Source organism: Coregonus lavaretus (genome assembly GCF_964263955.1).
Source record: "Coregonus lavaretus genome assembly, chromosome: 7".
Taxonomy (NCBI): Eukaryota; Metazoa; Chordata; class Actinopteri; order Salmoniformes; family Salmonidae; genus Coregonus; species Coregonus lavaretus.
The window spans coordinates 3,826,631-3,898,719 of NC_139994.1; the positions used below are offsets into that span (position 1 = coordinate 3,826,631).

At 43.2% G+C, this 72,089-nt stretch overlaps 3 protein-coding genes across 3 annotated transcripts; 1 reads left to right on the forward strand and 2 right to left on the reverse strand.

Annotated features, from left to right (window-relative positions):
• Positions 1 to 23,290: 23,290 nt before the first annotated feature.
• Positions 23,291 to 24,679, reverse strand: LOC311133005 (transmembrane protein 200A-like; the record flags this gene model as incomplete). The annotated part of the gene is made up of 1 exon (XM_084166426.1): positions 23,291 to 24,679. One exon carries the CDS (start codon positions 24,677 to 24,679, stop codon positions 23,291 to 23,293), a length of 1,389 nt encoding a protein of 462 aa, XP_084022552.1.
• Positions 24,680 to 35,647: 10,968 nt separating this feature from the next.
• Positions 35,648 to 42,373, reverse strand: LOC311131947 (uncharacterized protein). The gene is made up of 6 exons (XM_084165061.1): positions 42,183 to 42,373; positions 40,752 to 40,918; positions 38,747 to 38,859; positions 37,551 to 37,768; positions 37,039 to 37,110; positions 35,648 to 36,579 (listed from the first exon to the last, which is right to left on the reverse strand). The coding sequence occupies exons 1-6, from the start codon at positions 42,287 to 42,289 to the stop codon at positions 36,081 to 36,083; spliced, it is 1,176 nt and encodes a 391-aa protein (XP_084021187.1). The 5' UTR covers positions 42,290 to 42,373; the 3' UTR covers positions 35,648 to 36,080.
• A 13,402-nt stretch (positions 42,374 to 55,775) lies between these two features.
• Positions 55,776 to 62,545, forward strand: LOC311132189 (XK-related protein 8-like; the record flags this gene model as incomplete). Its single annotated transcript, XM_084165409.1, has 3 exons — positions 55,776 to 56,098; positions 57,822 to 58,009; positions 61,797 to 62,545. The coding sequence occupies 3 exons, from the start codon at positions 55,776 to 55,778 to the stop codon at positions 62,543 to 62,545; spliced, it is 1,260 nt and encodes a 419-aa protein (XP_084021535.1).
• Positions 62,546 to 72,089: the final 9,544 nt, after the last annotated feature.

Consider the following 72,089-nt stretch of genomic DNA (forward strand, 5'->3'; position numbering starts at 1 on the left):
CAGCTCATTGAGTGCAATCTTAATGCCAGCATTGGTTTGTGGTGGTAAATAGACAGCTATGAAAAAGTATTTGGTTTTGTGCACCAGCTGTTGTTTACAAATATACACAGACCGCCACCCCTTGTCTTACCGGAGTCAGCCGTTCTATCCTGCCGATGTAGTGTATAGCCCGCTAGCTGTATGTTGTCCATGTCGTCGTTCAGCCACGACTCGGTGAAACATAAGATATTACAGTTTTTAATGTCTCGTTGGTATCTAATTTTAAAAGGCTTAATAACTTCAGATCAATTTTTTAAAGGCTTAATAACTTCAGATGTATTTTGAAAAGGTTTAATAACTGCAGATTATTCTTAAGACTTAATAACTTCAGATCTATTCTTAAAAAGGTTTAATAACTTCAAATCTATTTTTAAAAGGCGTAATAACTTAGATCTATTCTTAAAAAGGTTTAATAACTTCAGATCAATTTTTAAAGGCTTAATAACTTCAGATCTATTTTGAAAAGGCTTATTAACCTCAGATATATTCTTAAAAAGCTTAATCATGTCAAATCTATTTTTAAAAGGCTTGACTTCAGATCTATTTTTACAAGGTTTAATAACTTCAAATCTATTTTTTTACTGTTTAATAACTTCAGATCTATTTTAAAAGGCTTAACTTCAGATTATTCTTAAGACTTAACTTCAGATATATTCTTAAAGGTTTAATAACTTCATATCTATTATTAAAAGGCTTAACTTCAGATCTATTTTTAAAAGCCTTAATAACTTCAGATCTATTTTTAAAAGGCTTAATAACTTCAGATCTATTCTTAGAATGTTTAATAACTTCAGATCTAGGCTTAACTTCAGATCTATTTTTAAAAGCCTTAATAACTTCAGATCTATTTTGAAAAGGTTTAATAACTTCAGATTATTCTTAAGACTTAATAACTTCAGATCTATTCTTAAAAGGTTTAATAACTTCAAAAAATAGTTTTATGTTTAATAACTTCAGATCAATTTTTAAAAGGCTTAATAACTTCAGATCAATTTTTTAATGGCGTTATAACTTCAGATCTCTTTTTAAAAGGCTTAATAACTTCATATCTATTCTTAAAATGCTTAACTTCCGATCTATTCTTAAAAGGTTTAATAACTTCATATCTATTTTAAAAGGCTTAATAACTTCAGATCTATTCTTAAAAGGTTTAATAACTTCAAATCTATTTTTTTTAAATGTTGAATAACTTCAGATAAATTTTTTAATGGCGTTATAACTTCAGATCTGTTTTTAAAAGGCTTAATAACTTAATATCTACTCTTAAAAGGCTTAACTTCAGATATATTCTTAAAAGGCTTAACTTCAGATCTATTTTTAAAAGGCTTAATAACTTCAGATCTATTCTTAAAAGGTTTAATAACTTCAGATTATTCTTAAGACTTAACTTCAGATATATTCTTAAAAGGTTTAATAACTTCAAATCTATTTTTTATGTTTAATAACTTCAGATCAATTTTTAAAGGCTTAATAACTTCAGATCTATTTTGAAAAGGCTTATTAACCTCAGATATATTCTTAAAAAGCTTAATCATGTCAAATCTATTTTTAAAAGGCTTGACTTCAGATCTATTTTTAAAAGGTTTAATAACTTCAAATCTATTTTTTAAATGTTTAATAACTTCAGATCTATTTTTTAAAGGCTTAATAACTTCATATCTATTTTAAAAGGCTTAACTTCAGATTATTCTTAAGACTTAACTTCAGATATATTCTTAAAGGTTTAATAACTTCAAATCTATTTTTTAAATGTTTAATAACTTCAGATACATTTTTTAAAGGCGTAATAACTTCAGATCTATTTTTAAAAGGCTTAATAACTTAATATCTATTTTAAAAGGCTTAACTTCAGATCTATTATTAAAAGGCTTAACTTCAGATCTATTTTTAAAAGCCTTAATAACTTCAGATCTATTTTTAAAAGGCTTAATAACTTCAGATCTATTCTTAGAATGTTTAATAACTTCAGATCTAGGCTTAACTTCAGATCTATTTTTAAAAGCCTTAATAACTTCAGATCTATTTTGAAAAGGTTTAATAACTTCAGATTATTCTTAAGACTTAATAACTTCAGATCTATTCTTAAAAGGTTTAATAACTTCAAAAAATAGTTTTATGTTTAATAACTTCAGATCAATTTTTAAAAGGCTTAATAACTTCAGATCAATTTTTTAATGGCGTTATAACTTCAGATCTCTTTTTAAAAGGCTTAATAACTTCATATCTATTCTTAAAAGGTTTAATAACTTCAAAAATTTGTTTTATGTTTAATAACTTCAGATCAATTTTTAAAAGGCTTAATAACTTCAGATAAATTTTTTAATGGCGTTATAACTTCAGATCTCTTTTTAAAAGGCTTAATAACTTCATATCTATTCTTAAAAGGCTTAACTTCCAATCTATTCTTAAAAGGTTTAATAACTTCATATCTATTTTAAGGCTTAATAACTTCATATATATTTTAAAAGGCTTAATAACTTCAGATCTATTCTTAAAAGGTTTAATAACTTCAAATCTATTTTTTTTTTATGTTGAATAACTTCAGATCAATTTTTAAAAGGCTTAATAACTTCAGATCAATTTTTTAATGGCGTTATAACTTCAGATCTGTTTTTAAAAGGCTTAATAACTTCATATCTACTCTTTAAAGGCTTAACTTCAGATATATTCTTAAAAGGTTTAATAACTTCAGATTATTCTTAAGACTTAACTTCAGATATATTCTTAAAAGGTTTAATAACTTCAAATCTATTTTTTATGTTTAATAACTTCAGATAAATTTTTTAAATGCTTAATAACTTCAGATCTATTTTTAAAAGGCTTAATAACTTCAGATCTATTCTTAAAAGGTTTAATAACTTCAGATCTAGGCTTAACTTCAGATCTATTTTGAAAAGGTTTAACAACTTCAGATTATTCTTAAGACTTAATAACTTCAGATCTATTCTTAAAAGGTTTAATAACTTCATAAATTTTTTTTTTTAAATAATCAGATCAATTTTTAAAAGGCTTAATAACTTCAGATCAATTTTTGAATGGCGTTATAACTTCATATCTATTTTAAAAGGCTTAACTTCAGATCTATTCTTAAAAGGCTTAACTTCAGATCTATTCTTAAAAGGTTTAATAACTTCATATCTATTTTAAGGCTAAATAACTTCAGATCTATTCTTAAAAGGTTTAATAACTTCAAATCAATTTTTTTAAATGTTTAATAACTTCAGATCAATTTTTAGAAGGCTTAATAACTTCAGATCTATTCTTAAGACTTAATAACTTCAGATCTATTCTCAAAATACGGAAGGTAATAAAAGAGGTGCACGCAAATCACAGCATCAATAATGTATCCATGGTGAAGTCACACACACACACACAAATGCACACAATTTCTTAGCTACATAAGTGTGACCAACACTTGCTAACTTCTTCTCCATTTGGGGGGATGGAAGTGATGCAGACAATTACATTGATGGAAGTTACAATATATTTGCAATATTAAAGCTGATCTAACCCCCCCCCCCCCCAAAAAAAATGTATATATTAAAGATTACCTTTAAAAACTTCTCTCCCCCCCCCCCCCATGGGCTGAGGAAGAGAGTGAAGAAGAGGAAAACAGTAACGTGTCTTTCAAGGCTCTCGTCTTCATATTATATCCCATCCAAAATGTATAATGTTATGTAAGTTGTGCGTGTGGAGAGGGGAAGGAGAGGGCTGGAGGGCTGGAGGGGAGGACAGACAGGGCTGGGTTGGGGAGGGGAGGGGAAGAGGGGGGGGGGGGGGGGGGGGCCTGGTTGATGGGGTTTGATTATTCTGTTTGAATAACGGGGGCGCTCACTTCGCCTCTCTTCTCCTCACAACACACACACCTCACAACACCAGAACAGCTTCTTCGTGACTGGAACTCTGAGACTAATGGTAAACAATCCACCTTCAGACTGCACCGACTGGCCAAACACATACATACACACACACACACACACACACACACACACACACACACACACAGAAACTCCATAAACCGACCCAATATACACAGATATAGACATAAAGTCAATCCTCTCTAACATAAACATAAACAAACATGGAAAGAAAGACACCCACCCATAAAATCTAACGCCTGTTTCACAAACACTGATAAGATCTTGCTACCATGAAAAGGTAAATACCTGTCAATTTGTGGAAAAATCACCTTGATTAACTCTTTAGTATTATCCCAGTTTACCTATTTGCTTATGGTCTTGCCTATGCCTAGCGAACAGTTTTTTAAAATTATATGAAAAAAAATATTCAATTTTATTTGGAACGGCAAGCCAGACAAAATTAAACGGGCCTATTTATATAATGAATATGAATTCGGAGGACAGAAATGATTAAATATTAAAGCATTAGACCTATCACTAAAAGCTTCAGTCATACAAAAGTTATACTTAAATCCGAACTGGTTCTCTAGCAAATTAGTAAGATTGTCTCACCCAATATTCAAGAATGGCCTTTTTCCCTTTATTCAGATTACAACCTCACACTTTCAGTTATTTGAAAAGGAAATCATCTCCCAAATATCACTATTACTAAAACAAGTCATAGAAAGTTGGTTCCAATTTCAATTTAATCCTCCAGAAACGACAGAACAAATAATGCAACAAATATTGTGGTTAAACTCGAATATACTAATTGATAAAAAAAACATTTTTCTTTGACAAATAAAAAAGAAAAGGTATAATCTTCGTAAATGATATCATAGGTAGGACTGGTGGAGTTATGTCGCACATGCAGCTAACAAAAACATATGGAAATGTCTGCTCTACCCCAAATTACAACCAAATAATTGCAGCATTACCGCAAAAATGTAAGAGGAAAGTGGAAGGGGGAAAATGTAAGGAACTTGTCTGTCGGCCTTGCATTAAAGAACATAATTGGTTAAAGAAAACTGTGATAAATAACAAAGTATACCAGTTTAATTTAAGGATCAAAGGTTTGACAGCCATCCCATATAGATTGCAAAATAGTTGGGAAGAGATTTTTGACGTACCGATCCCATGGCATAGTGGCTTCCTGTAGCTCAGTTGGTAGAGCATGGTGCTTGCAACGCCAGGGTTGTGGGTTCGATTCCCACAGGGGGGCCAGTATGAAAAATGTTTGCACTCACTAAAACTGTAAGTCGCTCTGGATAAGAGCGTCTGCTAAATGACTAAAATGTGTTTATGAACTGATACGCAAAACGACGCCGGATTCAAAACTAAAAAAAAATCAATTTAAATTATTATATAAAATTATTGCTACCAATAGAATGTTATTTATACAGTGGGGAGCACAAGTATTTGATACACTGCCGATTTTGCAGGTTTTCCTACTTACAAAGCATGTAGAGGTCTGTAATTTTTTATCATAGGTACACTTCAACTGTGAGAGACGGAATCTAAAACAAAAATCCAGAAAATCATATTGTATGATTTTTAAGTAATTAATTTGCATTTTATTGCATGACATAATTATTTGATCACCTACCAACCAGAAAGAATTCCAGGTCTCACAGACCTGTTAGTTTTTCTTTAAGAAGCCCTCCTGTTCTCCACTCATTACCTGTATTAACTGCACCTGTTTGAACTCGTTACCTGTATAAAAGACACCTGTCCACACACTCAATCAAACAGACCAACCTCTACCACAATGGCCAAGACCAGACAGCTGTGTAAGGACATCAGGGATAAAATTGTAGACCTGCACAAGGCTGGGATGGGCTACAGGACAATAGGCAAGCAGCTTGGTGAGAAGGCAACAACTGTTGGCGCAATTATTAGAAAATGGAAGAAGTTCAAGATGACGGTCAATCACCCTCGGTCTGGGGCTCCATGCAAGATCTCACCTTGTGTGGCATATCAATGATCATGAGGAAGGTGAGGGATCAGCCCAGAACTACACGGCAGGACCTGGTCAATGACCTGAAGAGAGCTGGGACCACAGTCTCAAAGAAAACCATTAGTAACACACTACGCCGTCATGGATTAAAATCCTGCAGCGCACGCAAGGTCCCCCTGCTCAAGCCAGCGCATGTCCAGGCCCGTCTGAAGTTTGCCAATGATCATCTGGATGATCCAGAGGAGGAATGGGAGAAGGTCATGTGGTCTGATGAGACAAAAATAGAGCTTTTTGGTCTAAACTCCACTCGCCGTGTTTGGAGGAAGAAGAAGGATGAGTACAAGCCCAAGAACACCATCCCAACCGTGAAGCATGGAGGTGGAAACATCATTCTTTGGGGATGCTTTTCTGCAAAGGGGACAGGATGACTGCACCGTATTGAGGGGAGGATGGATGGGGCCATGTATCGCGAGATCTTGGCCAACAACCTCCTTCCCTCAGTAAGAGCATTGAAGATGGGTCGTGGCTGGGTCTTCCAGCATGACAATGACCCGAAACACACAGCCAGGGCAACTAAGGAGTGGCTCCGTAAGAAGCATCTCAAGGTCCTGGAGTGGCCTAGCCAGTCTCCAGACCTGAAACCAATAGAAAATCTTTGGAGGGAGCTGAAAGTCCGTATTGCCCAGCGACAGCCCCGAAACCTGAAGGATCTGGAGAAGGTCTGTATGGAGGAGTGGGCCAAAATCCCTGCTGCAGTGTGTGCAAACCTAGTCAAGACCTACAGGAAACGTATGATCTCTGTAATTGCAAACAAAGGTTTCTGTACCAAATATTAAGTTCTGCTTTTCTGATGTATCAAATACTTATGTCATGCAATAAAATGCAAATTAATTACTTAAAAATCATACAATGTGATTTTCTGGATTTTTGTTTTAGATTCCGTCTCTCACAGTTGAAGTGTAACTATGATAAAAATTACAGACCTCTACATGCTTTGTAAGTAGGAAAACCTGCAAAATCGGCAGTGTATCAAATACTTGTTCTCCCCACTGTATGGGGGATACAATCTTCCCAGCTCTGCAGATTTTGCTGCGAAGAGACAGAATCATTAGATCATTTGTTTTGGTACTGTCCATTTGTAGCTTGCTTTTGGACACAGGTCCAGGAATGGCTAAAGGATTGCAATATTTACCTGGCTGGAGCTAACCCTGCAGATAGCATTACTGGGTTATCTGAAAAGTCATAGTCAATCAATCAATAATATAATAATACTTTTATCAAAAATGTTTATTTTCAATTTACAATCTGTAGAAACAATGAGAATAGAAAGGTTCAGAACTCTTGTAAAACATCACAGTACAGTTGAAAAATATATGGCAAATAGAAATCCAATATGGATGGTGTTAAGAGATAGATGGGAGGTGTTGAATGGAGTTGAAGGATGGGACTAATAACAACTAACAAGAACTAATAACAACAAGATAACTAATAATGTAAGCATACTGTGTCCATAATAAGTATATAGGTTATAGGTTGAGAGCTTTTGTGAAAGAGCACAGTTAGAAAGATATGGCATATAGAAGCAAACCGGATGGACATCATGAAAATGATCGGAGAGGTTGAGGGTAGAGGAAGTTCAGGAGTAAAAACAAACTAAATAGAATTATTGTAAAATTGACTGTGTCCATAAAATGTACAGTATCTCACAAAAGTGAGTACACCCCTCACATTCTTTTAAATATTTGAGTATATCTTTTCATGTGACAACACTGAAGAAATGACACTTTTCTACAATGTAAAGTAGTGAGTGTACAGCTTGTATAACAGTGTAAATTTGCTGTCCCCTCTAAATAACTCAACACACAGCCATTAATGTCTAAACCGCTGGCAACAAAAGTGAGTCCACCCCTAAGTGAAAATGTCAAAATTGGACCCAATTAGCCATTTTCCCTCCCCGGTGTCATGTGACTCGTTAGTGTTACAAGGTCTCAGGTGTGAATGGGGAGCAGGTGTGTTAAATTTGTTGTCATCGCTCTCACACTGGTCACTGGAAGTTCAACATGGCACCTCATGGCAAAAAACTCTCTGAGGATCTGAAAAAAAGAATTGTTGCTCTACATAAAGATGGCCTGGGCTATAAGAAGATTGCCAAGACCCTGAAACTGAGCTGCAGCACGGTGGCCAAGACCATACAGCGGAAAGCCCGCAAACAGTTTGCTGAAGACAAGCAGACTAAGGACATGGATTACTGGAACCATGTCCTGTGGTCTGATGAGACCAAGATAAACTTATTTGGTTCAGATGGTATCAAGCGTGTGTGGCGGCAACCAGGTGAGGAGTATAAAGACAAGTGTGTCTTGCCTACAGTCAAGCATGGTGGTGGGAGTGACATGGTCTGGGGCTGAATGAGTGCTGCCGGCACTGGGGAGCTACAGTTCATTGAGGGAACCGTGAATGCCAACATGTACTGTGACATACTGAAGCAGAGCATGATCCCCTCCCTTTGGAGACTGGGCCGCAGAGCAGTATTCCAACATGATAACGACCCCAAACACACCTCCAAGATGACCACTGCCTTGCTAAAGAAGCTGAGGGTAAAGGTGATGGACTGGCCAAGCATGTCTCCAGACCTAAACCCTATTGAGCATCTGTGGGGCATCCTCAAGCGGAAGGTGGTGGAGTGCAAGGTCTCTAACATCCACCAGCTCCGTGATGTCGTCATGGAGGAGTGGAAGAGGACTCCAGTGGCAACCTGTGAAGCTCTGGTGAACTCCATGCCCAAGAGGGTTAAGGCAGTGCTGGAAAATGATGGTGGCCACAAAATATTGACACTTTGGGCCCAATTTGGACATTTTCACTTAGGGGTGTACTCACTTTTGTTGCCAGTGGTTTAGACATTAATGGCTGTGTGTTGTGTTATTTTGAGGGGACAGCAAATTTACACTGTTATACAAGCTGTACACTACTTTACATTGTAGCAAAGTGTCATTTCTTCAGTGTTGTCACATGAAAAGATATACTTAAAAATTTACAAAAATGTGAGGGGTGTACTCACTTTTGTGAGATACCGTATATAGTATGTATAAGCTGGAAGTAGAGGCCTAAGCATTGTTGTTCACTAGTTTACTCCAATTAGGGAAGGGGTGGTGGGGTTGGAAAGTAATAAAGGGAAATACAGTGGGGGGAAAAAGTATTTAGTCAGCCACCAATTGTGCAAGTTCTCCCACTTAAAAAGATGAGAGAGGCCTGTAATTTTCATCATAGGTACACGTCAACTATGACAGACAAAATGAGAAAAAAAATCCAGAAAATCACATTGTAGGATTTTTTATGAATTTATTTGCAAATTATGGTGGAAAATAAGTATTTGGTCAATAACAAAAGTTTCTCAATACTTTGTTATATACCCTTTGTTGGCAATGACACAGGTCAAACGTTTTCTGTAAGTCTTCACAAGGTTTTCACACACTGTTGCTGGTATTTTGGCCCATTCCTCCATGCAGATCTCCTCTAGAGCAGTGATGTTTTGGGGCTGTCGCTGGGCAACACGGACTTTCAACTCCCTCCAAAGATTTTCTATGGGGTTGAGATCTGGAGACTGGCTAGGCCACTCCAGGACCTTGAAATGCTTCTTACGAAGCCACTCCTTCGTTGCCCGGGCGGTGTGTTTGGGATCATTGTCATGCTGAAAGACCCAGTCACGTTTCATCTTCAATGCCCTTGCTGATGGAAGGAGGTTTTCACTCAAAATCTCACGATAACATGGCCCCATTCATTCTTTCCTTTACACGGATCAGTCGTCCTGGTCCCTTTGCAGAAAAACAGCCCCAAAGCACGATGTTTCCACCCCCATGCTTCACAGTAGGTATGGTGTTCTTTGGATGCAACTCAGCATTCTTTGTCCTCCAAACACGACGAGTTGAGTTTTTACCAAAAAGTTCTATTTTGGTTTCATCTGACCATATGACATTCTCCCAATCTTCTTCTGGATCATCCAAATGCACTCTAGCAAACTTCAGACGGGCCTGGACATGTACTGGCTTAAGCAGGGGGACACGTCTGGCACTGCAGGATTTGAGTCCCTGGCGGCGTAGTGTGTTACTGATGGTAGGCTTTGTTACTTTGGTCCCAGCTCTCTGCAGGTCATTCACTAGGTCCCCCCGTGTGGTTCTGGGATTTTTGCTCACCGTTCTTGTGATCATTTTGACCCCACGGGGTGAGATCTTGCGTGGAGCCCCAGATCGAGGGAGATTATCAGTGGTCTTGTATGTCTTCCATTTCCTAATAATTGCTCCCACAGTTGATTTCTTCAAACCAAGCTGCTTACCTATTGCAGATTCAGTCTTCCCAGCCTGGTGCAGGTCTACAATTTTGTTTCTGGTGTCCTTTGACAGCTCTTTGGTCTTGGCCATAGTGGAGTTTGGAGTGTGACTGTTTGAGGTTGTGGACAGGTGTCTTTTATACTGATAACAAGTTCAAACAGGTGCCATTAATACAGGTAACGAGTGGAGGACAGAGGAGCCTCTTAAAGAAGAAGTTACAGGTCTGTGAGAGCCAGAAATCTTGCTTGTTTGTAGGTGACCAAATACTTATTTTCCACCATAATTTGCAAATAAATTCATTAAAAATCCTACAATGTGATTTTCTGGAGAAAAAAAATCTCAATTTGTCTGTCATAGTTGACGTGTACCTATGATGAAAATTACAGGCCTCTCATCTTTTTAAGTGGGAGAACTTGCACAATTGGTGGCTGACTAAATACTTTTCCCCCACTGTATATATTTTTAAGGATATATATATATATATATATATATACATACATACACAGTGAGGGAAAAAAGTATTTGATCCCCTGCTGATTTTGTACGTTTGCCCACTGACAAAGAAATGATCAGTCTATAATTTTAATGGTAGGTTTATTTGAACAGTGAGAGACAGAATAACAACAAAGAAATCCAGAAAAACACATGTCAAAAATGTTATAAATTGATTTGCATTTTAATGAGGGAAATAAGTATTTGACCCCCTCTCAATCAGAAAGATTTCTGGCTCCCAGGTGTCTTTTATACAGGTAACGAGCTGAGATTAGGAGCACACTCTTAAAGGGAGTGCTCCTAATCTCAGCGTGTTACCTGTATAAAAGACACCTGTCCACAGAAGCAATCAATCAATCAGATTCCAAACTCTCCACCATGGCCAAGACCAAAGAGCTCTCCAAGGATGTCAGGGACAAAATTGTAGACCTACACAAGGCTGGAATGGGCTACAAGACCATCGCCAAGCAGCTTGGTGAGAAGGTGACAACAGTTGGTGCGATTATTCGCAAATGGAAGAAACACAAAAGAACTGTCAATCTCCCTCAGCCTGGGGCTCCATGCAAGATCTCACCTCGTGGAGTTGCAATGATCATGAGAACGGTGAGGAATCAGCCCAGAACTACACGGGAGGATCTTGTCAATGTTCTCAAGGCAGCTGGGACCATAGTCACCAAGAAAACAATTGGTAACACACTACGCCGTGAAGGACTGAAATCCCCCTGCTCAAGAAAGCACATATACAGGCCCGTCTGAAGTTTGCCAATGAACATCTGAATGATTCAGAGGAGAACTGGGTGAAAGTGTTGTGGTCAGATGAGACCAATATCGAGCTCTTTGGCATCAACTCAACTCACCGTGTTTGGAGGAGGAGGAATGCTGCCTATGACCCCAAGAACACCATCCCCACCTTCAAACATGGAGGTGGAAACATTATGCTTTGGGGGTGTTTTTCTGCTAAGGGGACAGGACAACTTCACTGCATCAAAGGGACGATGGACGGGGCCATGTACCGTCAAATCTTGGGTGAGATCCTCCTTCCCTCAGCCAGGGCATTGAAAATGGGTCGTGGATGGGTATTCCAGCATGACAATGACCCAAAACACACGGCCAAGGCAACAAAGGAGTGGCTCAAGAAGAAGCACATTAAGGTCCTGGAGTGGCCTAGCCAGTCTCCAGACCTTAATCCCATAGAAAATCTGTGGAGGGAGCTGAAGGTTCGAGTTGCCAAACGTCAGCCTCAAAACCTTAATGACTTGAAGAAGATCTGCAAAGAGGAGTGGAACAAAATCCCTCCTGAGATGTGTGCAAACCTGGTGGCCAACTTCAAGAAACGTCTGACCTGCCAACAAGGGTTTTGCCACCAAGTACTAAGTCATGTTTTGCAGAGGGGTCAAATACTTATTTCCCTCATTAAAATGCAAATCAATTTATAACATTTTTGACATGAGACATGGATGTTTTTTGTTGTTATTCGGTCTCTCACTGTTCAAATAAACCTACCATTAAAATTATAGACTGTATTTATATATATATATATATATATATATATATATATATATATATATATATATGCGAGAAAGAAAAAAATAACATATGGGGGATTGGAAGTGATGCAGACAATTACATTGATGGAAGTTACAATCTATCTGCAATATTAAAGCTGATCTACCCCCTAAAAAATAAAAATAAAAAACACTGACAGGAAGCCTCCCACCCTCCCTCTGATGTGACAGTGTGTCTCCGTGGTGGTGGTGTGTTCATCAGCTCAGCGATGGGATGATTATCTAAACTGCCGCATTAGAGGCTCTACTCAGGTGGAAATTAAATGAACTGTCCCTCAGGCTATGGAGGAGATGGATTCATGCATCACAAATGACACCCTATTCCCTATATAGTGAACAACTTTTGATAGGGCTCTGGTTAAAAGTAGTGCACTACATAGGCAATAGGGTGGCATTTGTGACTCACCCTCACTGTACTCTCCCTGCTCCTAGTGCAGGCTGACTCATATAGCATCTAAAGAAGAACCGTCTCCCTCCCTCGCTCACATCCTACTGTAGCATCTAAAGCACTGGATGTTTCCCAAATGGCACCCTATTCCCAAAATAGTTCACTGTATTTGACCAAGGCCCATAGGGTTCAGGTCGAATGTAGTCCACTACATACGGAGTAGGTGCCATTTGGGACACAGACCCTGTCTCCCTCCCTCCCTCCCTTCCTCCCTCCCCCTCACACATCCACACTTCTGAGAGCAGGAAGCACCTCCTAGCCAGTTAATAAACACTGCAGTCCCAGCCCAGTCAGACGGGACGATGAGGCTGCAAGCAGGCCACTCCAGTCCAGAACGTTCTCCAAGGCAGAGTGGGCAAAGTCCCAATTACACTTGCACACTTCCTGTCATGGACTTAAAAGCATGTGAGTGTGTTTACACCATTGTTAAATCCATGTGAGAAAGTGTGCAAGTGTGCACTTTGAGGGAAGGATAGAGAATCGGGAAGCAGAAGGGCTTTTGGCATGCAGATCTGATGGGTGGAGTCCAGGTGATGATATCAGAACAGACAGCATGGGAGCCTGGTTAATTCCAGCGTGAGAGAGTCAAGACTTTGAGAGTCTTCTGCCGGTTGGGTGTCTTGAATCCTGATTGGACAGTGAGGAGTTTCAGAACACTGCAGAGCGCCAGCCCCCTCCTCTCTCGCCCCCTCACACACACGCACACTCTCATACATACATACATACACACCCATGGGCCGTCTCCAGTTGCTCTCTGTGGGGGAGTGTGTGATGCTCCGTGATAATCATGAAAAATGAGACTCAAGCTGTAGAGAGAAGAGAAAGAAAGCGAGAGAGGGGAGAGGGAAAGAGAGGGGAGAGGGAAAGAGAGGGGAGAGGGAAAGAGAGGGGAGAGGGAAAGAGAGGGAAAGAGAGGGGAGAGGGAAAGAGAGGGGAGAGGGAAAAGAGAGAGAAAGAGAAGGGGAGAGAGCGAAGGGAGTATACCAGCGTTTCCCAAACTCGGTCCTCGGGGCCCCAAGGGGTTCATGTTTTGGTTTTTGCCCCAGCACTACACAGCTGATTCAAATTATCAAAGCTTGATGATTAGTTGATTATTTGAATCAGCTGTGTAGTGCTAGGGCAAAAAAAAAAAAACATGAACCCCTTGGGATCCCGAGGACTGAGTTTAGGTAACACTGGAGTATACTGTAAGATATTTCTGCCAGGGAAATCCATCTGTGTAATCTGAGAAAACTAAAACAAATAAAAGAGGGATAATACTATAACACAATCCCATCTCACGGAACAGGAAAAATACCACTGCGAGGGGAATTTCTTACTGTTGATCTGTGACACTAATCTCAAGCGATGGGCTTGACTGTTGGCATAACCAATGTTCTAGTCACAAAGATACTCTACTTTTACTAGGATTTATTTTCTTCTGTTTTCGTCTTGCTGTTATCTAAGGAGTCAGGAGTGACTCTCCTCTTTCCGTGAGCTAAGTCATCGGCTGGCAAGGCTCCCTGCATCCCTGTGCGTGGGCACGCATCATCAAAGAGCGCCAGCAGCAATGACTTGTATGACAATTGTGGATTCGCAGACCACTGCGGACAAGGGTAGGGGTGAAAAGATCTCCATTATAATAAAACCACTGGATGAATCTATTATTTGCGGGCCGAGAAAAAATAGCCTTTTATAAACGCATTTCATGCAATTCTACATCATTTTACACGACTGGAGACAAGCAGAATCATTTTTAAAACCACAACAGAGCATGACAACGAATGAGCGCAGCACTGGAGACGTTTTGATTTCTATACAGGCTATTGTTAAAAAAAGAGGATAGTCTAAGTTTGGAACAGTGCTAAGGTTTTCTATCAACTGTAAAAAATACAAAAAATACAAACAAAAAAACGCTACATACTCAGTTACAACTGAGGTATCTGATCATCAATGAATTTGAGAAAAAGCCATTTGTTGTTTAACACAGCAGCCACATAGCATCAGGTAGCCCAGATGCACCTGTAACTTTCTTTCATTTGGGAAAACTATCATTTTCAAATGTATTCCATTTTATTCCATTATATTATTGTAACAAAATATATTAGCGTTTACTGCGATTAGGGCGTGGGAATATACACTGCTCAAAAAAAATAAAGGGAACACTTAAACAACACATCCTAGATCTGAATAAATGAAATAATCTTATTAAATAGTTTTTTCTTTACATAGTTGAATGTGCTGACAACAAAATCGCACAGAAATTATCAATGGAAATCAAATGTATCAACCCATGGAGGTCTGGATTTGGAGTCACCCTCAAAATTAAAAGTGGAAAACCACACTACAGGCTGATCCAACTTTGATGTAATGTCCTTAAAACAAGTCAAAATGAGGCTCAGTAGTGTGTGTGGCCTCCACGTGCCTGTATGACCTCCCTACAACGCCTGGGCATGCTCCTGATGAGGTGGCGGATGGTCTCCTGAGGGATCTCCTCCCAGACCTGGACTAAAGCATCCGCCAACTCCTGGACAGTCTGTGGTGGATGGAGCGAGACATGATGTCCCAGATGTGCTCAATTGGATTCAGGTCTGGGGAACGGGCGGGCCAGTCCATAGCATCAATGCCTTCCTCTTGCAGGAACTGCTGACACACTCCAGCCACATGAGGTCTAGCATTGTCTTGCATTAGGAGGAACCCAGGGCCAACCGCACCAGCATATGGTCTCACAAGGGGTCTGAGGATCTCATCTCGGTACCTAATGGCAGTCAGGCTACCTCTGGCGAGCACATGGAGGGCTGTGCGGCCCCCCAAAGAAATGCCACCCCACACCATGACTGACCCACCGCCAAACCGGTCATGCTGGAGGATGTTGCAGGCAGCAGAACGTTCTCCACGGCGTCTCCAGACTCTGTCACGTCTGTCACGTGCTCAGTGTGAACCTGCTTTCATCTGTGAAGAGCACAGGGCGCCAGTGGCGAATTTGCCAATCTTGGTGTTCTCTGGCAAATGCCAAACGTCCTGCACGGTGTTGGGCTGTAAGCACAACCCCCACCTGTGGACGTCGGGCCCTCATACCACCCTCATGGAGTCTGTTTGTGACCGTTTGAGCAGACACATGCACATTTGTGGCCTGCTGGAGGTCATTTTGCAGGGCTCTGGCAGTGCTCCTCCTGCTCCTCCTTGCACAAAGGCGGAGGTAGCGGTCCTGCTGCTGGGTTGTTGCCCTCCTACGGCCTCCTCCACGTCTCCTGATGTACTGGCCTGTCTCCTGGTAGCGCCTCCATGCTCTGGACACTACGCTGACAGACACATCAAACCTTCTTGCCACAGCTCGCATTGATGTGCCATCCTGGATGAGCTGCACTACCTGAGCCACTTGTGTGGGTTGTAGACTCCGTCTCATGCTACCACTAGAGTGAAAGCACCGCCAGCATTCAAAAGTGACCAAAACATCAGCCAGGAAGCATAGGAACTGAGAAGTGGTCTGTGGTCACCACCTGCAGAACCACTTCTTTATTGGGGGGTGTCTTGCTAATTGCCTATAATTTCCACCTGTTGTCTATTCCATTTGCACAACAGCATGTGAAATGTATTGTCAATCAGTGTTGCTTCCTAAGTGGACAGTTTGATTTCACAGAAGTGTGATTGACTTGGAGTTACATTGTGTTGTTTAAGTGTTCCCTTTATTAATTTTTTAGCACTGTAAGAGCAGCTGCTAGGCTAAATTAACAAACTAGGGATGCATCGCTCACCGCATGATCCTCACACCAAAGAAGGGCCAAACTCCTGTTTCTAAAAGTGAATTCAAAAGGCACTGTTGAATGACTGTATAGCCTAATAAGGCATTTTGCGTTATTATTTAATTCTAAGTCATAATATATATATTTTTTTATTTTATACAGCCTAAATGTATTGGCATGTTGTTGATGTGTTGTTGTTGAAATGCTGAGCTCTCCTGCCAGTCTGTAGCGTGTCACAATGCTTCACACTTTATTTCTTAAATGGCGGGCTATAGCCTAAATAAGGCTACCTGGTTTGCTCCTGACTGATTTTGAGTTAGTAGTTGTTTAATACACTACCGGTCAAAAGTTTTAGAACACCTACTCATTCAAGGGTTTTTCTTTTTTTGCCTTAGACCACTGCGCCACTCGGGAGATATCCCATATGCATCGGAGTCACGTCTTTCCCCGGAATTTGACAGCTTGTTTTTAGCATTGCGGACTAAAGCGTCATTATAGATCGCTTTATATAAATCAGGTCCATTACATTTTTTCGAAATCTTAAGCTAACAAGGGGTAGGACTATGCTTTAAGCCACAATACCCTCACAAACCCCTTCAATTCGAGCCCTGTTTTTTAACTTAACACACCAAGCCCTTCACTGACACTGAGATATTTAAGGAGTGCACGGTGACTGAAGGAATTGGCTAACTCTATGGATAGTAGACTATAATTAATTCTGTCAAACAGGTAGGCCTACCTCTTGTTTCTTGAATATGAAGAAATAGGCTCCAACACAAAGCCCTCTTGTTGTTAGTTGCCTAAAGTCTAATTAAAATGAAGACTGTTTTAATGAATTAGGCCTTCTCGAATTAGCCTACTTTCAGCACCCAATGCTCTGTCCATCTCCACGGCAGCCGCTTCATAGTAATGTAAGTTATGTAAATTACCAGAATATGGCTTATTGTGAGGTCAATAACTCGGACATATAGCTTCATTATGGGCAACAAAATATATTGTTTTTATTCAAATCAATTATAGTAGCAGCAATCCCTACCAGGGCAGATCAGGGCTCATGATATCCATATTATATACACACCATCCCAGCAGCGCAAAAACTCAGGAAGGGAGTACCATTTTCTTAGAAATATAACTATGCCCTGTGCTCCCAGCATGCTCGTCGTAAAGCCTAGGCCTATAGTCTATAGTTTAGGTTATGGATCATTAGATTGAGACCACACTAGGAGCACTTGATATAGTGGTCCTTTGTAGCTCAGCTGGTAGAGCACGGCGCTTGTAACGCCAAGGTAGTGGGTTCGATCCCCGGGACCACCCATACACAAAAATGTATGCACGCATGACTGTAAGTCGCTTTGGATAAAAGCGTCTGCTAAATGGCATATTAATATTATTATTATTATTATTATTATAGTGCGCCCAGGAGAATCAGGGATGATGGGGCAGCATCGGGCACACATCGAGACATAAAAAAGCAACTAATTCTCAAACCCTGAGCAATATGACATTTAAATCAATTACATATTACATGAACCTCAACTGGACCCCCCCCCCCAAAAAAAAAACTTCCCCTAACTGAAATTTAAAAAGCATGACCGTCCCCCTATTTTCCTCCGGGTAACAATTGTGTACGTTTCGACCGCTCCTTAAAATGGCACCGTGACCTCTTAGGTCCTAAAGACCACCCTTTTACTGAGAGACAGTGAGTGGTTCTTCCATGAACCCAGTGACGGACTGCTAGGGGAGGAAGTGGGAGCGTGTTGTGTACGATCATCCATACTACAACCATGACTCATTATTACCATTATAACCAGTAAACAATGATCCATTTGTGAGTGTAAAGAATTGCTCTGGAATCCACAACTCAACCGTAATTAACATATACGTTATTTACCTCAGTTGCTTCACCGATATGCTGTTGTGTAATTGGAAAATCACATAATAGAAAATAAACTGCAGCATACGTTATGTTACGTTAGAGACTGGGATAAATGGCCCTACAGAACATATTGTAATTGAGCATGTTAATCTCATGCAGATAATCTCCCACCATGTCTGAATAATGCTGTAAGGCCTTTTAGATACTCTGCTGCGTCTCAAAATGGCACCCTATTCCATTTATAGTGCACTACTTTTCGACCAGAACAGGGAATAGGGTGCCATTTGGGACAAACGCTGAGTCGTTGCAGAGTTTTGCCTCTATTGTTGGAAGCTCCATAATCACCACATTGTCATTAATCCGTTTCTACCTCGTTGGAAAGCCTGTAAAATCTCCTGGGTTTCAGTTCAGATTCACTGGAAGTAAGTCGAATGCACCCAATTTGTAAGTCGCTCTGGATAAGAGCGTCTGCTAAATGACTTAAATGTAAAATGTAAGTAGCTGGGTGACTTGAAGTGCCTGCTGGAGAGGAATAAAGCTTTTACAGCAGGACCAGAAACCCTGTCTCTCTCCCCTGACACCCTCAAGTCTGATCTGACGGGCATATTTGCATAGCTTCGGATAGGTGGAATGGCATGGCTCAGTCCCAAATGGTACCATATTCCCTATTTAGTGCACTAGTTGGTCAAAAGTAGTGCACTATATAGGGAATAGGGTGCTATTTGGGACACACACAGCCACGCTCACTGAAAAGCTTGTTTTTGAATGAAACACTCCTGGAGGATTAGTTCAAGGACACACCACAGCCTGTGTCAAGCTTTTCCCCTGGTCTCTCCAGTCCTTTGGTAAATTAGTATCCCTTGAAACCATTGTTTTGCATCCACAGCTGGATCCCATTGACTCCTGCATACAGGCCAACGATGCCGTGCCTCTGATTGACTGCAGTAAACACGACTAAAACCAGCTTTAAGCAGTTTACTCAGCTCCCTCACAAACACAAACAAACACACACATTACACTAATTGCAAGGTTCTGTTGGGTTGAGCGACATGTCCTCCCCACCCACCAGCATGACGTCTGAAACTTAATACTGAGTTAAAACTCTAAGTTAATACTGAGTTATGACTGCATTATTCCAACAGACCTTAGAAAATACTCAACAATATTTCAGTCGCGTTTCTAAGTACTCCTCCACACATTTCAGTTTTCTTTCTAAATCACAAAACCCTGATCACCCACAGGGTTACATAAGTTGCTGTAGTTTCCTCTAACATGATAACTAGAAAATACGCAGTGCAATACTTTAGACCAGAGCCATATGGGCCCTGTTCAAAACAAGTGCACTCTAGCACTATATAGGGAATAGGGCTCTGGTCTAAAGTAGTGCACTATATAGGGAATAGGGCTCTGGTCTAAAGCAGTGCACTATATAGGGAATAGGGCTCTGGTCTAAAGTAGTGCACTACATAGGGAATAGGGTTCTGGTCTAAAGCAGTGCACTATATAGGGAATAGGGCTCTGGTCTAAAGTAGTGCACTATATAGGGAATAGGGTTCTGGTCTAAAGTAGTGCACTATATAGGGAATAGGGCTCTGGTCTAAAGCAGTGCACTATATAGGGAATAGGGTTCTGGTCTAAAGTAGTGCACTACATAGGGAATAGGGCTCTGGTCTAAAGTAGTGCACTATATAGGGAATAGGGCTCTGGTCTAAAGTAGTGCACTACATAGGGAATAGGGCTCTGGTCTAAAGTAGTGCACTATATAGGGAATAGGGCTCTGGTCTAAAGTAGTGCACTATATAGGGAATAGGGTACCATTTTGGACACAGCCTGGTTAATCTCTGCTTGCCAGATGCTAATGCTTCAGGAGGTTGTAATGGGACAGCACCTTATGCCAATGGAAGACAATTTACAGCAACTTCATCATCTTATGGACGGTTCACAATATCCTTGTTGGCATTGCGCCGAACGTAAATCCTTCCAACTGGAGTGACAGATAGCTTAGCAGATAAACAGAATGTGGAAAGTGGGCCAGCACAATTGCCATTGGCTTTTTTGGTGATGTAACGGTCCCACCTCCTCTCTCCCCCGTGCCCCTCTACCCCCTCCCACATATGTAATCCTCCACCTCCTTGTGATTTTGGCAGGAGAGGGCCCCGGGTCTTGCCTGCTAGCTTTATGAGCTGTTAGAATTTCAGAAGCCATCTTGTAAACAACCAATTAAATGAGAAAAGATCACGAGAGACTGCATACCTGCCTGGAAGGAACCATAAAATCTAATAAGGGGGGGAAAAGGTTGGCCTGGTAGAGGAGCGCTGCATAGAATAATTACAGCTGGGGAATTTCTCCTTCCTCTCCACCCCTCAGGAGGACTGCTCCAACAGGAGGCCGTGATGTGAGGGCAGATCTAAACAGAGAGAGGAGGTGGTCCTCTGTAGCTCAGCTGGTAGAGCACGGCGCTTGTAACGCCAAGGTAGTGGGTTCGATCCCCGGGACCACCCATACACAAAAATGTATGCACGCATGACTGTAAGTCGCTTTGGATAAAAGCGTCTGCTTAATGGCATATTATTATATTATTATTATATTATTAAGAGGAACTTGTGGTTTTGTAAAATGTAGGTGACCGTTATCTAACTAAGAGGATGTCCTCTGTCAAAGTCTTTAGATCAGAATAATAGTAGTGGAGAAAGTAGATAGGAAAGTGATACGAGATACGAGAGATTCCAAAAGGCTGTTCAGACTTCCATTTTGTCCCCATTTGAATCCGTTGTGTAGCGGTAACGCCTACTGATTGGCTGTAGTGTAGTTGTGGGACCGGCCTGGTGACCGCTGGGAGGTTCGCCGCTTCACATCCCAGGTGGACATCCTAGAGCTGTGAGGAAGAATGAGACGCGGAGCCCCTGGTCTGGTGAGGAATAGGGTCATCAGTGTGAGGAATAGGGTCATCAGTGTGAGGAATAGGGTCATCAGTGTTGACCACAGACATAATGACGGCACATACATACCCCAAATTTGAACAAATGAAACCACCGACAACACAAGGATGTTTTTTTTGTTGTTTTTTTGCTTGTCCTTATATTTGAAACACAGGCATGGTATGTGGGTCTACAGGCCAGACACAGACAATAATTGTTCTGTCAGACCTACTGATATTGCTTGGTAATACTGTACATTTAGAACACCAATTGTCACACTGACATGCCATACAATACGGGACTTGAGAGAGAGAGAGAGAGAGACTGTGGCATTGCAAACACAGTGGAGCCTTCTCTCCACATCATCCAGCGTGTGTGCGTGTGTGTGTGTGCGCGTGGGGGGGTGGGGGGGGTGGTCTTGTCCTCTAGGGAACCAGACATGTCTTAATCACGTAGCCCCACCCACCCCAACTGCATGCAAAAACACTGACCATTTCATTCCACTAAATCAGAGAGAGACAGTGTTGAGACTGACTTGTCTGTCCTCCATTCCCTCACCTGTATGGGATGGAGGAAGGCTTGACCTCTCCTCGTAAACTCTAGGGCCAAATCACACCCTATTCCCTATACAGACGTAGGGAGTAGGGTGCCATTTGGAACGGTAGACAGGAGGAAGTGTGGGGGGGGGGGTGGTTCCTCACCGCTGATTCACCTGGGGCTGCGTCACAAATACCACCATATTCCCAGGGCTCTCCAACCCTGTTCCTGGAGAGATACCCTGCTGTAGGTTTTTCGCTCCAACCCCAGTTGTAATAAACCTGATTCAGTTTATCAACCAGCTAATTATTAGAATCAGGTGTGCTAGATTAGGGTTGGAGTTAACACCTACAGGACGGTAGCTCTCCAGGAACAGGGTTGGAGTTAACACCTACAGGACAGTAGCTCTCCAGGAACAGGGTTGGAGTTAACACCTACAGGACAGTAGCTCTCCAGGAACAGGGTCGGAGAGCCCTGCCCTTTACAGAACACCATGAGTGCTGGTCAAAAGTAGTGCACTATATAAGGAATAGGGTCTTGGAAATAACCAATAGAACTACAGCAAACGGACAACATAGTTGTTAAAGGGTACCTACATAAAGGGATTTATTACACATTCTTAAGCCATACATAATACTTCATAAATGCTTACGTACTGTTTATGAATGTGTTATGAAGTCCTTATGTACGTGCCATTTAAATAAAGCGTTACCAACCTATCATTAACGATCTCTTTTTCTGACACACAGCCAATTGAACCATTATTCTGCATAACTATGTAGATTACACATTACATCTTTATTATGAACCTGTTTTGGTCTCTGGGACATATCTTTTATTTCACTAGCTGTTATCAGTAGCACATATGGCGCTCACCGGATCAGAGTAGTTGGTTTTTTTATTGATTGCAAAGTGAAGACAGTCGCTCATTAGAATGTGTTTCTACCTCCCACATTATGATGTGCTTGCGGTGTCCTGAAAACAAGCAACGCTTTGCCAATGAAAGACAAATTGATTCCTCCACATTGCTGCCAAGTGCCAAGCCTAACTGCCACCCAGTGAACAGACTGGCAAATCGCTCCGACTCATCTAATGACAATGTGTGTATTGTTCCCCTCTTCAGATATGATGTCTGCCAAACTGAACCAATTCATCTGCAGTCCTCCAACGCTTGTGTTTATATATCCACGCCACGGGAAGTCCGAGAAACAAGGTTTCTAAAAGGTTTGTATCTTTAGATTGGAAGCTCCTCATCATTGTACTGTGTATCCCAAGAGAGAGGAATTCAGCGTCACACAGACTGAATTTCACTAGAATAGTTTCTTTTATAGCCTCCCTTCTCGGTTTCAAGAGTCAGTGAAAATAGTGCACAATTATGATCCAACAGAAAAAGCTCCTACTCCCGGTAGTCGATATATCAGCATCCATGAGGATCTTTCTCTATAAGCTGTTTTTTTTTTTAAACAGAGGGCCCTGATATGGGGCCATGTTGAGATATGGGGCCTTTACTGGCTCTCACTGAAAAGGCCCTGAGCCGAAACTGTTATCCCACTGAGAACACTGCTGCTCCAACTGGTCTAGCAGTCTGTCCACCGAGTCCTCCTTATTGTCCAGCTTCAGGTACCTGCGGGCACAGCCCAGGTCTAACCGGGGCCAGCTGCGGTGCCTCTGCTCCTCTACGGGAGTGAGCTCCGGGGGATCCACACCTCCACCTCCACACCCAACCATGTTCACACACGCGTCTGAGCTGGGCTCCCTCCGCGTGGGCTTGGCCCGCACTATCTCTGGGTCTTCCCCAGGTCCCCTGGGTCGCATGGCCCCTTCCTGTAGACATATTACAGTCTGGGGCCCGTGGGGCCCGTGGGGGCCAGGGTTAGTCCTGTAGCTCAGACTGTGGGAGCGCCTGGGCAGCGTGGCTGTGACCTCCGACCTCTCCCAGTCATCCCCTCCCAGAGTGGACAAGGACATGGAGCTGGCTGACACCAGGTAGTTGTTGAGCTTAAAGAGGTGAGCAGGCTGGGGGTCCGGGCTGAAGCCCCCTACCCCTGGATCACCAGCACCACCGGCCCTCTGCGTGTTGAAGTCAGTCTTGCTGGAGTTGCAGGAGTTGGAGTGGGAGGAGTGGAGGGAAGGGGTGGAGGCTGACTCCTGGTGGTGTAGTGCCTCTGTCTGTAAGGTGGCCTGCTGGTACGTACAGTCAGCTGCCCTGTCCTCCTGCCTGCTGTCTCTGGTCGTCTGCAGCAGGGGCTCTAAGCTGGCCAGCTGCTGCAGATAGAGGATGTTAAGGTGGGCGGCGGGCAGACTGCTCACCCACTGGTAGTGTCTGGCCATGGAGTTGGCTGCTGCCATGTCTGAGAGGTCGGCCGAGGGCACGGCCGCCGACACCGAGCAGATGACGCTCCGCATCTGGGCCAGCAGCACCTGGGTCTCCCTGTCGCGGTTCTCGTACAGCACCGTGTTGGCACAGATGAGGATGAACAGCCCCACGCCCATGATGACCGGTCCCAGGAGCTTCATCCTCTCACTGTGGATCAGATTGGCCGTGGTCAGGAGGCTCTTAGCCCCCAGGCTCCAACCGGATGACTGGGGCTCAGAGACACCCCCACCTCCACCTCCACCTCCTCCTGCACCATCTACAGAACCAGAGCCTTGTTGTCCAACTCCTAGCAGCTGGGAACGGTGGGTCCGGTAGGGCCAGTACCCAGCCACTGCCAGGGCCGTGCCCACCAACACCACCATGATCCCCAGAACCAGGAAGGCTCCTGGCATGGAGCGAATGCGCAGCTTGCCGCGGATCAGGCCCTCCTTCTTTTGTCCCCGCAGGCTGAAGCCAGACATCCGTTGGTGGGGGGTGGGGGAGCTTGGCGTCGGGCCCCCGGGGGGGTCGGCCTTCTGGGTCTTCATGGTGCGGCTCGGTCCAGTGCCCTATCGGAACACTGTGGAAGGGGGGGCAAAGTTCAAGGGTTAGGAAGACACATTTCCTATGGACTATCTTTTTTTTATATATACTGTTGTTGATATTGTTCACCTTTCTCCCACACCCTTTTTTTCTACTTTGTTTTGTTCCTCTTTTTTAATCTTCTAAAGTGTGTTGTGAGCCCACTTTAAATCAACTTTTTGACTTGACTTAACTGATGCTACACTGCATCCTTATCCTGTAAACACTGAACTCTTCAGCCTCTTAGAATTCATTATAACATGTTCTCACTTTCATACTGCCGATACTTTGCTGTTCTATTGTTCTATTGTAAAAATAGCTTCTGATGTGTGACACAACCAAATGTTTCCCCTTCTGAAATACTTTGTTAAAAACATTTAATTTACAAGAGAGATACTGAAGGTATTTTGTGAATATTTGTATTCCTTGCATAAATTTTACATTTGTTTATGTTAATATTCACAGAAAACAATTCAAGTTATAGCTTACTCCTCTAACAAACTGTTCCAAACCATTAATGTTGGTCGCGAGCCAGGGAAACACTCACATGGCCATAAACAAGGTGAAAGCCCACATGGCCATAAACAAGGTGAAAGCCCACATGGCCATAAACAAGGTGAAAGCCCACATGGCCATAAACAAGGTGAAAGCCCACATGACCATAAACAAGGTGAAAGCCCACATGACCATAAACAAGGTGAAAGCCCACATGACCATAAACAAGGTGAAAGCCCACATGACCATAAACAAGGTGAAAGCCCACATGACCATAAACAAGGTGAAAGCCCACATGACCATAAACAAGGTGAAAGCCCACATGACCATAAACAAGGTGGGGTGAAATGGAAAAACTGCTTCAAACACTTTGACTGCAATTACAGTGGGGAAAAAAAGTATTTAGTCAGCCACCAATTGTGCAAGTTCTCCCACTTAAAAAGATGAGAGAGGCCTGTAATTTTCATCATAGGTACACGTCAACTATGACAGACAAATTGAGAATTTTTTTCTCCAGAAAATCACATTGTAGGATTTTTAATGAATCTATTTGCAAATTATGGTGGAAAATAAGTATTTGGTCACCTACAAACAAGCAAGATTTCTGGCTCTCACAGACCTGTAACTTCTTCTTTAAGAGCCTCCTCTGTCCTCCACTCGTTACCTGTATTAATGGCACCTGTTTGAACTTGTTATCAGTATAAAAGACACCTGTCCACAACCTCAAACAGTCACACTCCAAACTCCACTATGGCCAAGACCAAAGAGCTGTCAAAGGACACCAGAAACAAAATTGTAGACCTGCACCAGGCTGGGAAGACTGAATCTGCAATAGGTAAGCAGCTTGGTTTGAAGAAATCAACTGTGGGAGCAATTATTAGGAAATGGAAGACATACAAGACCACTGATAATCTCCCTCGATCTGGGGCTCCACGCAAGATCTCACCCCGTGGGGTCAAAATGATCACAAGAACGGTGAGCAAAAATCCGAGAACCACACGTGGGGACCTAGTGAATGACCTGCAGAGAGCTGGGACCAAAGTAACAAAGCCTACCATCAGTAACACACTACGCCGCCAGGGACTGAAATCCTGCAGTGCCAGACGTGTCCCCCTGTTTAAGCCAGTACATGTCCAGGCCCGTCTGAAGTTTGCTAGAGTGCATTTGGATGATCCAGAAGAGGATTGGGAGAATGTCATATGGTCAGATGAAACCAAAATAGAACTTTTTGGTAAAAACTCAACTCGTCGTGTTTGGAGGACAAAGAATGCTGAGTTGCATCCAAAGAACACCATACCTACTGTGAAGCATGGGGGTGGAAACATCATGCTTTGGGGCTGTTTTTCTGCAAAGGGACCAGGACGACTGATCCGTGTAAAGGAAAGAATGAATGGGGCCATGTATCGTGAGATTTTGAGTGAAAACCTCCTTCCATCAGCAAGGGCATTGAAGATGAAACGTGGCTGGGTCTTTCAGCATGACAATGATCCCAAACACACCGCCCAGGCAACGAAGGAGTGGCTTCGTAAGAAGCATTTCAAGGTCCTGGAGTGGCCTAGCCAGTCTCCAGATCTCAACCCCATAGAAAATCTTTGGAGGGAGTTGAAAGTCTGTGTTGCCCAGCGACAGCCCCAAAACATCACTGCTCTAGAGGAGATCTGCATGGAGGAATGGGCCAAAATACCAGCAACAGTGTGTGAAAACCTTGTGAAGACTTACAGAAAACGTTTGACCTGTGTCATTGCCAACAAAGGGTATATAACAAAGTATTGAGAAACTTTTGTTATTGACCAAATACTTATTTTCCACCATAATTTGCAAATAAATTCATTAAAAATCCTACAATGTGATTTTCAGGATTTTTTTTTCTCATTTTGTCTGTCATAGTTGACGTGTACCTATGATGAAAAGTACAGGCCTCTCTCATCTTTTTAAGTGGGAGAACTTGCACAATTGGTGGCTGACTAAATACTTTTTTTCCCCACTGTAAGCTGCTAAGCAACAACACCTTTATATCCTTACCCCTGTACCAAGCTGATCTGATGACAGCACCTAACACTCAAAAACACATAAAAGTCTAATAAACGTTAAGATTATTTTGTCACACACCATCAATATATCCCGTCCATTGTCAAATGTAGCCTGAAGTCTCGCTCCAGACGACACAGAGAAAAACAGAAAGGCTTTTCTTCCATCTTCTTGACTTCACAACATACAGTACGTCACATCAATTCTGTGGTCTCTCTTTAAAGGCTAAGGCATGTCTTCCTCTTCACGGTTTGATAAATATTCATACACACAGACAGACAGATGGGGGGCCACAGGCCTCATCCTTTGGCTTGAGTTCATCAAAGCCCTTTAGATATGGTTTAGAATGAATGATGAAGCACGGGCCAACTTCACAGGGTCCAAACTGGTCTCCCATAGGACTTCTTTATTCATACAGAATACACTACATGACCTAAAGTATGTGGACACCTGCTCGTCAAGCATCTCATTCCAAAATGATGGGCATTAATATGGAGTTGGTCCCCCCCTTTGCTGCTACAACAGCATCCACTCTTCTGGGAAGGCTTTCCACTAGATGTTGGAACATTGCTGCGGGGACTTGCTTCCATTCAGCCACAAGAGCATTAGTGAGGTCGGGCACTGATGTTGGGCGATTAGGCCTTGCTCGCAGTTGGCGTTCCAATTCATCCCAAAGGTATTCGATGGGGTTGAGGTCAGGGATCTGTGCAGTCAAGTTCTTCCACACCGATCTCGACAAACCATTTCTGTATAGACCTCGCTTTGTGCACGGGGGCATTGTCATGCTGAAACAGGAAAGGGCCTTCCCCAAACTGTTGCCTTAAAGTTGGAAGCACAGAATCGTCTAGAATGTCATTGTATGCTGTAGCATTAAGATTTCCCTTCACTGGAACTAAGGGGCCTAGCCCGAACCATGAAAAACAGCCCCAGACCATTATTCCTCCTCCACCAAACTTTACAGTTGGCATTATGCATTCGGGCAGGTAGCGTTCTCCTGGCATCCACCAAACCCAGATTCGTCTGTCGGACTGCCAGACGGTAAAGCGTGATTCATCACTCCAGAGAACGCGTTTCCACTGCTCCAGAGTCCAATGGCGGCGAGCTTTACACCACTCCAGCCGACGCTTGGCATTGCGCGTGGTGATCTTAGGCTTGTTTTATCAAACAAAACTATGCTACATTTTATCTCTGGGACCCTCAGGATGACATATCAGAGCAAGATTACTGAATGTAAGTACATTATTTACCTTCAGAGGTGAATGTATCAAACCAGTTGCCGTGATACGTTTTTTATTGTTGTGCACTCTCCTCAAACAATAGCATGGTATCTTTTAGCTGTAATAGCTACTGTAAATTGGACAGTGCAGTTAGAGTAACAATAATTTAAGCTTTCTGCCCATATAAGACATGTCTATGTCCCGGAAAGTTGGCTGTTGTTTACAACGCCATTCTAGTCACATATCGCATATTGAGCAGCAACCATCCCGGTATAGGGACGCCGAGCCTGTAGAGTTTAAATGTACACGAAGAGCTAACATTAATAATATGCATGTCAATCTCTCATTGCTCAAAGTGGAGGAGAGATTGACTTCATCACTACTTGTTTTTGTAAGAAGTGTTGTCAAGCTGAATGGACACCATTTTATCCCCCACAAGACATGCCACCAGAGGTCTCTTCACAATCCAAGTCCAGAACAGACTATGGGAGGCGCACAGTACTACATAGAGCCATGACTACATAGAACTCTATTCCACATCAGGTAACTGATACAAGCAGTAGAATCAGTAGTACACTTTATGGAACAGTGGGTACTGTGAAGAGACACACACACAGGTACAGACACACACACACACACAAACGCTAGAACAAGCACTCTACTCACACGTACATTGTAATATTGTTGCATGGTGGTATTATACATTTTGTATTGTAGATATGTAGTAGTGTAATAATGTTATATGATGGACTGTTTTATCTTTTGTTTTATGTGTGATGCAAGTGCCTTAATGTGTTTGGACCCCAGGAAGAGTAGCTGCTGCCTTGGCAGCAGCTAATGGGGATCCCTAATATATACAAATACAAATGCCTCTGGCCTCCATGCCCCTGGCCACCTTTCCCCTGGCCACCATGCCCCTGGCCACCTGGCCTCCATGCACCTGGCCACCTGGCCACCATGCCCTTGGCCACCTGGCCTCCATGCCCCTGGCCACCATGCCCCTGGCCACCTTTCCCCTGGCCACCTTTCCCCTGGCCACCTGGCCTCCATGCACCTGGCCACCTGGCCACCATGCCCTTGGCCACCTTGCCACTGGCCACCATGCCATCATGCCCTTGGCCACCTGGCCTCCATGCCCTTGGCCACCATGCCCTTGGCCACCTGGCCACCATGCCCCTGGCCACCTTGCCCCTGGCCACCTTGCCCCTGGCCACCTTGCACCTCTGATGTATTCTCTGGGTTTGAAGAACATTGAGAAGAGAAAAACGAACAAACTGTCCCCCAGAAGAGGAATGACTAGATGTGGCCAATTCAACTGGTCTGAAATAACAAACTGTACTCTGGCAGGAGTCACAGAGCCAGGGTCCTCTCTACTCTCAGAGCCTGGGTCCTCTCTACTCTCAGAGCCAGGGTCCTCTCTACTCTCAGAGCCAGGGTCCTCTCTACTCTCAGAGCCAGGGTCCTCTCTACTCTCAGAGCCAGGGTCCTCTCTACTCTCAGAGCCAGGGTCCTCTCTACTCTGGCAGGAGTCTCAGAGCCAGGGTCATCTCTACTGTGGCAGGAGTCACAGAGCCAGGGTCCTCTCTACTCTGGCAGGAGTCTCAGAGCCAGGGTCCTCTCTACTATGGCAGGAGTCTCAGAGCCAGGGTCCTCTCTACTCTCAGAGCCAGGGTCCTCTCTACTCTCAGAGCCAGGGTCCTCTCTACTCTCAGAGCCAGGGTCCTCTCTACTCTCAGAGCCAGGGTCTTCTCTACTCTCAGAGCCAGGGTCCTCTCTACTCTCAGAGCCAGGGTCCTCCCTACTCTCAGAGCCAGGGTCCTCTCTACTCTCAGAGCCAGGGTCCTCTCTACTCTCAGAGCCAGGGTCCTCTCTACTCTCAGAGCCAGGGTCCTCTCTACTCTCAGAGCCAGGGTCCTCTCTACTCTCAGAGCCAGGGTCCTCTCTACTCTCAGAGCCAGGGTCCTCTCTACTCTCAGAGCCTGGGTCCTCTCTACTCTCAGAGCCAGGGTCCTCTCTACTCTCAGAGCCAGGGTCCTCTCTACTCTCAGAGCCAGGGTCCTCTCTACTCTCAGAGCCAGGGTCCTCTCTACTCTCAGAGCCAGGGTCCTCTCTACTCTCAGAGCCAGGGTCCTCTCTACTCTCAGAGCCAGGGTCCTCTCTCCTCTCAGAGCCAGGGTTCTCTCTACTGTGGCATGTAATTTACAACACTGCTTTGGATCCCGTCCTGATTTGGTTTGGCTTATTTGACCTCAATGGAGATGCAGGGCTGGTTTAGACAGCAAAAGCGTCCTGAATGTCACCCTATTCCCTATGCTCTGGTCAAAAGTAGTGCACCATATAGAGAATAGGCTGCTATTTGGGATGCAGACAGCGTGATTCAGATCAGTCAGAAAGATGTTGATCAGATTAAACTTTTAATGATCCACCAAAACCCGTACACACTCGGGTTGTACAACTGATGTACAACACATTTGACACAATGGCTGTGATACAACTGTTGCTTTTGTGATAAAAACACAGACATCGGATGTTTCTCAAAATGTATACCGCCATGCTCTTCTCGAATGCCAACTCTGTACATATTTTGAAGCATGCATCTATGCAAGCTTCAACGGAAAGTACGCACAGAAATATGACGAAACCAGGTAAAAATTACACTAAATTTCTTGAAATCAATGACGGCCATTATTTGAGTTGAAGCGAGAGAAAATACACTCCGACTTCAGAATGAAATGTTGCCTAATCACATCTCATATGTTGCCTGACTACATTATTTGTATCTCGATACGTTAATAAATACATGCTGTGTTAATTTTGCCACGTTTACCTGCCTACACCGTAGACCCACTGTAGTGTGCGTAAATCACAAGGTCATAGTAAGTCAATAGGGCTAATGACTACTGTTAGCTAGCCAGATAGCCACAAAGAATTGACATCTACCCTTTAGTTTTAAGGTCATTTTTGCCTGTTCAACAATCTGGTTAGCTACATTCCCACGATTCACATATAGCTAGCTGATAGTTTTGAAGTAAAACGTTTGCTTAATGTATATCTTGTTTCGTCTCTATTGCCATTGTCCTGTCTGGAAGACGTTTCAGTGAATGGGTAAATCCATAGTAATTCAATAGGGCTAACTGGCTAGCTAGCTAGCCACAAAGAATTGGTAGCTAGCTACCCACGAACAGTTTACGTCTACCTTGCACAACATTAGTTTTGGTTCATTTTTGACTGTTTAACTAGCTGGCTAGCTAGATTATTTCAATTCACATATAGCTAGCTGATAATCATGAAGTAAAATGTTTGCTTTGTGTATATCTTGTTTAGTCTCTATTGTTGTCATGGTCCTGGCTGGAAGAAGGTTCAGTGAATGGGGAGGTGCAGCGTGAGGTGATACAGTAGGGAGAAGTGCGAGCGCTTCTCAAATGTAATGTTTTATGAGTTCTCCACACTCTCGTCCTCACAAGAACGTACTCAAGAGAACGTCTTCAGAGAATGCACTAGGAGCATAGGAGTGTGGAGCGCGGTAGTATGCATATTGAGAAACACCCTTTGTCTGCACAAAAATGTCTACACAACCATTGTTTCCACAATGCTTGTGTAGGGCCTAATACTCTTTTTGCAGAAAAACTCACAACTATTGTGTCAAATGCGTTGTACATCAGTTGTACAATTTGACAGTGTACGGGACGAAGGAGTCTACTATGACCAGTGTCAGGGGTTGGATACCAGACTGTGTCCAGACCAGAGGGTTGTAGGTTTGAATCCCATCTGGGTGATCTGAATAGTTAAAAGCTGCTGATACTGAATTACCTCAGCTATAGTCCAAATGAAAGCATTACAGCAGGTAAATAGTTCTGAGAATAGTTGCCTGGAGCAAGATCATTCTCTCTAGTTGCCTGGCTGCCTGGAGCAAGATCATTCTCTCTAGTTGCCTGGCTGCCTGGAGCAAGATCATTCTCTCTAGTTGCCTGGCTGCCTGGAGCAAGATCATTCTCTCTAGTTGCCTGGCTGCCTGGAGCAAGATCATTCTCTCTAGCTGCCTGGCTGCCTGGAGCAAGATCATTCTCTCTAGTTGCCTGGCTGCCTGGAGCAAAGATCATTCTCTCTAGTTGCCTGGAGCAAGATCATTCCCTCTGCTCATATGGCCACTGATATGGTTGTCATAAATGAGCAAGGCAAACCAGACCTCACCTTCCATTACCCAGTCAGGAATGTGGAGTATGGCCAAACACTGGCATTAAGTCACAAGCAGTACTACATAACATTGGAATAAGATCAATCTATGGGTTTGAATTCTATATGAGATATATTAGGTTATATAATTAGCTAAAGTGCCTTCGGTCCCAAGACAGCCACTTATAGCAGGGAGAGAATGAACCTTTGCATGGGCAATCTGAACGTGACAGTCTACTCTCAAAATTGAAGTCGTCACGGTTTCTGCGTTTTAATGTTTTACTTCAATGTTTTATTTCCCCATGTCGACATACCCTCTCAATCCTGTTCCTAGACGTGCACGACGCTGGGCAAATCATTATTTTGATGATTGCCAAGATCATTGACTATGCAAAAGAGGTCCACATACTATGTCGGAGTAAATGCATGCGTCATGCTTGCAATATTTTCCCGTTATTATATTTTATCTGCATTGATTATCCTATCAATAACTTAGCCTACACATATTGCGTGCAAAATGGTATTACGCGCACTCCAAATTAACTATATGGTATTCGACTACTTGACCAATTATCCTGTATAATATCATACCTGTCCCATAATGGTAAAATGTTACAGATATGCAACACCCCACCCCGGCAAATAACGGTTCTATGTCGGTCGCGTCATAGCAGGCTACGGAAGGAACAAAAACGATGGAGCAGTGTTGCATTCCTTCGGTGCTGACTGTTGATACATTGCCTGTCTCAATTAGCTGATTAAGTTTTGCGCGGGAAAATGTGATCTTAATTTCCTCTAAATATACAATCTCCAAAATAACCCACAGTTGAAATAGTGAGGGGAAACCAGACCGTGACAGCTTCACTGATTGTCTTGAACTTCAGCAGATGCGCGGTGTGACAAAATAAAATATTTCTCTCTTCTGACCTTCCAGAAAAGGCTGCTACAATGTTTTAACGTCAATTGTCTGAAGTTGACGCTCTCATTGTAATAATCATCGTTCAAATACCGGCTGGCTGAGAGCCTAGGCTACTTTTGAAGGTTACCGGGGAAAGTTATAGGCTACTTGCCTTTGATGCCGTATTCTTCGGTTGTATTCGTTGTCCCCCGACACATATCGATACAGTATCGTTTGGTTTGTTCCCTCATGTGATTTCCGTCAAGCAATTTAATTTGCCTATAATTTAATCCAAAACAGATGGATCAAGGATGTGCGTGGTTCTGCTGCTCGCCGTCTCCTATGGGCTCCGTCTCTTATTCAGTAAGTTTCTATAGCCTATTTAGTTGTCGTTTGTTACTGCGGGGAAATTGGCATTTTCAAAAGCATTAGCCAAAAATTACGCTACATGCGGCCGCCCCCCTCACAAAACTGGCCGAATTCCCACTGCTACTTTTCCTTGGCGCCTCCTTTCCTTCACGAACCCTGATGCGATGCGCACTGCTCCTCCGTAGAAATGGAGCATTTGAGTAGGCTGCGGTTGCCTAATGTCTACCCGTGCATTTTGGATAATGATGTATGCAGCAGAGTAGTCTTTATTATCCCCAGCGGGCAATTCATTTTGCAGCGCGTAGTAAAAAAAAAAACGGGAACACATAACAATATATATATACAGCAATATGCGCACAACTACCAGTACTACAGCGTATTGAGAAAGCTGATAGCAGCAGGCATGAAGGAGAGTTTAGACTTATTAGTGACCTAATAGGTGAGATGCTCACTGTTGACTGATTGACCGACCGACCATCTCAATCGTAGCCTATTAGAAGTGGTCTCAAAAGTATTTTAAAATAGGCTACAGACATGCATCCATCCATGGACGAATATGTTAGGCTAAGCTTATTTATACAATCTTAAAACAATTCACATTTCTACATGCTTTGCGTGACATGAAACAGAAGAGGCCTCCACTCATACAGGTCTTTAAATATAATTGATGGTGAAGTTGTGGTGCCTGGTTAAATGTGATAAATATGCCAATTGTATATGTCCCTAATCAAGAGTTAATTGTGAGAACTAAAACATAGGTTGAACTCGGACATCAATTATATTCCCATGGTTACTCATTATTCTCATCGCTAAGGAATACTTATTTCATTGACAGTGAGGGGATTTTTGTCAACATGGATGGAATACTGTCTAATTAGTACTATGCCATCTTGTGGCTAAGCAGGGGCACATACACCAAACCTTTATGGTCCGCCATAGGTAACCATTTCAGTTGTTGTTGCCGCGATAATTGTGTGGTAGCCTGGTCGCCAGTCTGATTGTTCGCGTACCAAATCCTTATCGCTCATTGTCACGTCAAACATGTTATTGCATTGCGTTTGGCATGACTATAGAGCCCCACAGAGGCGTCATAATACCCATAAAACCTAGCGGTCAAACAGGGAAATTGTTCCAATAGTTTTTCCACCATTCATTTTTCCCCATAGGGAATTTTTTACACTTAAAATAAGGGCTGTGTTTCGTGTAGGCATAATATTTCGGCTCCATTTACTCTGAATCGAAAATGCTAATTAGTGTTTCATTTTTTGCTGTTGAATACAAGCAAATATATTGATGTCACCTTGTCCTCCAGAGATTTACACGGTTATCAAAAACGTCACACCAGGGTAAAATCCCCTATTGGAAAAATGAATGGTGGAAAAACTATTGGGACCATTTCCCTGTTTGACCGCTAGGTTTTATGGGTATTATGACTCATGCTGTGGTACTCTGAGTGACAAGAAGTTGACATGATAGCACATCTGGGACCAAGCTAGAGGTAGTAAGTTCCAACTGCACTGATCTCGGCACCCAGAACCAAATGTCTTCTGTGACAACTGCACTAATGTCAGTGACAAAACTACAACAATTTGGCAATTTTCCTTTAACTTCAAGACATCCTCCAGCTATTTTTGAAAATGTACTGTAGAGAAGCGATATCCATGGTGTAAATACAGTAAATTACACACTAAAGGGTAAATACTATTATTATTCAAATCTTATTTAAGCAACAAGACAAAGACAACTCCAAATAATTCCAGATCAGGCTTTTTATTTTATTTTTTAAGTAACTGATTAAAGGATTTCCCACAAAGTGAAAAGATGCAACAATGGAATAAAAACAACCCCCACCCTGCACAACATTGACAGCACGGTATGCTAGTATTGATACAAAGGTTAAGACACTTACTACAGAACATTTCCTTTTCAACTTATAAAAATCTATCCAAGCAAATACCCTCAAACTTATTTCACACATTTAATATTTTACAAATACCTCGATTTAAGAGACAACTACTGGAAAAAGATGCAGAATGACCGACAAGCACTGTATATTTATAAGAAATGAGGAAGAGTGTGTGCCTGTTTTTTTTTTTCACCTACAACTATTTATCAAAAAACAAAAAGGGCCAGACGCAGGGGGGGGAGGGGGGGGACACGATGGATGGCTGATGTTGCCATCCCAGCTCAGGACTGTGATCGAGAGCGGGAGCGAGAACGAGACGCGGAGCGAGATTTGGAGCGGGACTCTGAGCGGGAGACTGAGGGGGAACGGGAATGGGCTTTGGCCGGGGAGGGAGATGGAGATTTGGACTTTGACTTGGATTTGGCTTTGGATTCGGCAGGGGTGTGGGAGCGAGAGCGGGGGGCTCCCGTCTCGGCTGCAGCTCCCTCATCGTCGCTCTTGGCCGGCTCGCGGGTCTTCGAGCCGGACTTCCTGGAGCAATCCTTGGCTCCTGATCTGGAACGAGAGCGGGAACGGGACCTGGACTCATCCTTCCTGTTCCTCTTCCCTTCTTTCTTGGTGCTCTTTTTGCTCTTGCTGCGGCTCCTGCTGCGCCCCTCCTCTCGGCCCCCGCGCCCCTCCTTGGCCTTGTGGGTACCGTTGGTGCGCTCCTCCTCTCTGCGGCCCTTGGTCTTGTCCTTCTTGCTGTGGGAGCGACTACGTGAGCGGGAGGCAGCACCCCTGGGAAATAGGAAGGCGCAGACAGACAACCAGTTACCTAAAACGTAATTGAACTGCAGCAATGTAAAAATAGCCACCGCCCCTAGCACTAGCTGGTCATGACATCTGTCAGGACATCTGGGAAGCTACATAAGGTCCATATTTAGGCAAGAGCTCTTGGTAAATAGATTTTTTTTTTTTTAAGTTACTGTTGATGTCACTTGAGTGCAACAAGTATCCAAAAGAAACGTCTACAATGACTTCCCTAAAAAAAATGACTACGTGTGTGTTCCAAATAGCACCCTATTCCCTATATAGTGCACTACTATTGACTGAAGCCCTACAAGCCCTGGTCAAAAGTAGTGTGCTACATAGGGAATCGTTTTTTTTTGGGGGGGGGGGGGGACACATTAAAAAGGTCAGGGGTCACCCTTGGGTATGGGTCTATGAGTTAAACGTTGACTGCACTCCGGGCCTCACCTAGAGCGGGAGCGGCTGCTGCTCTCACTTCGGCTGCGGCTCTTTCGGGACCTACGGCTCCTGGAACGAGACCTGGGGACAGAGGGAGGACCACGTATGTTCAAGGTAAGCCATGTACCTTGAAGAAGCTTGAGGGGTTAGGGGTGACATGCAGTCCAATGTAATTGCGAACCTTAATTGTGAACTGGTGGGAAAACAATACATTTGGTGGGGGGGGCAACTGAAATCACCACATCCCTTTGACTACATAGTCCATGTTTAAGAGGAGAAATTCTACTCAGTCGCCTGATCAAAGAGACCGATCTACAAATCATCTTGCATAATTTCATACAACTACTCATTATGATTTGTAGATAAGCCAGTCTGTGTGCTCCAAATGGCACTCTATTCCCTACATAGTGCACTTCTCGACCAGAGCCCTATGGGACACGCTATGGGCCCTAGTCAAAAGTAGTGCACTATAGAGAACCGTTTGGGACGCAGCCCGCCCCCCCTCCCTCATTCTTATTTACCGGGAGCGGCTGCGACTGCGAGAGTAGGAGCGCTTGCTGCGCTTGGCCCCCGGGCGGTCCTCAATCAGCCGGATCTTCCTGCCGTTCACCTCGGTGCCGTCCAGCTTCTCCAGGGCTCTCTTCATGTCAGAGTACAGCCTGAACTCTATCACCCCTTCGTTCCGGCGCCCCTTATTGGTGTCAGCATACGTCACCTCACCCGCCTGCCTCATGTAGTCCTGGTGAAGGAAGGGAAAGGTTGGCATTAGGTGAGAAAACCAAAAGATCCTATTGAATTTATATACGTCATTTAATATTGTATATGTTAGACATGTTTTCATTCTATATATATGCATTCTATATGTACTTGTCTGGGGAAAACTGCAGGAAATCTGAGATTTATGCATCGCCATAAAAAGTTTGCTCAAGCATGACAATAGCGGAGGTCCAAAAGATGGCAGCCCCCCCCATACACTAACCACAAACTGCCAGTCTTGCTAAGTTCGCTGTATTGTCCATTGCTCTCCTTCACTCTGTTTTGGTACTGTCATTAGCAGGGTATACACATGAACCCAACTTTAGCTCCAAGACGCCAGAAATAAAATGAAAAAAAGTAGTTTGTGCTGATTTATTGGCACCGTAGTTTTAAAAACTCAGTGGATAGTGCCATGGATCTTATGCAGTATTGGAAACGTTACTTTTAAAACTCATTATGTTAACTTCCAATAGAGGTAACTTGTTTACGTTACTTACTGTGGAAAGTAACACATTACATTACTTTTGCATTACCAGAAACCCCTCTAAAGATATCTTGTGTGCGTTGATCATTCTTATGTTCAGTAGATGGTGCCTACTACCTTTGAATTGCATAGCCTCGTCCGTAATCTATAATCTATAACTGGCTGTACCAGCAATTAATAAGGTACAAATATTGTCTTTTTACTTTACCTTCTATAAAAAGTAACTAAGCAACAGATTACTTAAATTGAAAAACGCATTAAGTTACTCGTTACCACAACAACAAAAAAAAGTTATCAGAGTACTCTACCGCGTTACCCCAACACTGACCTTATGACTAAATGTACATGTAAAATGTAAAAAAATATTGGAAAAGGATCATATGTTTTTCTCTCTTCGAACATTAAACGTAGGATGCAGAAATCATAAGGAAGAGAGTGTTATCATTAGCGTTGCTGAATAACCCGTCGCCACCATACCTTCAAGTCCTGCCAGCTGCAGCGGCTGGACAGATTCTCAACAATCAGCCGATAGTCTGTCCTTGCTGGTGGGCCATATCGGTCTCTGCCACCACGCCCATACCCGCCCCCGCCTTCAAGGTAACAAGGACAGAGCAGCAACAATTAGGGCAGGGGACACACTGAGAGGACAGCCTCAATACTAAACTCCAAGCTACATTCTGTAAACAAATGACCACTTATAAAATGGAGGGGGGGCGGTAAAGACAAAATAAGCTATCCATAAAAAGGGAAAGAAAATCAAACCTGTACATTACTCTGGTCTAGAAAACTCTGCACATTTTCCATCAAGAACACTGACATTACCTATCCCTTCTCTTCAACAAGATCTAAACAACTAAATCATTACCTGATTCAAGTTTGGGTAGAACTGAATACAAAACTCTACATACGAACTTAAATCAAAATGAAAAGCTACATAAAAAAAAAAAAACTATGTGACTGACTGAAGACAGTACTTACGGTGACACTAAAAGTTTAAGTTTTTAACTAGCACATCTAAATATATAGACATTTCACATTTGTTTCAGGCACCGATAAGAGCTCAACCCACATCTGTTCCTAACCCAATGGCATCCTCACCACCCGGCCTGGGACTAATGGGACAAGCGGTCTTCATTCACAATGGCTCCCTTTTTTGGTCTGCCCAGGGACCCAGAATGGTCAAACCACACTCTTGGTTGGAAAGGGGACACCATGGCCAGGCCAGCAATAGGGGCAGGCAGTCAGCAAAGGACTCTTTTAATTAAAACATTGGAGGTTCTTTGTTAAATCTTTACCTTTATTATTCAACATTCATTTAATTAAAACAAAAATAAAATATTCCTGAATAAAACAGTAGATTACACAAGATTCTCAAATTACTCAAAACAAATTAGCTAGTTAATTTATTATATTCAAATCACATTAGAACATTTTCCTAGCAAATATTCTACGGTAGTAAATCTCAAGCTAGTTTCCCCCGACAATTTGAATGAACACAAGTGCATTTGTTTCCCCTGTAACAGTTTCAATCAAGCGAATGAACACAAGTGCATTTGTTTCCCTGTAACAGTTACAATCAAGCATACGGGCTCCCAAGATAACGGCATGTCATTGGTGGCAGTGGTGCATGTAATTTGAATTCCCTCAACAACTCGGGTGTAAAATGTCTTCTCTACACCCATTAGTCAAACAATTACTGTGGAGTACCATGAAGGCCTCGGTCTGTACTACGAGCTCCGTGAACGCTAGAGAAAAAAGGTGGTTCCCTAACCGGCAACCTGTCCAACACACCTGTATGCTAAGGAGACGACGTGTGGCCTATTAAACAGAGTGGGGACAGAACAATGGCAACCACTTCTCCCTGAAACCAGTTGAAATTACAGCAAATGGGAGCGATCTTTATGTAGAAATGTCCTCTAAAAACAGAAAAACTTTGGCGCAATTTGTCATAATCATAAAAGGGGTGCAATCATCCTTTTACAGTGTAGTGGGACCGTGGAGAGAGCCAAACACAACCCAGATTATGGATGACAGTGCCAGCTGTGACCATGGATACCAGTATGGTACTGCTTGTGTTTATTTTACTACGTTTCCATCACTACTATCACCAAGGAAGCAACAAGCCTTTGAACAGATGGCACTCAGACTCATCTTCTCAAGACGTAAAACCACTTAGGTAAAGAATGGACGACATCTGGTGCACGTGGCAGGTTTAACTATATTTGAAACACATAAAATTGTGTTTGTCTTACCTAGCTACCTTAAGATGAATGCGATGACTACATCGGCCTGGATATGAGTGTCTCTTAAATAACCAAAATGTTAATGTAAAGGAACCCAATTATATGAACTACAACCACCAAGGACAAACTTGAGATGTCATGCAGTAGTCGCCTATCCCACGTACTATGCGGCTGCCATGTTGGCCTCCTCAATCTCAAATCCCCACTAATGTTAAAACACCACTGCATTGTATACTTACTTCTTCCACCTCCGCCGCCACCGCCTCCTCCTGAGCCATAGCTGCCATCTCGCCGTGGCCCCTTTGTGTGCTCCACAATAACCCTCTCCCCACACAGGTCTTTCCCATTCAGGTCATACACAGCATCATCTGCATCGCGGGGGTCATCAAATTCAACAAACCCATACCTTTACACATAGGAGACAGTATGTTAGGCCAGAGATGAGGGGGCCACATAGGAGACAGAGGATGTTAGGCCAGAGATGAGGGGGCACAGATTTGGGATCAAATGATGTGACTAGTTAAAACTACTCACGCCAGACCCAAATGACCATTTCATATACCATAATGCAATATTTTATAATCTTCTCATATGTGCCACAGATCTAAAATGTGCCACTACTGCTGCAGGGTGTTAGAGGGGCCACATTAATTCCACCTGTAAGTATGGTGTAGTTTAGAGTACTGTTAGCTAGCTAAGAGAATATTTAGTCAAGACAGTGCTTTGACCCATGCATCTACAGTATATAGTTAATGACTTTGACTGTCATTCCTACTGGTGGCTAGAGTGCTTGTAACTGGCCTTGTAAATGTTGTCTCGTCCACCAGATACCATAATATGAGAGTTGCTGGAAGTTCGACAATGCCAGTAGCATTGCACTATTATCGTTGGCTGTTACGCAAACTACTGTAGCTAACTTAGCTATGTTACATAAACAGTATATACACGCCGCCAGTTAAGGGGTAACTTAAGATAGTTATCGTAACGTTATCTAAGTCAATTTAGCATGCCCAACTGTTGTTTGAAGATGCTAGTTAGCTAGCTTAATTATGAAGATTTCATGAACGTGTAACTAAAGTTACCTAGCTAGTAGTCCCGTGTAGCTCAGTTGATAAGAGCATGGCGTTTGCAACGCAAGGGTTGTGGGTTCGATTCCCACGGGGGGCCTGTATGAAAAATGTTTGCACTAACTAAGTCGCTCTGGATAAGAGCGTCTGCTAAATGACTAAAATGTAAATGTAGTTACCTCTTCTGACACGTGGTTGCGATTTCATTCAAAGAAAAAATCGCATAGTAATTTCTAACGCTAGCTGGCTTGTTAACTAACAACATGGCTACTCCGTCTAGACACAAACACGACAATGAAGTGCGCTAGCACCTTAGCTAGCTAACTAGCAAAACACGCTTGACGCTAACTACAGCAGTAACTCCTTAACCCAAGTTAGCCAACTTTGCTTCTGTAGCAAACCGTTTTTGAAATTCTTAACTAGCTAAGTAAATAATATATAATAACTAGGTCATCAAACTAAAGCAATTTATGAGAATCTTCAATAAACGTCCGTTCAACGCTGGTTCAAGAGGCTTGGGGCCTGGTTACGAGGACTAGGCCACAATCACAACGCTGCTAGCTACCACTGAGCTACACGAGACGAGGCGTTTAATTTTGTTACCCGTTTTTCAGGTCAACTTCAAGTATCTTCCCATAGCCCTTGAAGAACTTCTCGACGTCCTTTTCCCTTGCTCGATAGCTCAATCTTCCAATGTAAACCCTCGACATTTCCCCGGTGCTGATCTTCACAATCTCAGGAACACAGTGGGCGCAGGGAAATGTTCTGCCAATGTCAATGACCACTCAAAACCCGCCCACAAGGCCTAAAAACGAGCCCTTTTTTCTGCCGCAAGAGAGGAGTTGCCACATTCATCCAATAGGTGTCTCCATAATGACAATCTAAATATTCTCGGCGTTTCTCCCTTTGTTATTAGTTCATCACACCAAATGATTGAATCTGAACTATAGAAGTGATTGATAGTGAATGGTTAAGACGTATGTTTTTTTTCTCCAGAAAACATTATTATGAAATGGTGTTAACACAATGTGAAATATTGTGAAATAGTGTTAATACAAGTCACATTGCTCTAAAATAATCATAAAGCATCAACAATCGAAAACCCCCAACAGTTTGCTTTTTGGTTTATTTGATTTCATAAACATTTTAATTAATGTGTGGCTGCAGGCAGCCTGATGGCCCAGTCATCCATCCCTCTAGATGATGGAAAGAAATGAGAGAGAGGAGATCCATCATGAGTCCAGTACATCAAGGAACCATCCCAAATTAAAATACTTATTTTTTTAATGGTTTGATATGCCAACATGGGTCTACTCTATGACCTAGGTCCACTGCACTGCACTGAGGCTAGGAAACACTGTCACCACCGATAAATCTACGATAATCGAGAATTTCAATAAGCATTTTGCTACGGCTGGCCATGCTTTCCACCTGGCTACCCCTACCCCGGCCACCAGCTCTGCACCCTTCGCTGCAACTTGCCCATGCCCCCCCCCCCCCTCCCCCCCTCCCCCCTCCCTCTCCTTCACCCAAATTCAGATAGCTGATGTCCTGAAAGAGCTGCAAAATCTGGACCCCTACAATTCAGCTGGGCTAGACAATCTGGACCCTTTCTTTCTAAAATTAGCCGCCAAAATTGTAGCAACCCCTATTACTAGCCTGTTCAACCTCTCTTTCGTATCGTCTGAGATCCCCAGAGATTGGAAAGCTGCCACGGTCATCCCCTCTTCAAAGGGGGTGACACTCTAGATCCAAACTGTTACAGACCTAAATCCATCCTGCCCTGCCTTTCGAAAGTATTTGAAAGCCAAGTTAACAAACAGATCACTGTCCATTTCGAATCTCACCGTACCTTCGCTGCTATGCAATCTGGTTTCCGAGCTGGTCATGGGTGCACCTCAGCCATGCTAAAGGTCCAAATTATATTATAACCGCGATCGATAAAAGGTTTCTCAAATGACTGCCTCGCCTGGTTAACCAACTACTTCTCAGATAGAGTTCAATATGTCAAATCGGAGGGCCTGTTGTCTGGACCTCTGGCAGTCTCTACGGGGGTGCCACAGGGTTCAATTCTCGGGCCGACTCTATTCTCTGTGTATATCAATGATGTCGCTCTTGCTGCTGGTGACTCTCAGATCCACCTCTATGCAGACGACACCATTTTGTATACATCTGGCCCTTCATTGGACACTGTGTTAACAAACCTCCAAACAAGCTTCAATGCCATACAACACTCCTTCCGTAGCCTCCAACTGCTCTTAAACGCTAGTAAAACTAAATGCATGCTATTCAATCGAACGCTGCTTGCACCCGCCTGCCCGACTAGAATCACTACTCTCGGCGGGTCTGACTTAGAATATGTGGACAACTACAAATACCTAGGTGTCTGGTTAGACCGTAAACTCTCCTTCCAGACTCACATTAAGCATCTCCAATCCAAAGTTAAATCTAGAATCAGCTTCCTATTTCGCAACAAAGCCTCCTTCACTCATGCTGCCAAACATGCCCTCGTAAAACTGACTATCCTACCGATCCTTGACTTCGGCGACGTCATTTACAAAATAGCCTCCAACACTCTACTCAGCAAATTGGATGTAGTCTATCACAGTGCCATCCGTTTTGTCACCAAAGCCCCATATACTACCCACCATTGTGACCTGTACGCTCTTGTTGGCTGGCCCTCACTACATATTAGTCGCCAAACGCACTGGCTCCAGGTCATTTACACCAAGTCACTTGGCTCTGTCATATCCTCACATGGCCTCTCCTATCATTGCTACGCAGACGACACACAACTAATCTTCTCCTTTCCCCCTTCTGATAACCAGGTGGCGAATCGCATCTCTGCATGTCTGGCAGACATATCAGTATGGATGACGGATCACCACCTCAAGCTGAACCTTGGCAAGACGGAGCTGCTCTTCCTCCCGGGGAAGGACTGCCCGTTCCATGATCTCGCCATCACGGTTGACAACTCCGTTGTGTCCTCCTCCCAGAGTGCGAAGAGCCTTGGCTAGCTGCTACCATTCAGCTGTTTTTCTAACCTCATTATCCGAGGCATTAACGTTAGGTGGTTGGTAGCTGCTGTACTTAATTACAGCTACTGATAACAGTCTGCTGTAGTTTACAACAATTCTAATTTCTAAAGTGGAAGTTGGGAGAGTTATATATATATATATATATATATATATATATATATATATATATATTTTTTTTTTTTTTTTTATTCAAATTGTTTTTTGTTTGTTTTTTTTTGTTGTTTTTTTGGTGAGGGAGGCCTGCTCTCTCCTTTCCCAGATGTTTAGTTCATTTCATTCCGATCTCCTCTGCATTATTGTAGCCATCTGCTGCAGCCTGTCAACTATGCCTCTGCCTATCCCTGTTCTCTCCTCTCCGCACAGGCTACACAAACGCCTCACACCGCGTGGCTGCTGCCTCTCTAACCTGGTGGTCCCTGCACGCACCACACACCTGGAGTTCCAGGTCTCAGGCAGCCTCTGGAACTGCCGTTCTGCCGCCAACAAGGCTGACTTCATCCCAGCCTATGCTACCCTCCAGTCCCTCGACTTCCTGGCGCTGACGGAAACATGGATTACCACTGAAAACACTGCTACTCCTACTGCTCTCTCCTCGTCTGACCATGTGTTCTCGCATACCCCGAGAGCATCTGGTCAGAGGGGTGGTGGCACAGGAATCCTCATCTCTCCCAAGTGGTCATTCTCCATTTTTCCCCTAACCCATCTGTCTATCTCCTCATTTGAATTCCACGCTGTCACAGTCACTAGCCCATTTAAGCTTAATATCCTTGTCATCTATCGCCCTCCAGGTTCCCTTGGAGAGTTCATCAATGAGCTTGACGCCTTGATAAGTTCCTTTCCTGAGGATGGCTCACCCTTCACAGTTTTGGGGGATTTCAACCTCCCTACGTCTACATTTGACTCATTTCTCTCTGCCTCCTTCTTTCCACTCCTCTCCTCTTTTGACCTCACCCTCTCACCATCCCCCCCCACTCACAAGGCAGGCAATACGCTTGACTTCATCTTTACTAGATGTTGCTCTTCTACTAATCTCACTGCAACTCCCCTCCATGTCTCCGACCACTACTTTGTATCCTTTTCTCTCTCGCTCTCCTCCAACACTACTCACTCTGCCCCTACACAGATGGTAACGCGCCGCCGCAACCTTCGCTCTCTCTCTCCCACTACTCTCTCCTCTTCCATCCTATCATCTCTTCCCTCTGCTCAATCCTTCTCCCTCCAATCTCCTGATTCTGCCTCCTCAACCCTCCTCTCCTCCGTTTCTGCATCCTTTGACTCCCTGTGTCCCCTATCCTCCCGGCCGGCTCGGTCCTCCCCTCCAGCTCCGTGGCTTGATGACTCATTGCGAGCTCACAGAACAGAGCTCCGGGCAGCTGAGCGGAAATGGAAGAAAACTAAACTCCCTGCCGACCTGGCATCTTTTCACTCCCTCCTCTCTACATTTTCTTCATCTGTTTCTGCTGCTAAGGCCACTTTCTACCACTCTAAATTCCAAGCATCTGCCTCTAACCCTAGGAAGCTCTTTGCCACATTCTCCTCACTGCTGAATCCCCCCCCCCCCCCCCCCCCCTCCTCCCTCTCTGTGGATGACTTTGTCAACCACTTTGAAAAGAAGGTTGACGACATCCGATCCTCGTTTGTTAAGTCTAATGACACTGCTGGTCCTGCTCACACTGCCCTACCCTATGCTTTGACTTCTTTCTCCCCTCTCTCTCCAGATAAAATCTTGCGACTAGTGACTGCAGGCCGCCCAACAACCTGCCCGCTTGACCCCATCCCCTCCTCTCTTCTCCAGACCATCTCCGGTGACCTTCTCCCCTACCTCACCTCGCTGATCAACTCATCCTTGACCGCTGGCCATGTCCCTTCCGTCTTCAAGAGAGCGAGAGTTGCACCCCTTCTCAAAAAACCAACACTCGATCCCACTGATGTCAACAACTACAGACCAGTATCCCTTCTTTCTTTTCTTTCCAAAACTATTGAGCGTGCCGTCTTTAGCCAACTCTCTTGCTATCTCTCTCAGAATGACCTTCTTGATCCAAACCAGTCAGGTTTCAGGACTGGTCATTCAACTGAGACTGCTCTTCTCTGTGTCACGGAGGCTCTCCGCACTGCTAAAGCTAACTCTCTCTCCTCTGCTCTTGTCCTTCTAGACCTGTCTGCTGCCTTTGATACAGTGAACCATCAGATCCTCCTCTCCACCCTCTCCGAGCTGGGCATCTCCGGCGCGGCTCACTCCTGGATTGCGTCCTACCTGACCGGTCGCTCCTACCAAGTGGCGTGGCGAGAAGCTGTCTCCGCACCACGTGCTCTCACCACTGGTGTCCCCCAGGGCTCAGTTCTAGGCCCTCTCCTTTTCTCCCTATACACCAAGTCACTTGGCTCTGTCATATCCTCACATGGCCTCTCCTATCATTGCTACGCTGACGATACACAACTAATCTTCTCCTTTCCCCCTTCTGATAACCAGGTGGCGAATCGCATCTCTGCATGTCTGGCCGACATATCAGTATGGATGACGGATCACCACCTCAAGCTGAACCCTGGCAAGACGGAGCTGCTCTTCCTCCCGGGGAAGGACTGCCCGTTCCATGATCTCGCCATCACGGTTGACAACTCCGTTGTGTCCTCCTCCCAGAGTGCGAAGAGCCTTGGCGTGACCCTGGACAACACCCTGTCGTTCTCCGCTAACATCAAGGCGGTGACCCGATCCTGCAGGTTCATGCTCTACAACATTCGGAGAGTACGACCCTGCCTTACACAGGAAGCGGCACAGGTCCTAATCCAGGCACTTGTCATCTCCCGTCTGGATTACTGCAACTCGCTGTTGGCTGGGCTCCCTGCCTGTGCCATTAAACCCCTACAACTCATCCAGAATGCCGCAGCCCGTCTGGTGTTCAACCTTCCCAAGTTCTCTCACGTCACCCCCCTCCTCCGCACACTCCACTGGCTTCCAGCTGAAGCTCGCATCCGTTACAAGACCATGGTGCTTGCCTATGGAGCAGTGAGGGGAACGGCACCTCCGTACCTTCAGGCTCTGATCAGTCCCTACACCCAAACGAGGGCATTGCGTTCATCCACCTCTGGCCTGCTGGCTCCCCTTCCTCTGCGGAAGCATAGTTCCCGCTCAGCCCAGTCAAAACTGTTCGCTGCTCTGGCACCCCAATGGTGGAACAAGCTCCCTCACGACGCCAGGACAGCGGAGTCACTCACCACCTTCCGGAGACATTTGAAACTCCACCTCTTTAAGGAACACCTGGGATAGGATAAAGTAATCCTTCTACCCCCCCCCAAAAAAAAAAAAAAAAAAAAAAAAAAAAAACTATAATTGTAAAGTGGTTATCCCACTGGCTATAGGGTGAATGCACCAATTTGTAGTCGCTCTGGATAAGAGCGTCTGCTAAATGACGTAAATGTGCCCTTGAGCAAGGCACTTAACCCTAATTGCTCCTGTAAGTCGCTCTGGATAAGAGCGTCTGCTAAATGACTAAAATGTAAATGTAATGTAATTTTATAAATCACTGCTAGGAAAATCCCCCCCATAGTATGCGCTCCAGCAGGTATATCTCACTGGTCATCCCCAAAGCCAACACCTCCTTTGGCCGCCATTCCTTCCAGTTCTCTGCTGCTAATGACTGAAACGAACTGCAAAAATCTCTGAAGCTGGAGACACTTATCTCCCTCACTAACTTTAAGCATCAGTTGTCAGAGCAGCTTACCGATCACTGCACCTGTACACAGCCCATCTGTAATTAGCCCACCCAACTACCTCATCCCCATATTGTTATTTATTTTGCTCATTTGCACCCCAGTATCTCTATTTGCACATCATCTTCTGCACATCTATCATTCCAGTGTTAATACTAAATTGTAATTATTTTGCACTATGGGCTATTTATTGCCTTACCTCCATAACTTACTACATTTGCACACACTGTATATATATTTTCTATTGTGTTATTGACTGTATGTTTTGTTTATCCCATGTGTAACTCTGTGTTGTTGTTGTTGTTGTTTTTACTCACACTGCTTTGCTTTATCTTGGCCAGGTCGCAGTTGTAAATGAGTACTTGTTCTCAACTGGCTTACCTGGTTAAATAAAGGTTAAATAAAAAATAAAAATAAAATTCACAGTGATTTCAAAGTCTAATAAGAGTAGTAGCCTTATACATAAACGGGGCTGTCAACAACAAGCCAGAAGTTCACATTTAAAAAACTGCCTCTGAAAAGGCCAACATTGGGAATAATATTTATAATATGCCATTTAGCAGACACTTTTATCCAAAGCGACTTACAGTCACGTGTGCATACATTTTTACGTATGGGTGGTCCCGGGGATCGAACCCACTACCCTGGCGTTACAAGCGCCATGCTCTACCAATTGAGTTACAGAGGACCACAAAAACTATTTAGCATAAATAAGATAAATAATTATCCTATAAGTAAAAAAATTTAACCAAACTTTAATGAGACTTTTAATGACATAAATATAGGCTAAATGCCAGTGATGTTCGACAAATATAATGTAGGATAATTGATATTAACATCTAAACGCTTTATTCTGTTGACAGACTCATGGCACAGTTCATTCAGATCAAATGGTCACACGAGCGGAGAGAAAGACCAGTGCCTGTTGTGCACAGCACACATCATCACCCACCTTGCAATCTGAGTGGAGGCAGTCAGCATTCACAATCCCATATTGCTCGTTGCATCTGTAGATCTCCCTTCTTTCAACATTTGTCACATGAAACCACTCACATGTGCAGTGCCAGTGTGCTTTTTAGAAAGGCGCGTTCCCTCAAATTGCATTTTGGAACATTCGAGCATAGCCTTCTATGTGTGCAGTGCTGCGCTTATGATGTGCAGAAATAATAGTTTGTTAACATTTTAAGCTAAACGTTCTGATCTGTTGCATCAGCCTCATTGCTTGAATTTTTGTTGTTGATGTAGCCTCCCGAGTGGCGCAGTGGTCTAAGGCTGGGAGACTAGTCATGGGAGACTAGTCATGATCGAGACAAAGATGAACGGAGCAAAGTACAGTAGCTGTGCCACTAGAGATCCTTGTTCGAATCCAGGCTCTGTCGTAGCCGGCCGCGACCAGGAGACCCATGGGGCGGCGCACAATTGGTCTAGGGTAGGGGAGGGAATGGCCGGCAGGGATGTAGCTCAGTTGGTAGAGCATGGCGTTTGCAATGCCAGGGTTGTGGGTTTGATTCCCACGGGGGGGCAGTATGAAAAAATAAAATAATAACGTATGCACTAACTGTAAGTCGCTCTGGATAAGAGTGTCTGCTAAATTACTAAAATGTAGGCCTAGTTGTATGGATTTTTTATCTATCGTCCCAGAACTGTCCCAGAGTCTGTTTGAACCATTTCAGACATATTTTTGTATAATCATGGGATGCCCTGGCTACAGTGCCTTCGGAAAGTATTCAGACCCCTTGACTTTCTCCACATGTTGTTACGTTACAGCCTTATTCTAAAATTGATTCAATTGTTTTTTCCCCTCCTCTCACCAATCTACACAAAATACCCCATAATGACAAAGCAAAAACAGGTGTTTAGAAATGTTTGCTAATTTATAAAAAACAAAAACCGGAAATATCACATTTACATAAGTATTCAGACGCTTTACTCAGTACTTTGTTGAAGCACCTTTGGCAACGATTACAGCATTGAGTCTTCTTGGGTATGACGCTACAAGCTTGGCACACCTGTATTTGGGGAGTTTCTCCCATTCTTCTATGCAGATAGAGCCCTATGGGATCCCGAGTGGTGCAGCGGTCTAAGGCACTGCATCTCAGCGGTCTAAGGCACTGCATCTCAGCGGTCTAAGGCACTGCATCTCAGCGGTCTAAGGCACTGCATCTCAGCGGTCTAAGGCACTGCATCTCAGCGGTCTAAGGCACTGCATCTCAGTGGTCTAAGGCACTGCATCTCAGCGGTCTAAGGCACTGCATCTCAGCGGTCTAAGGCACTGCATCTCAGTGCTTGAGACGTCACTACAGACCCCCTGGTTTGATTCCAGGCTGTATCACAACCGGCCGTGATTGGGAGTCCCATAGGGCGGCGCACAATTGGCCCAGCGTCGTCCGGGTTTGGCCGGTGTAGGCCGTCATTGTAAATAAGAATTTGTTCTTAACTGACTTGCCTAGTTAAATAAAGGTAAAATAAAATAAAATAAAAAAATACTCTCAAGCTATGTCAGGTTGGAAGGGGAGCGTCGCTGCACAGCTATTTTCAGGTCTCTCCAGAGATGTTCGATCGGGTTCAAGTCCGGGCTCTGGCTGGGCCACTCAAGGACATTCAGAGACTTGTCCCGAAGCCACCCCTGCATTGTCTTGGCTGCGTTGAACCTTCACCCCAGTCTGAGGTCCTGAGCGCTCTGGAGCAGGTTTTCATCAAGGATCTCTCTGTACTTTGCTCCGTTCATCTTTGCCTCGATCATGACTAGTCTCCCAGTCCCTGCCACTGAAAACCATCCCCACAGCATGACGCTGCCACCACCATGCTTCACCGTAGGAATGGTGCCAGGTTTCCTCCAGATGTGACACTTGGCATTCAGGCCAAAGAGTTCAATCTTGGTTTCATCAGACCAGAGAATCTTGTTTCTCATGGTCTGAGAGTCTTTAGGTGCCTTTTGGCAAACTCCAAGTGGGCTGTCATGTGCCTTTTTACTGAGGAGTGGCTTCCGTCTGGCCACTCTACCATAAAGGCCTGATTGGTGGAGTACTGCGGAGATGGTTGTCCTCCTGGAAGGTTCTCCCATCTCCACAGAGGAACTCTAGAGCTCTGTCAGAGTGACCATCGAGTTCTTTGTCACATCCCTGACCAAGGCCCGTCTCCCCTGATTGCTCAGTTTGGCCGGGCGGCCAGCTCTAGTAAGAGTCTTGGTGGTTCCAAACTTCTTCCATTTAAGAGAAGGATGTAGGCCACTGTGTTCTTGGGGACCTTCAACGCTGCATACATTTTTTGGTACCCTTCCCCAGATCTGTGCCTCGACACAATCCTGTCTCGGAGCTCTATGGACAATTTGTTTGACCTCATGGCTTGGTTTTTGCTCTGACATGCACTGTCAACGTTGGGACCTTATATAGACAGGTTTGTGCCTTTCCAAATCATGTCCAATCAATTGAATTTACCACAGGTGGACTCCAATTAAGTTGTAGAAACATCTCAAGGATGATCAATGGAAATAGGATGCACCTGAGCTCAATTTCGAGTTACATAGCAAAGGGTCTGAATACTTACATAAATAAGTTATTTCTGTTTTGTATTCTTAATACATTTGCTAACATTTCTAAAAACCTGTTTTCGCTTTGTCATTAAGGGTTATTGTGTGTAGCTTGATGAGGGGAAAACATTTATTTATTCCATTTTAGAATAATGCTGTAACATAACAAAATGTGGAAAAAGTCAAGGGGCCTGAATTCTTTCCGAATGCACTGTCTACCCTACTGGCTACTTTCACCACTAATTTCTGCTGATAATTTCCGACATTTGGTAGGCCAGCTTCTCTTCTGTCATAATTTGTTGCCTTAGAAGAGTAGTGCTCAGCAGAATAATGTCTTACGTCTATAGAATGAATGCATGAATCTAGTTAACACCGCTAACGTTGTCTGTTTCGTTTAGGGACCTGGAGAAAACGCAATAACTCTGTGTCATCAGACTGGTTTTAAGGAAATGTAAAGCTTAAAAAACGATTAACCACGTTTCTGATGAGACTTCAGTATTTTATGTGGTTGAAATACTGTCTGCTGCTTGCATAACGTTGTCAAATATAAGACATTACACACACTTTTGCATCTTCTCAAGAAATGCTGAAATAAATAAATAATATTTCTCCACTCAAGGCTAAATTAACATTTGTTGTATCATTTTACTGCAAGAAATGCATAATTCTGCAGGAGTTAATATTATATTATGCTACATGTGAGAGGTTATAGGCCTACTGTCAGTGTCCATATTTCAATTCCTATTCCATTTAACCCATATTCTGTTTATTCAATGATACAGGGTCACTCGTGAATGGGATATCAAAGGTTCATGTAAACAGTTTATCCCGAATAAGACCTTAAGTGGGATATGAGCGAATTTCCGGAATACTGCGCGCATGTAAACGTGGTCAATGTTTGGTAGGACTGGGGCGGTCAGGATACCACGCGTGCTCCTCTCACTCACGTGACTCTGCTGCCTGCTGCAAGCGCTCTCTCGACACCAATGAGGGAGTTCGATTAATCCCACCCGGGCGCCTGTGGAAGTGTGTTTCGAATCGGCTGAAAGTTGATTGCATTCGATTTGGAACAGGGCTGCCTCCTGGGCGTGAGCCAGGGGCCCCGTTCAAAGCCCACCGCGAAGTCGGCTCAAAACAAAAGTGACGTAATTAAACACGTGTATTCGGCCTAATTACTAGGATTCAGTGTTTTCCCATGCAAAATGAATTCATTTTTTAAATAAAAACACTTTATATGCCTTCCCAATGAAAACTAGTTAGACATTTTATGGAAAATTGATGTATGTTTCTGGATGATGAACCATGCTGCCTTGTTGACAAAATGACCATGCGACTCAAAGATTCCTGTTCCAGTTGAAGCTCGCATCTGCTACAAGACCATGGTGCTTGCCTACGGAGCTGTGAGGGGAACGGCACCTCCGTACCTTCGGGCTCTGATCAGTCCCTACACCCAAACGAGGGCACTGCGTTCATCCACCTCTGGCCTGCTGGCTCCCCTACCTCTGCGGAAGCATAGTTCCCGCTCAGCCCAGTCAAAACTGTTCGCTGCTCTGGCACCCCAATGGTGGAACAAGCTCCCTCACGACGCCAGGACAGCGGAGTCACTGACCACCTTCCGGAGACATTTGAAACCCCACCTCTTTAAGGAATACCTGGGATAGGATAAAGTAATCCTTCTACACACGCTCAGCTTGTGCACAGGCAGCAGCAGGCCAGCCAAGCAGCACAACAACCTGGAGAGAGCTGGAGAAAGATGCCTAGCCCACACATCATTATTTTAGTTAAGTTGCTTGTTCAATAAGATAGCATATATACCTTGTTATTAGCTTGTACATATAACTGTTGATCAGTTAGGTAGCATGTTAACTAACTACCAATACATTGCTTAAAACTATAATTGTTCAGAATGTGTAGGTTTACTAGTTAATAAGAAAATAAATAAAATGTAATTGTTCAATAATGTGTAATGTGTTCAATAATTAAATGTGCTGTGTTTAAAAATAAAAATATCTGATCAAATAAAATGTGTTGTGTTTATATTACTTTTACAAATAAAAATATGTGATAATAGACAAACAAATCTAAACTAACAAACGTCAAATCATATTTGTCAACGAGATTGCCAGTAAATTTGAGTAACGTTATTGTGTATTTACGTAATGACGCAGTTTTACGTTGTTGCGTAATGACGTCATCACGCAATGCCATCATAACATAATTTAGCAACTTTTAGCAACAAATCGACCTGCCTCTAGCAACTTCCCCTGAAAATGAGTTGGCAACACTGCTCCCGCCCCAGCACTCACTCAGGAACAGCCTGCATTACTGCTTGATAGTCAGCAGCAGCAGGTCACAGTGAAATTAATAGGCTAGATTGTTTATTTTTTTAAAGAGAAAAGCCATGGCGGCCACGGTGCAATTTAGAAGTAGCCCCAAAACCCGCAACCAGCGTGCAATACATTTTTAAACCTCGAGATCATTTTCAAAGTGGCCCAATTTTCTGGAAAACCGAGGACATGTCAATCCAGGTGTCAGGTGTGGGAAAAGTCCAATTTTAAGGGTATTCCTGAACACCATTTAGGGTCGTGCATAAAAGTGGGCATGCCATCAACATTAGTATGCCTAGTTCAAGGTGCAACTGGCCCCGTGCACTTTGAAGTGATCCAAATGGCAAATACATCTATACATTTAGAAACATATTAAACCAGAAAAAAATGTGAATATTTTATTTGGGACTTACTGAGTCTGCCTTTAAGCGTAAATCATAGTCCACAGACGTTAGGACACAATAGTCAGGTGTCCAGTCAGGTGTTCCATTGTGACATGACTCTGAGACCACCATCTGTGGGGGATGCACAGCCCGAACTTGCACCTCTCCACAATTCCCAACCAGCGAATCTCCAGTACCCATCCTCATATACCACAGCCCCTCATGCCTTATTGCTTAAATAACCACCTTTTGGACTATGATAAACCCTTTATAGGATTGTCATGCCATGTTTAGCTTGACAATGACAATGGAGTAGGCAAAAGCACAAACAGATCTGGGAGGCTATTTTTGGGGTAGTAGTGTAGTTCATTTTAATTCCTATTCCATAGTGTTCAATAGTTAATTCAGTTACAGTTTTCCCCTCCCAACTCAGACCACTCCCAGACAGTCCTAGCAATTTTTTTTATTTTTGTTTCTTTTTGACCATTTTAATTAAAAACAATCACAGTAATCTCCTTAATTGTTACCCAGAAATGATTTGATATTGAGATAAAAACGTTTTCATTGGACCTTTAACCCTAAGTCACTCTGGATAAGAAAGTCTAAAATGACTCAAATTTAAATGTCAAGTTTACTTGTCCACCCAAGTAGTAGACCTATAGAAGCTTACAGTATTTATGTTTGTTCATTGCATAGTTGTTCACACGTGTGGATTTGTCCACAGCACATGTGAATGATCATGATCTTATGTGGGGTCAGGGTGGTCAATCCAAAGATCTTCCGTTTTTACACTGAAGTTATGAGTCTTCTCTGTCCACTATCCGGATGTTTTCAATGTATTGTTGTGGGAGGGGCTTCTATACATTTGGATGCTGATCGTTGTGGACAGGCGTGGGACACACGTCACTGGCAACCATTCAAACTAGTCTTGAGATCAACGTTGCAATGGAGATGTGATCGCTAGCGACAATGCCTGTCCTCGCTAAATTGTTGCCCTCAAACGTAACTAGAAGTTGTCTTCCATGTTTACAGTTTACATTTCCTAACAGATGCATTGGACAACATGCGCGAGATTACATGATTTTTTAGACTTGTAAAATTCGGTTGCTCATGATAGCGGATATTTGCGCTAAAGATGGTGCAACAAATGCATGAAGCAAGAAAGCTAACGGAAAAACTTTAGAGAGCGTTCGGACCAGGGACATTGAACTATGGAGAGCCCAATGTTTTCGAAGTACTCATGGCTTGATTTTCTTTTCTCGGTAGTCGGTGTGTGTACTTTCTTGTTTGACGTGGGATCCGACATTTGGGTCGCTACGGAGTTCTACTCGCGTGGGGATTTCTTCTGGTTCGGAGTGTTGATCGGCCTCATGGTCCTGTCTTCGGTCGTGGTCCAGATGTTTAGCTGGTTCTGGTTCAAATACGACCGGGAGCTGGAGGGTTTCGATGAGCAAACTGCCAAGAATGTCCTCTTGGGAGGCTGCATCAAACTTTCATTCCTGCTACATGTACTTCAGCTCGGATTTTTTTGCAGGTAGCTAACTTTTTATTTTGATCAGAGAAGTTAGTAAAATAAAGAAAAATAAATTGGTCATTTAGCAGAGGGGTTAAGTGCGTTGCTCAAGGACAGATTTTTCACCTAGTCGGCTTGGGGATTAGAACCAGCGACCTTTCAGTTACTGGTACAACGCTCTTAACCACTAAGCTACCTGCCGCTCCATAAACACTTGCATGCACGTGATTCTCATGTGTATGTTTGTCAACGACACCCTGTTTTACCACAGTGTACTAGACACGGTAGTCTAAAATACATCATCTAAACTGATTTAACATATTGGGAAATACATTGATTTATTCTATGGCTACAGTGTAGTTCATAATTTCTATGCACCATGAAACTGATGCGTGGGCATAACCTTTTTACAATTATTTGGTCATAATAATGTGGCCATATTATAATAATAACTATAATTTCCTCTGCAGGTTTTATGTAGCCTATGAAATGGATTTCCTAAGCCATCTTTCCAAATAAGAGAAATACATGTCAGGGAGTTCCCATTTGTCATGTTAATACTGAGGCTCACAGAGCAGCTCATGCACAGCTAATAACATTTGACTTGTGTAGAAACCATCAAGTGACCACCCTGTTTTGTCAGCTGTGTAGCCAAAGCCAGTGTGCTGTGTAGAAACCATCATGTGACCACCCTGTTTTGTCAGCTGTGTAGCCAAGGCCAGTGTGCTGTGTAGAAACCATCATGTGACCACCCTGTTTTGTCAGCTGTGTAGCCAAAGCCAGTGTGCTGTGTAGAAACCATCATGTGACCACCCTGTTTTGTCAGCTGTGTAGCCAAGGCCAGTGTGCTGTGTAGAAACCATCATGTGACCACCCTGTTTTGTCAGCTGTGTAGCCAAGGCCAGTGTGCTGTGTAGAAACCATCATGTGACCACCCTGTTTTGTCAGCTGTGTAGCCAAGGCCAGTGTGCTGTGTAGAAACCATCATGTGACCACCCTGTTTTGTCAGCTGTGTAGCCAAGGCCAGTGTGCTGTGTAGAAACCATCATGTGACCACCCTGTTTTGTCAGCTGTGTAGCCAAGGCCAGTGTGCTGTGTAGAAACCATCATGTGACCACCCTGTTTTGTCAGCTGTGTAGCCAAGGCCAGTGTGCTGTGTAGAAACCATCACGTGACCACCCTGTTTTGTCAGCTGTGTAGCCAAGGCCAGTGTGCTGTGTAGAAACCATCACGTGACCACCCTGTTTTGTCAGCTGTGTAGCCAAGGCCAGTGTGCTGTGTAGAAACCATCACGTGACCACCCTGTTTTGTCAGCTGTGTAGCCAAGGCCAGTGTGCTGTGTAGAAACCATCATGTGACCACCCTGTTTTGTCAGCTGTGTAGCCAAGGCCAGTGTGCTCTGTCTTGACAACCTCACTCCCTACCTACACAGATGATAAGTTGCCAAGTGGAAGACATATTTTAGAATGAGGGAAATAGGCCTATGTCTACACCCTGTTCTCTGGCAATGACGGGTGTGTCTAATTGTTTATTGCTGCTTAGTAACACACAAGATGGGAATTAAAACTATTTAGGTCGTGGTATAAGGACCTTACAGTTCGGTCAACTCACTGCCCATCTACACAGATGATAAGTTAGCTAAGTGGAATACATTTTTGGAATGATGTCCATGTTCTATTGTCCTTGGCAGGTGTTTTCCTGTTGTTGATTGCTGCTCCTACTAACAGATAGTGTTTGTTCACAGACACATCTCAGCCATATGGCAGGGCTTCTGTGTGTGGTGGCGGAGGGAGCAGGGCTCGGGGTTCGCCGTGTACCTGACCCACGACCTGAGCATGCTGCGCCTCATCGAGACCTTCTGTGAGAGCGCACCGCAGCTCACCCTCATGACCCACATCATGCTGCACACCAACGAGGCCAGGACGGTACAGTGTGAGTTGCTGTCACCTCTACACAGTACACACACCTCTACACACACACCAACAAGGCCAGGACGGTACAGTGTGAGTTGCTGTCACCTCTACACAGTACACACACCTCTACACACACCAACAAGGCCAGGACGGTACAGTGTGAGTTGCTGTCACCTCTACACAGTACACACACCTCTACACACACACCAACAAGGCCAGGACGGTACAGTGTGAGTTGCTGTCACCTCTACACAGTACACACACCTCTACACACACCAACGAGGCCAGGACGGTACAGTGTGAGTTGCTGTCACCTCTACACCTGGGGGTTCATCCCAAATGGCACCCTATTCCTTTTATAGTGCACTACTTTTGAGCAGGGCCCATAGGGTTCTGGTCTAAAGTAGTTGGACCAAATTGGGAATAGGGTGCCATTTGGGACACTTCTCTGTTATTCTGGACACCAGACTGGAGTAGAATGCACCACTGATGCTGTACACCAAGGGTCCATAATTACATTCAGCAGCAGGCTGAGTTTTTTTCTTGAGCGGATGGTCGGGGCCGGGCCGGAACATATTTATGACTACATTTTACACTGCAAATGGACTGCAAGAAGCCCAAACAGATACAGGGAAATACGATCACATAGTATGGCATAATCACACACTATGCCTCTCAATGTGTGGGAATATTTGGGAACAGATTCCCTCAATAAAAATAACTTTAGATGAGTTCCTGGTGATTTTACGGTAATTTATATCCAAAAGTATTTAAAAACACACAACAACAAAAAAAATTTGCTCACAAAACTTGGGGGGGGGGGGGGGGGGGGTAAAATAAAATCACCCATGGGCTGAATTTGGCCCTCAGGCCACCTATTGGGGAACCCTGCTATAGGTTATTGAGAAGTGTAAATAAGTTCCTCATACCATCATTGTGGCCCTCAGTGAGTTTTTAGAATAGTTTACACAAGGTGTTAGTTACACATTGAGGTTACACACCATTTTCTCTCTATATCTCATTTAAATTGAGGACAGGCTTAACTGAATGACAACAGAGACCGAATACAATATGGAATTTGATTGAATAGTTTGGGGTAGGCCTTGTCTCAGAGGAATGCTCCTCAGAGCCATATGCTGATGACAGGTTGCCCTATGCTGGGCGGAACGGGGATCCGATGACGGGCCTTCCGTTGGTGGTGGAAGGTCGTTTGAAGACCGTTGCTGCTAAACAGCAAGTGGGAGACACAAGGTTTGAATTGACATAAATACTCCCCAAGATTCAAGCCCATTGGTTGAAGGAAAGGAAAGTGATTACGGGTGAGCCCATAGGTTAATCAGCAAATGTGGTGGAATTGCCTTAGTGTGCCATGCTCATAGGCTGAAGTTAATAGGTAAAGGCCATTCCGCACGCTTGCTAATAGTAAAGGGGGAGGAAAGACATGACGCTATGCTGATGAGGTAACATTATTACACTTCCATATATAGTTGGAAGTCGGAAGTTTACATACACTTAGGTTGGAGTCATTAAAACTTGTTTTTCAACCACTCCACAAATTTCTTGTTAACAAACTATAGTTTTGGCAAGTCGGTTAGGACATCTACTTTGTGCATGACACAAGTAATTCTTCCAACAATTGTTTACAGACAGATTATTTCACTTATAATTCACTGTATCACAATTCCAGTGGGTCAGAAGTTTACACTAAGTTGACTGTGCCTTTAAACAGCTTGGAAAATTCCAGAAAATAATTTAATGGCTTTAGAAGCTTCTGATAGGCTAATTGACATAATTTGAGTGAATTTGAGGTGTACCTGTGGATGTATTTCAAGGCCTACCTTCAAACTCAGTGCCTCTTTGCTTGACATCATGGGAAAATCAAAAGAAATCAGCCAAGACCTCATAAAAGAAAATTGTAGACCTCCACAAGTCTGGTTCATCCTCGGGAGCAATTTCCAAAAGCCTGAAGGTACCACGTTCATCTGTACAAACAATAGTACGCAAGTATAAACACCATGGGACCACGCAGCCGTCATACCGCTCAGGAAGGAGACGCGTTCTGTCTCCTGAAGAGAAACGTACTTTGGTGTGAAAAGTGCTAATCAATCCCAGAACAACAGCAAAGGACCTTGTGAAGATGCTGGAGGAAACAGGTACAAAAGTATCTATATCCACAGTAAAACAACTCCTATATCGATATAACCTGAAAGGCCGCTCCAAAACCGCCATAAAAAAGCCAGACTACGGTTTGCAACTGCACATGGGGACAAAGATCGTACTTTTTGGAGAAATGTCCTCTGGTCTGATGAAGCAAAAATAGAACTGTTTGGCCATATTGACCATTGTTATGTTTGGAGGTAAAAGGGGGGCTTGCAAGCCGAAGAACACCATCCCAACCGTGAAGCACGGGGGTGGCAGCATCATGCTGTGGGGGTGCTTTGCTGCAGGAGGGCCTGGTGCACTTCACAAAATAGATGGCATCATGAGGAAGGAAAATGATGTGGATATATTGAAGCAACATCTCAAGACATCAGTCAGGAAGTTAAAGCTTGGTCGCAAATTGGTCTTCCAAATGGACAATGACCCCAAGCATACTTCCAAAGTTGTGGCAAAATGGTTTAAGGACAACAAAGTCAAGGAATTGGAGTGGCCATCACAAAGCCCTGACCTCAATCCCTTATAACATTTGTGGGCAGAACTGAAAAAGCGTGTGCGAGCAAGGATGCCTACAAACCTGACTCAGTTACACCAGCTCTGTCAGGAGGAATGGGCCAAAATTCACCCAACTTATTGTGGGAAGCTTGTGGAAGGCTCCTCGAAACGTTTGACCCAAGTTTAACTATTTAAAGGCAATGCTACCAAATACTAATTGAGTGTATGTAAACTTCTGACCCACTGGGAATGTGATGAAAGAAATAAAAGCTGAAATAAATAATTATCTTTACTATTATTCTGACATTTCACATTCTTAAAATAAAGTGGTGATCCTAACTGACCTAATACAGGGATTTTTTACTCGGATGAAATGTCAGGAATTGTGGAAAAACTGAGTTTAAATGTATTTGGGTAAGGTGTATGTAAACTTCCGACTTCAACTGTACCTGCTATGCTTATGAGGTAACGTTATAATCATTACCATAAATATATTATATGCTAATGAGTGACCATTAGAATGACTACCCTATAAATACCGGCTATACTAATGAAGTAACATTATAATGACTACCCTATAAATACCGGCTATACTGATGAGGTAACATTATAATGACTACCCTATAAATACCGGCTATACTGATGAGGTAACATTAGAGACGGAAAATAATGAACGATGTGGAAGGTGCGTTCTACGACGCGCTAGCGGAGTCTAACTGACTTTCCACGGTGTTGCATTATTTTCCAGAGAACGCATAGAGCCCTGAGTTGATTATCCCTTTTATACCATGGCTATAATTTAACACATTTACCTCTAGAAATGTGTTAAAATGCCGGTAGAAATGTGTTCAACATCCACTGAAGTAGCTAGCAAGTTTACTAGATAGCTACAGTAGTTGCCGTGGTAACCAAACAAACAGACTTGCTAGTTTAGCTACCAAAAAGGAAGCAATGTAAATGATGAGTTTACTAAATGAATGAAAAGTGACGATCCATTCAGACCAGCCTTACTGATTGAACGTTCGTGACTACATTAGTCTCACATTTCAGGATATTTTTGGCTGTGTGCTTAACTATTCCAAGCACCACAAAGTCATATTTGGCATATCAATTCTTCTTTTCATTGTTGTGATAGTTTCACATCTCATTTGTAGGTGTGAGTGTCGTGGCGTCAACTACTTCCATAGCCTGGATGCTGGTGGAGTACCACCGCTCCCTGCGTTCCTTCCTCCCAGACAAGGCCAAGCAGGGCTGGGGCTCCGCCTTGGTCTACTTCCTGTGGAACCTGCTTCTCATCGCCCCGCGCGTGGCATCAGTCGCCCTCTTCGCCACAGTCCTGCCCTCCTACGTGGCCGCCCACTTCCTGCTTATCTGGCCAGTGCTGGTGTTCTGGGTGTGGCGTCAGGAGACGGACTTCATGGACAGCGCCGGCGGAGAATGGCTCTACCGGGCCACCGTAGGTCTCATCTGGTACTTCAGCTGGTTCAACGTGGCGGAGGGAGGGACCAGAGGGAGGAGCATCATCTATCACTCCTTCATGGCCACGGACGGCGGGATCCTGCTGGTCACATGGTGGTTCTACAGAGACCCGGTCCTGACGCAGTCCTACGCCCCCATCCTGCTGGCCACTCTGCCCCTCACCTACCTGATGGGAGTCCTGTTTAAAACCCTCTACTACTGCTGTTTTCACCCCACGCTGTGGAGGCCCCCCGTCAGGGAGGCAGTGGTAGGAGAGGAGCTGCCTGATGGTCAGGAGGTGGTGTTCAGGACCGTCACCCCCGAGGCTAGTAGTCCCCAGTTCCATAACAAGAGGATGGCAAGCCATGCCACTCACTTCTACTCCGAGGAGCAAACCAGGAAGCTCAGTAAGACGAACGGGCGCGAGGCCAACACTGTTGTCTGACTGGATGTGCTTGAACTAGACTCTTATTTACATGCGATTTATGTTTTTCATGCTGTATTTTTTGTATAAATAAAGCGCTGCACAACTCATTGTAAACCAGACTTGATGTTACAATTAGCATATTCTGGGAAACAGTGATAAGCTCAGAGGTTTCGTCGCAAATGGCACCTTATTCCCTATATAGTGCACAACTTTTGTCCAGGGCCCATAGGGATCTGATCTAAAGTAGTGCACTATCTAGGGAATAGGGTGCCATTTGGGTCGGAGGTTACATTGATCGAAATTACAGTTGTTAGGAAACAGCTGCTGGGTCGTTCCACTAAATGAGTCCCTTTTGTGTAGTGTAAGTTGGTGAAAAAAAACTTGATTTCACCTAATTGTAATATTCTTTCATAAATAAAGAAATGACTTATAGTGACTGCCTATTAAGTGCCAAATAAAGTAACAGGGTTGACCGTAACAGGGTTGACCGTAACAGGGTTGACCGTAGCATGTTTGACTATTTCATCTTAAATCAGCCATAAATCCCCTTGTGACAGGGGGAATGGAAGCTTGGTGTGTGCAACAGGGAGGGGTAATTGATTGCAAACTTCACAGAACTATCTAAATTGTTAAAACATTTCTAGCCTGTCAACCCTGTTACCAATAGATAGACGTGTTATACTTGACCTGCTCCGTTTTCCACCACAAAACACCAGAAAATGGCCAAAAAGAGTAGAACCAGCTCACCTGCATTTACACTATGATTTGACTATTAGATGGTCAATGTTTATTTTGAAACAAATATTTAAAAAGGAATCATATTAAAATGAGAGTTTAGTTCACGTAACAGGATTGACCTTAAAATGAGGACAGGTTGTTGTTGTTTTTTACCTTAAAATGAATCACTAATAACATTAAATAAATAATAGCAACAAAATCACTAGGGCTTTACAATAATGGTAAAAACTTGGAGAAATGTTAAAATCTTCCTAGAAGTGACTTTATGTTTTGTTTTACCCCATATGTAACTGTGTTGTTGTTTTTATCGCACTGCTTTGCTTTGTCTTGGCCAGGTCGCAGTTGTAAATGAGAACTTGTTCTCAACTGGCTTACCTGGTTAAATAAAGGTGAAAAAAGGGTGCACAGAGGGACATGTCAAAATGCTTTGGCACTTTAGCAAGTGTTAATTCATATTAAAACACACAGTTAATAGAATTTTCGATTTGGTCAATATTAAATGGCACTTCATTTAATATAACAGGCTTGTAAATTTCAATATTGGTGCACAAATTTCTACTTAAAATATTAAAGGGACGCAAAAAGGGACTCATTTCGTGAAACGACCCCGTCACCATTCATGCCGCCAAAGGTAATTTATGATGCCTGTTGTACGATATCAACTATGTTTTACCACCGTTGAACATGCTGCGAGGAAGTGTTTGCATGTTTAGAAGAATAAATAATGGGACTATTTTATCCGTTTGTATTATTGTGTGAATTTGGGAGGTTGTTACCTATCTACAGTGTTCTGAAAGTTATTTGACGTTTATTTACATTTGTCACTTTCCTGTTGTTACTGTTCTGCTCTTTTTTAACTCCCTTGTCTGTAACTGTGCAGACAGTGCAACCAATAATTACTGTGACGTTCACTCATCCAACAGCTTCATTATGTATTTGTTTGTATCAAATCTATGTAAGCTTACACTGTACGTACACGTGGAGGGAACTTTTAATACAGTTACTCTTTAATCGCACTGTTTGTCTGGGTCCCAAATGGTACCCTATTCCCTATAGGTGGCACCCTATTCCTTCTATAGTGTACTACTTTTGACCAGGGCCCAATGTTCTGGACAATGTTCTTGATGTATAGCCAAACCTGTGGCTTTGTGAAGTAATGTTCCTAGAATGTTAAGGTTTTCGGTATGTAACATTGGACACTGCAGAATGGAACTCGATATTCCATAGTTTAACTGTCATCTCATTCATTCTTGCACATGATTGTTGTCACACAATGTGTTGTGTGAACCTTTTCCCCTGAAGGTCAACACTTCAACCTTTCTCTTACCTCATCATTTAAAGAGTGTGTAATGCTGGCCTATTAAAATCCCAGGGTTATGTCTTATCTTTGGTTTATATCTGTGGTTTCAATATTATTTTCTTAAAAGGTCCTCAAGTACTTCCAGGGCATCACATATTGACATCGTCAGTACGTGAGTATAATATCATTTTTATGCGCTACGCGCTTCAGCACTCGGCGGTCCCGTTCTGTGAGCTTGTGTGGCCTACCACTTCGCGGCTGAGCCGTTGTTGCTCCTGGACGTTTTCACTTCACAATTACAGCACTTACAGTTGACCGGGGGCAGCTCTAGCAGGGCAGAAATTTGACGAATTGACTTGTTGGAAAGGTGGCATCCTCTGACGCTACCACGTTGAAAGTCATTGAGCTCTTCAGTAAGGCCATTCTACTACCAATGTTTGTCTATGGAGATTGCATGGCTGGGTGCTCGATTTTATACACCTGTCAACAACGGGTGTGGCTGAAATAGCCAAATCCACTAATTTGAAGGGGTGTCCACATACTTTTTGTATATATAGTGTATCTCTGTCTTCAAACGTGACGTAAGTTGAAGTGCACTATTTTGTACATGAGGACCCATAGATGGGTTGGTTGTTTAGCAACAAAACTGACGCGTGCGCAACTATGGGGCAAAACAGACGGGGCTTAGATTAACAACATGTAAACTATATTTAGTCTCCAAATGTTTATTGAAAACGTAAATACATTTGCACAATGAGCACTTGTTGTCTCTCAAATACAACGTTACAGTTGTTGTTTAGATAGCTAGCGAATTTTTGCCATATTAGCATTGACATGACATCAGTCAAAACACTTCAAAGCAAGACATGGTATCAAGAACAAGATGAAACTAACTGAAATGAGTCACTTACAATTCCCCACATGGCAGTTTCTTATCATTGTTGGTAGCTATCTGGCCTTCCAGAATCACAACAACTCATGGACTTCTTCCCCATTTGAAGCGTGCCCATCGTTTTTTTGTGACGTTGTCAGATAACCCATCTATAGTGACTTCAATAACTTTGTTAATTTGCTTTAATCTTTAATAGTATTGTTTACTATCTGATCAGGTTGTCTACAACTTGAAATACTCTGTCGTATGCAAATGTACATTACTGGCCCAATTAAAACCAACGGGCAGAATGTAGCGCTGTGCTACACATTACTGCTGGATTTCTTTAAACGCTAATAACGGGAGATTACCATAGGGATATATAGAGATCATTACTTGGAAATAACGCGTTTTTGCATGGACACTGCCATTGAAGGTTTCCACCATTTTAAGGTAGTTAACTGGGTGGGGATTCCTATGGGTTGGGAGCGATCAGCCAATGATCAGAGCACTTTGTTCTTCTTCAAATTGGTTTGCCTAGTTTGTAAATGGCTTTAAGCCTAGTTTGACCGTCATCAAGTGGCCAAAATTAATTAATGACACGATTTGGTTCAAGACTCCAGCACTGCAGGTGGCGGTAAGTCACCAATATTAACTTTACACTTTTTTTTTTTAAACGGAGAAGAAAATGGACTATTTTATAATAATAATAATAATAATAATAATAATAATATAATAATAATAATAATATAATAATAATAATAATAATAATATGCCATTTAGCAGACGCTTTTATCCAAAGCGACTTACAGTCATGCGTGCATAATTTTTTTTTTTTGTGTATGGGTGGTCCCGGGGATCGAACCCACTACCTTAGCATTACAAGCGCCGTGCTCTACCAGCTGAGCTACAGAGGAGCCTCAATGGCACAGACACCACAATGGCACAGATACAATGTTGCTATCTCTATACATCTCTATGGAGATTACATGCACCTGCATATAAAAGCGAATTTGCTTGATACCAAAAACCCCACAAGAATAAACCAGCAGATGGCGGGCATGTTCACCAGGACGCAACGTTTTGTAAAGTTCAGATATAAATATGCTATGTGGAACAAACATGCTTCTCTGACATGTAGCATAATGAATCAAGTCTGCTCTATTCGTGGCATTTCTATCTGCAACGTTTCGACTACTGAATGCGGCCCAGTTGATCTCTCATTGTTACCACGTCTAGTGATTGGTCCCGTTCCCCTTGCTCAGACGTTGCACGCATCAACCAATGGTTGCGTGCCACGTCATCGACTGACAGATTGCTATAATGCTGCGTTCACGTGTTAGTCGGAACTAGGAAACTCTGAAATGTCCAACTTGCTAACTGGTTGTAGTTAAACACCTGCCTTGTTCAACCTGTTTGCATGTCAGAAATTTCAGAGTTTCCTTGTTCCAATTAGTAAGTGAACGCGACATAACTTTTTTTTTTTTTTACATTTTAGCAGACGCTCTTATCCAGAGCGACTTGCAGTTAGTGAGTGCACATGGGAAACGAACCCACAACCCTGGCGTTGCAAGCGCCATGCTCTACCAACTGAGCTACAGGGGACTACTAACATATGATGTGGTTAGCTGATACTGTATGTAAAATACCTATCCAGGCGTTGTAAGTTCTGGGCGCGTTCCTCTGCCCAGGCGTTGTAAGTTCTGGGCGCGTTCCTCTGCCCAGGCGTTGCTGACGCCTGCCAGATCTTACATATGTTATAGCAATCTGTCAGTTGATGAAACAGTCGATGACGTGGCACGCATCCATTGGTTGATGCATGCAATGTCTGATCAGGGGAGGGTGACCATTATGATACCAGACAGCTGCTTCTAGGATATCTACTGTCGCCCCCAATTCAATATTGACCTATCAGGAGCATCAGAAACCGTAAGGCTGATGAATGTAAAAATACTTATTAGGGATATAACAATACAGAAGTAGTAGGCCTATATTTCATTCAAACGTTTCACCTTTAATTGCAAAATAATATAATATACAGTGGGGAAAAAAAGTATTTAGTCAGCCACCAATTGTGCAAGTTCTCCCACTTAAAAAGATGAGAGAGGCCTGTAATTTTCATCATAGGTACACGTCGTTTTTCCCCCACTGTATGCCATTTGAAATAACTATTTGACTACATTTTCATTTGATAAAACATATACATTAAATAACTCTATCACGATTGACTTGATTTACATATTTCAAATATGGACAGTCCAAGGATATTTTATCTCTGATCTTGATGAGAAATGACCATGGACAAAAGGTGATCCATTTTGGCATTCCCTTTTTAGTTACAAAAAATATGCCTCTTAAATAGGAAAGAACACGATTCTAAAGTCAAGAAATAACTGAAAGATTATGTTGGCAACTGCATGTTATGGCAAATACTAGATTGATCAATAGAGAGGAACAAATAGACCTACAGCGAAACAACGTGACCAAGTAGATGAAGACTCGACTAAAGTGAGTTTATGCCGCGTTCAAAACAACTGGGAACACAGAAATAAAACGAACTCCGACTGGGAAAAATCTATTTGAACGGTCATCCAACTTGGAATTCCAACTCGGGAACTCTGGCCTCTTTCTAGAGTAGAGCTCCGACTTTTCCGACCTGAAGATCACTGACGTCATGATTTCGTATTTTTACGAGTTCCCAGTTGTTTTGAACACGGCATTAGAGACATTACTAAAGGCCTTTGCATACTGTACATCGGATTCAGTCTTTTACGATTATCATGTCACACTGTGTGATGTTACCTAATTAAAATCTTGATATCAACCTGTCCAGATTGTACTATATACAGTGGGGAGAACAAGTATTTGATACACTGCCGATTTTGCAGGTTTTTCTACTTACAAAGCATGTAGAGGTCTGTAATTCTTATCATAGGTACACTTCAACTGTGAGAGACGGAATCTAAAACAAAAATCCAGAAAATCACATTGTATGATTTTTAAGTAATTAATTTGCATTTTTTATTGCATGACATAATTATTTGATCACCTACCAACCAGTAAGAATTCCGGCTCTCACAGACCTGTTAGTTTTTCTTTAAGAAGCCCTCCTGTTCTCCACTCATTACCTGTATTAACTGCACCTGTTTGAACTCGTTACCTGTATAAAAGACACCTGTCCACACACTCAATCAAACAGACTACAACCTCTCCACAATGGCCAAGACCAAAGAGCTGTGTGAGGACATCAGGGATAAAATTGTAGACCTGCACAAGGCTGGGATGGGCTACAGGACAATAGGCAAGCAGCTTGGTGAGAAGGCAACAACTGAATTATTAGAAAATGGAAGAAGTTCAAGATGACGGTCAATCACCCTCAGTCTGGGGCTCCATACAAGATCTCACCTCGTGTGGCATCAATGATCATGAGGAAGGTGAGGGATCAGCCCAGAACTACACGGCAGGACCTGGTCAGTGACCTGAAGAGAGCTTGGACCACAGTCTCAAAGAAAACCATTAGTAACACACTACGCCGTCATGGATTGAAATCCTGCAGCGCACGCAAGGTCCCCCTGCTCATGCCAGCACATGTCCAGGCCCGTCTGAAGTTTGCCAATGACCATCTGGATGATCCAGAGGAGGAATGGGAGAAGGTCATGTGGTCTGATGAGACAAAAATAGAGCTTTTTGGTCTAAACTCCACTCGCCGTGTTTGGAGGAAGAAGAAGGATGAGTACAACCCCAAGAACACCATCCCAACCGTGAAGCATGGAGGTGGAAACATCATTCTTTGGGGTCGCTGCGGTAAAACGTTTATTTTGATTGGGTGCATTATATTTAGATTTTGTGCATTTATCAAAATCCCATCAGGTAGCCTGATTTCAGATGTCATGTAAATAAGATTATTAGGGAAATCGTTCTTCTTGCACAGCATGTAAATGTTTAAATCAAACTATTATATTAATCTGACTCAGGCGAAATTGCTATGGGAGATGGGGGGACATGTTCACCCCAATATTCATAACAGATCGATTTGTCCCCCACAATAATTTATTTAAAATCAACAACAAAAAATTGGGTTGGAGGCCACCAGATAGCAAATTAACATGTCATAAGCAATGGCAAAATGTGTAGAATTGCAGGAAATTAGCTTTAATGGTCGACTTTGGCCACGAAAAACGGTCCAACTCCTCCTCTTTCTCCATTTTCAACAGAAATGGTGTGTGTATTTTAAATATTCCCACAGAGTATCTTTAAAAAATGCCTTTCGTGAACTAATTCCCCCCCCCCCCCCCCCCCCCCCCCCCCCCCCCCCCCCCCCCCCCCCCCCTCCTTATTTTGCTGATACCTAATAATTAGGAAACTCTGAAATGTTTGACTTACTAACTGGTTGTAGTTATACACGTGCCGTGTTCAACGAATCAGCAAGTTGGTCATTCCGAGTTTCCTAGTTCCGACTAGCATGTGAACACTGCATATGAACTTGGGCTAGGATCAGCTACGACGCGATTGGACAAGGACTACTGCCAATAGCCAATGAGCACTCAGCATGTGAGACCAAAACAATGATGGCGAAGAGAAAAGCAACAACAACACTCAGATTGTCACTAGTTACCACGGTCACAAAGTCAAAATTTGCTCTATCTTACAAAGTCATGAAAACCTTAATTTAGGGTTAGGCATAAGGTTAGCAGTGTGGTTAAGGTTAGGTTTAAAATCGGATTTTAAGAAGATACATTGTAGAAATGGGCAGGGTTTAGCCATAATTATGACAGATTGGTGGAGGGCTGCAACCTGGTCTCAGAGCATTTTGTATTATTCTGTACATAAATCAGAGACACTACATTTAGTACAATATGTTACGTTTGTTTATTAATTTGTGGATGTCACCCATTTCGTATGATATGTTACGAATTACAATTCTTATTATATGTTACGAATGAGCAAAACGTACAATGTGTTATAAATGTGCAAAACATATGATATGTTATGATCTCTAGCAAGGTGCCTAACATTAGCTAGCTGACTAACGTTAGCTAGGGGTTAGGGGTTAAGTTTAGGAGTTAGGTTAACGTTAGGGTTAGGGTTAGGGGAAGGGTTAGCTAAAATGGTTAGGGGAAGGGTTAGCTAAAATGGTTAGGGGAAGGGTTAGCTAACATGCTAAGTAGTTGCAAAGTAGCTAAAAAGTAGTAAGTAGTTGAAAAGTTACTAAAATGCTAAAGTTGTCCGTGATGAGATTCGAACTCGCAATCTCTGGGTTGCTAGACGTCCGCGTTATACGCCCAAGTTGTTGTGCTTATGGATTGTTTCATTATGCAGTGTAGCCTACTATCTATAGCTATATACAGTATTTAGCTGCTATTTATAAATAATAATATGGCATTTAGCAGACGCTTTTATCCAAAGCGACTTACAGTCATGCGTGCATACATTTTTGTGTATGGGTGGTCCCGGGGTTCGAACCCTCTACCCTGGCGTTACGAGGGCCGTGCTCAACAGCTGAGCTACAGAGGACCACCAAACGTTTTATATCACCTAACAATGAGGGAGAAAGTAGTTGGCTTGAGGATAAATTTAGCCACTATTTTATTGTTGAACTCTGAAGTCCTCCTGCGACATTGTCCATTGCGCTTCGCACAATTTAAATGTAGTCTTGAATGATGCATGCCAAGATACTGTACACCAGAGATAAGGGACTGTTGATATTGCAACCACACAACTCAAACACTGGTTCACCAGTATGAAGAAAATTGCAAACCACTTTTTTTTGTTTTGTTTGAGCCCTCAAGAACTGTTGTCCACTAAAGACGATGATAATCTTTTTGCATCTGCCAATTTATTGGCTGTCCTGTATCCAGACGACCTGTCCAAGAGCTTCCTATTGTGGTGGATATTTTAATCAATAATGAGGAGAGACCAGGTCAATCAACAATCAGAATATTAGCTTTATTAAAAACGTGTCGATAAGGAATCTGGTCACAATACCCACACCGAAGTGAATAGAGTGAGAGCCCAACAAACAGGAAATGCTGACGTCTTATATAGTGGACCTAAAAATGCTTAGTCATGGCTGGTTCCACCCCTCCCCGGCAGATCAGGAGGTACCTTGTTTTCTTCTTGTGTCTCTGTGTATCGGGTCATAGCGCACAAACAAGTGATAAAGTTAGCTCCGTTACTGCCCATATCGCTACACAGCTGTGCCATTGGAGGATAGTAGAAGACAGGATTAACTGAAAAACTGTGGTCACTCTGTCTTGACCGTGTGACCAGGTTACTCAGAAGCAACGAGAAATTTGAAACAATACAGGTCTATCTGTTCCTCAAGTTTATCTCTATCCCGTGTCCTTGACTACACGCCCAGACCAGCTGCAGGGAGCTAGAGGGAACCATCCTTATGAAAAGCACAGCATTGGTAGTTAAGAAATGTCTCTACTATTTTCCTGATGTTCCTAACGACAATCAAGCTGTTTTTACCATCCCTGTAACTGTGGCTTCAGAGAGATCGTTTTCTGAACTAAAACTCATAAAGAACTACATAAGAACAAACCATGCCGCGTGCACACAGGTTATTGCCGTAAGGTACACTGCTCAAAAAAATAAAGGGAACACTAAAATAACACATCCTAGATCTGAGTGAATGAAATAATCTTATT

Bases quoted from the DNA above. Each gene is read 5' to 3' on its own strand.
- LOC311131947 (XM_084165061.1), bottom strand. From the start codon at position 42,289: ATGTCGAGGGTTTACATTGGAAGATTGAGCTATCGAGCAAGGGAAAAG. The intron at 40,919-42,182 runs GTAACAAAATTA...CTATGTGTAAAG, and splicing joins GAAGTTGACCTGAAAAACGG to GTATGGGTTTGTTGAATTTG. The intron at 36,580-37,038 runs GTGAGGCCCGGA...CCTATTTCCCAG, and splicing joins AGCAGCCGCTCCCGCTCTAG to GGGTGCTGCCTCCCGCTCAC.